At 37.0% G+C, this 72089-nt stretch overlaps 2 protein-coding genes and 2 pseudogenes across 2 annotated transcripts; 1 reads left to right on the forward strand and 3 right to left on the reverse strand.

The window, feature by feature from the left end:
- Positions 1 to 16599: 16599 nt before the first annotated feature.
- LOC138382904 (olfactory receptor 2T33-like) lies at positions 16600 to 17544 on the reverse strand. Its single transcript, XM_069467517.1, has one exon. It carries the CDS (start codon positions 17542 to 17544, stop codon positions 16600 to 16602), a length of 945 nt encoding a protein of 314 aa, XP_069323618.1.
- A 30092-nt stretch (positions 17545 to 47636) lies between these two features.
- On the forward strand, positions 47637 to 48575 carry LOC138382522 (olfactory receptor 2L13-like). The gene has a single exon (XM_069466991.1). The coding sequence runs from the start codon at positions 47637 to 47639 to the stop codon at positions 48573 to 48575; it is 939 nt and encodes a 312-aa protein (XP_069323092.1).
- A 2506-nt stretch (positions 48576 to 51081) lies between these two features.
- On the reverse strand, positions 51082 to 51932 carry LOC138382905 (olfactory receptor 2AJ1-like; annotated as a pseudogene).
- Positions 51933 to 69351: 17419 nt separating this feature from the next.
- On the reverse strand, positions 69352 to 70287 carry LOC138382523 (olfactory receptor 2T33-like; annotated as a pseudogene).
- Positions 70288 to 72089: the final 1802 nt, after the last annotated feature.

The following is a 72089-nucleotide window of genomic DNA, read 5'->3' on the forward strand; positions in this document are numbered from 1 at the left end:
CCATGACTTTGAGTAAGAGTGAGGGTTTCTGTTTGTGATCATTGTTACTTTTATTCCACTGTGATCTGAGAAGATGCATGGTATAATTTCTATTTTTTTGAATTTTTGAAGACATGATTTATGTCCTAGGACATGGTCAATCTTAGAGAATGTCCCGTGAGCTGATGAGAAGAATGTATATTCTGTGGACTTTGGGTAGAATGTCCTGTAGATGTCAGCCATGCCCATTTGTTCTAGCATTCTATTTAGGTCCATTATGTCTTTGTTTATTTTCTGTTTAGAGGATCTGTCCTGTACTGTCAGTGGGGTGTTAAAGTCTCCAGCTATTACAGTATTGTTCTCTATCATTTGGTTGAGATCTAGTAGGGTTTGCTTTATGAATCTAGGTGCACCTAGGTTGGGTGCATATATATTGAGTATAGTCATGGCTTCTTGATGAATTGTGCCTTTAATCAGTATGTAGTAGCCATCTTTGTCTTTTATTATTTTTGTTGGTTTGAAAGCTAAGTTATTGGAAATTAAGATTGCCACACCAGCTTTCTTTTGGTTACCATTTGCTTGAAATATCGATTTCCATCCTTTTATTTTCAGTCTAAATGCATCTTTGCAGGTTAGGTGAGTTTCTTGAAGACAGCAGATACTTGGATTGTATTTTTTTATCCATTGGGCCAGTCTATGTCTCTTGAGCGGGGAGTTCAAGCCATTCACATTTATTGAGAAAACTGATAAGTGAGACAGTTTTTTCTTCAGCTTGTTGGGTAGAACTTCATTGTGATGTTTTCTCTCCTGGGCCGTTGTGGTATCTGGAATTTGATCTTTAGCTCTTGAGTAGTTTTACATTCGTGGATCTTTCTTGTGCTGATCCGTGTGTAATTCTCTTTTGAGTACTTCTTGGAGGGCTGGTCTTGTCTTGGTGAATTCCCTCAACCTTTGTTTATCTGAGAATGTCTTGATTTCTCCTTCGTATAGAAAACTTAGCTTAGCTGGGTACAAGATTCTAGGCTCGGCATTATTCTGTTTCAGAAGCGTGAAAATGGGGCCCCAACCTCTTCTTGCTTGTAAGGTTTCAGCTGAGAAATCTGGCGTAATTCTGATGGGTTTTCCTTTGTAAGTTACTTGTTTCTTTCTCCTTACAGCTCAGAGAAGTGACTCTTTAGTGGATATTTTGGTCAGCCTGATGACTACGTGGCGTGGTGTTTTCCTATTTGCTATGTATCTCCCAGGGGTCCTTTGAGCTTCTTGGATCTGTATGTCTAGAGTATTGGCAAGACCTGGAAAATTTTCCTCGATTATGTCTTCAAATAGCTTGTCCAACCCTTGCTTATTATGTTCTTCACCCTCAGGAATGCCAATAACTCTCAAGTTAGGTTTCTTCACATAATCCCACATTTTTTGAACACTCAGATCATTTCTCTTACTTTTTCGATCTATCTCTGTGACTGACTTATTTAGTTGGAAGGAGTTATCTTCAATTTCTGAGATTCTTTCCTCTGTTTGATCTACCCTGCTCTTGAGACTTTCCACAGTGTTTTGTAGCTCTCTGAGTGAATTCTTCACTTCTAGGAGTTCAGTTTGGTTTTTCTTCAATATTTCAATTTCTTTAGTGAATTTTTCCTCCAAATCCTGTATTTTTTTTGTGTTTTCCTTGTGTTGTTTATCCATTGATTCTTGTATATTATTCAGCTTGTTTATAATCCATAATTGGAATTCTTCCTGTGACATGTTGGTGTTTTGAGTCTGGTTTGTGTCAAATGGTTGGGAGCTGGTATTTCTCTTTGGGGATGAGCTTTCCATTTGTTTCTTTGTGCTCTCCGTGTTTTTTCGCTGGGCCCTTCCCATCTAGATTTACCGTTGGATTTTTACTTATAGATTTAGTCTGGTTAACAGGACTCTTTGTGCTCTATTCTTAGGCTGTGAAACAGTCTAGGTATGTTGCTTCTTTTGGCAAGAGGGGGAGACTGTTGTGTATTGTTTAGAGATTTTTCTGTTTCCGTTGGGGGACTGCTTCCGATGGGTCCAATCCTAGAGGATTGGAGTGACCCAAGACCGCTTTGGCGAGTTAGGACACTGTGTTGTGGTCTTTCAGAAGGCAGGCAGGGTCCACACTAATAGTAGACTGAAATTCTCTTTGTTTGTTTGTTTGTTTGTTTCCCTTTGGTTCTTCCTCTATAGGGGAGGTTTCTGACTCTATCTGCAGGCAAGATACTAGCTATGGGGAGAGGACGGTGACCTCGCTTGCTCAGCGCCCCAGTTGCTGTAGCTCCCACGGGCAAAAGTCTGTCTTGGCCCAATGTCCCCAGGGATCAGGTTCCACACTCACGCTTCTGGAGAAGTATTCAGTGTTTACACTTGGGCGGGGACCCTATATAAGGTCCGTGGACCAGGGGAGAGGGCCGTCCAGGGATCCTCTTGGTACCCTATTGCTCCTCAGTGACTTGGCTGTGGGCCCTAGAATGGCGATTGCGTGCCCGCAGATCGCCGGCCCTGGGGGTGACTGCTCAGGATCTGGTATGTACCAGAGCCAGGGACCTGGCCCGTTCCGAAGCTCACCGTGGGTCCCCAGTTAGAAGGTGAAAAGAGAGGAGAAAGAAAAAAGAAAAAAAAAAGAAAAAAGAAAAGGAAAGAAAGAAAAGAAAGAGGAGAAAACGAAAGAGAAAAGACAAAAAGAAGAAAAAGAGAGAAAGAAAAGAAAAAAAAAAGAAGAAAAAAAGAAAAAAAAAAAAGAAAAGAAAAGAAACGCAAAAAGCCAAACCAAAGAACACCAAAAACGCCAACAAAAATGAACAAAAACAAACTACATAGCACCTCACCACACCGCAAGGCAGAAAGATACACAAATCTGAAGTATATAATTCAGCGACTCAATGTTTTTTTGTTTGTTTGTTTGTTTTACGCCTTAGCACAGCTCCGCCCCTTCACTTCCGCTCGGCTGGGTCCGGAGCACCCGTTAAATGTTTTTGTTTTTACGCCTTAGCGCAGCTCCGCCCCTTCACGCCCGCCCGGCTGGGTCCCGGGAGGTTTCGCAGTGGATTTCAAGATGGCGTCTGCGCCCCGCACAGCTCCGAGGGTGGTGGGGATCCAACCTCCGCGCTCAAAAAGGCGCAGCAGCCAGAGGCCCAGAGGGCAAAGGTGCCCGCCGAGGCTGTCCGGCTCGTGAGCCGCCAGAAAAAAAAAGAAAAAGAAAAGAAAAGGAAAAAAAAAACAAAAAACAAAAACAAAACCCAAAAAAACAACAACAAACACAAACAAACAAAACCCAGAAGAAATTTACCAAGAATAAAATATACAGTTCGGAGAGCCTATTCTTCTTGTTTTTTTTTTTTTTTTTTTTTTCAATGCCTTAGCGCAGCTCTGCCCCTTCACCCCGAGCGCGGCCCCGGCATATCCCGCACTCCTGGCGTTGGTTCAGAGACCAGCGGAGGGCGCCGGGCAGAGAGAGCCGCTCGGCACTTAATGGCTCCCGAGCGGTTTCGCCCTCGCTTTCAAGATGGCGCCTGCCGAGCTCCGGGGCTGGAGGAGACCTGCTCCCCGGCAGCCAGAGACCGCCACTGCCCGGGGGCTGGTGAGCAAGGACGCCCACGGGGGGGTCACCAGCTGGAGAACCGCCGAAAAAGGAAGCACGGGCAGAAAGAGCCGCTGGGCACTTTTTGGCTCCCGAGCCGTTTTGGCCTCGCTTTCAAGATGGCGCCTGCCGAGCTCCGGGGCTGGAAGGGACCAGCTCCCCGGCAGGCAGAGACTGCCACTGCCCAGGGGCTGGCCAGCAAGGACACGCACCGGGGGTGACCGGCTGGAGAACCACCGAAAAAGGCAGCACGGGGTACGACGCTATTTGCTGTCCGGGAGTCTTTTGTGTTTTTCCGCCCTGGGGCAGATCCGTCCCTCCTCGCCAAGCGCTGTCTCAGCTGGGATCCCCCAGGTTCTAAGGTAATTTCGCAAAAAAGCCTCCTGTCTGCAATGCGCCACGTATCCCTCAGTGATTCTGCGCTGGCCTGGGTCAGGGCTCTATTCAATTGGGAGCGGAGGGCAAGCCGATTTCCCGAGAGGCTGCACCCACCCCGGCTGGGGGCAGGTGTATCCGACCCGCGCTCCGCTGGCTAGTGTCTGTCCCGCGTTCCCAATTTTCGTTCACCTCAGACCTCACTCGCTCTGTTTGTCCCACGCTGATTCTCCGTGGATTCACACCGCTGTTCCTGTGTGGGAGAGGTCCTCTAGCGTTGTGCCAGGTCCGGATGGATGCCTTCCTTCCCGGGAGCGCAGATTCAGGCCGTCACCACCACTCCGCCATCTTTGATCTCCCGTTATGTATGTTTTAATACCCAATTACACTTTATCTTTCATCTAAATTTATTATTTAGTAACTTAATGCTTCCATTATAACATTTTTTAAATGGTGTGCATACTTTTCATATGACTATCCTAATTTACATGTAATTTTTAAATGTTAATTCACCTCAAATCTTATTTGGCAAAATAAAGGGTTAAGAAAAGCCTATCAACTCATGAGTGGATTATTAAAATTTGGTATATGTATACAATGGAATATTACTCAATTATAAGAAATGACAGTGATCTAGCACCACTTATATTTTCCTGGATTGAGCTTGAGCCCATTATCCACAGTGAGATATCACAAGATCAGAGGAATAGCCTCCACATGTGCTCACAGTCAAATTGGCACTAACTGATCAACACTATGGTGCTCATAAAGCAAATTTGCTCATAAAGCAAATGTGCAAAGCTGCTGTTGGTTATATCTGCTGACATTATGGTGATAAATAAAGCAAATTTCACTAGAGCTAAGCATAGAAATAAATAGTACCATCATAATTACTGGGGACCTCAACATCTCACTGTTATAGCTGAGCTGAGCAGTGGAGGTTGATTTAAAGGCAGAAATAGACTAAAAGAAGCAGAAACAGAGAAACACAGACTTGTCATTTGAAAGTTACTTTCCTAGACTCTTACAGACATTGGCCTAGGCAAAGAATTTATGAAGAAGACCCCTAAGGCAATCACAGCAGCAACAAAAATAAATGAATGGGACCTTATTAAATTAAAAAGCTTCTGCACAGCCAAAGAAACAGTCACGAGAATAAACAGACCACCTACAGAATGGGAAAAAATTTTTGCATACTACACATCAGATAAAGGACTGATAACTAGAATCTATTTAGAACTCAGGAAAATCAGCAAGAAAAAAATCAAACAACCCTATCAAAAAGTGGGCAAATGACATGAATAGAAATTTCTCAAAAGAAGATATAAGAATGGCTAAAAAACATATGAAAAAATACTCAACATCCCTAATCATCAGAGAAATGTGAATCAAAACCACAATGAGATATCACTTAACCCCAGTGAGAATGCCCTTTATCAAAAAATCCCAAAACAACATATGTTGGCGTGGATGTGGAGAGACAGGAACACTCATACACTGCTGGTGGGACTGCAAAATAGTGCAACCCCTGTGGAAAGCATTATGGAGGTATCTTAAACAGATTCAAGTAAACCTGCCATTCGATCCAGCAATCCCATTATTGGGCATATACCCAAAGGAAAAAAGGTCATTCTGTTACAAAGACACATATACCCGAATGTTTATAGCAGCTCAATTCACAATAGCAAAGATGTGGAAACAACCCAAATGCCCATCAATACATGATTGGATTAGTAAACTGTGGTATATGTATACCATGGAATATTACTCAGCTATAAGAAATAATGAAGATACAACATCTCTATGGTTGTCCTGGAGAGAGTTGGAACCCATTCTATTAAGTGAAGTATCCCAAGAATGGAAAAACAAGCATCACATGTACTCACCAGAAATTTGTTTTCCCTGATCATCACCTAAATACACATCTGGGAACGACACCAATCGGATATCAGACTGAGGTGGGGGGTGGTGGAGGGGATGGGTGTATGCCTACCCAATGAGTGCATTGTGCACCGTTTGGGGAATGGTAACGCTTGAAGGTGCTGACTCAGGAAGGGGGGGTGGGGAAGGGAGGGATATATACCTACATGATGGGTGCAATGCGTACTACCTGGGGAACAGACACGCCTGGAGCTCTGACTTGGGGGGAAAGGCGGTACATGGGCAACGTATGTAACCTGCAATTCTGTATCCCCCATAACAATAAGATGAAATAAAAAAAAAAAAAGAAAGTTACTTTCCTTATAAGATGAAAACAGAGGTTACTTCTTCTTCAAGCTCCCTGAGGTAAACTGGGCCCGTTCTGATTTTTTTTTTTTTTGTTGAGACAGAGTCTCACTTTGTTGCCCAGGCTAGAGTGAGTGCCGTGGCGTCAGCTTAGCTCACAGCAACCTCAGACTCCTCGGCTTAAGCGATCCTACTGCCTCAGCCTCCCGAGTAGCTGGGACTACAGGCATGCACCACTATGCCCGGCTAATTTTTTTCTATATAGATTTTTAGTTGTCCATATAATGTCGTTCTATTTTTAGTAGAGATGGGGTCTCGCTCAGGCTGGTCTCGAACTCCTGACCTTGAGCAATCCACCCGCCTCGGCCTCCCAGAGTGCTAGGATTACAGGCGTGAGCCACCGCGCCCGGCCCCGTTCTGATTGTTTGCTGTTAATTTTTGTTCTTGTTGCTGCTGTTTTTAACTGATATGTTTCAAAGTTAATTTATAAGTAACTTCATTCTGATTTAGTCTGGTCTGTTGGGGCCTAGTGTATGAGCCTAGTCAAAACAATGGCCTCCCATAAATTATGTTTAATAGTATATACACATATACATATACACACACACACAAAAAAAATTCAAGAACATGCAAACTAATTTATGATGATTGAAACTAAAAAGATATTTTAATTTTTTTTATACTGGTGAAAGATATTCTGGAATGAGTCAAAAGAGAATGTTCTGGGATGATGAATATATTTTATATTTATAAAAAGTGTTACTTAAATGAATACATAGGTCTTGGGACTTTTTTAAAAGGAAAAACTATGGAGATTATAAAAATATTGTATAATTATATGGAAATTGGTATTCAAATCGTAATTATTGTCTCAGTTAATTTTCTGCTTTGTAGTAAAATAAATGATTGATTTCTTTTTATTTTTTTAATTCTTATTTCAGCCTATTGTGGGGGTACAAAAGTTTAGGTTATGTATATTTCAATTGCCCCCCCACCCCGCGAGTCAGAGCTTCAAACGTGTCCATCCCCTACACAGTGCGCAACGTACTCATTATGTATGTATACACCCATCCCCTCCCCACCCGCATCTGCCTGAAACCCGATCAATGTTATTCCAAAATGTGCTCTTAGGTGATGATCAGTGAAACCACTTTGATGGTGAGTACATGTAGTGTTTATTTTTCCATTCTTAGGATACTTCATTTAGTAGAATGGGTTCCAACTCTATCCAGGAGAACATAAGAGATTCTATATCCCCATTATTTCTTATAGCTGAGTAGGACTCCATGGTATACATATACCACATTTTATTAATCCACTCATGGATTGATGGGCACTTGGTTTGTTTCCATATCTTCGCAATTGTGAATTGTGCTGCTATAAACATTCGGGTGCAGATATTTTTGTTATGGCATGTCTTGTTCTTTTGGGTAGATGCCCAATAATGGGATTGCTGGATCAAATGGTATGTCTACTTGTATCTATTTAAGGTATCTCCATATTTCTTTCCACAGAGGTTGCACTAGTTTGCAGTCCCACCAGCAGTGTATGAGTGTTCCTATCTCTCCGCATCCATGCTAACATTTACTGTTTTGGGACTTTTTGATAAAGGCCATTCTCACTCATTGTGAGAATCACTCAAGTGATATCTCATTGTAGTTTTTATTTCCATTTCCCTAATGATTACAGACGTTGAGTATTTTTTTCATATGTTTCCTGGGCATTCACCTGCCTTCTTCTGAAAAATTTCTATTCATGTCCTTTGCCCACTTTTTAATAGGGTTATTTGATTTGTTTTTATTTTCCTGAGTTCTAAATAGATTCTAGTTATCAGTCCTTTATCGGATGTGTAGTCTGAGAAAATTTTTGCCCATTCTGTAGGTTGTCTGTTTGCTCTCATCACAGTTTCTTTGGCTGTGAAGAAACTTTTTTTATTTAATCAGGTTCCATTTATTTATTTTTGTTGTTGCTTTGATGGCCTTTGGGGTCTTCTTCATAAATTCTTTGCCTAGGCCAATGTATATAACAGTTTTTCCCACATTTTCTTCGAATACTTTCGCATCTTACATTTAAGTCTGTTATCCACCGTGATTTAATTTTTGTGAGAGGTGAAAGGTGTGGGTCCTGTTTCAGTCTTCTACATGTGGCTATCCAGTTTTCCCAGCACTATTTACTGAGTAAGGATTCTTTTCCCTATTGTATGTTTTTGTCTGCTTTGTCAAAGATTAGATGGCTATATGAGGATGTTTTTATATATGGATTCTTGATTCTGTTCCACTGGTCTGTGCTCCTGTTCTTGTGCCAATACTATGCTGTTTTAATAACCACAGCCTTGTAGTATACTTTGAAGTCTGGTAAATTAATACCTACAATTTTGTTCTTATTGTTTAAAATTGCTTTTGCTAAACGGGGTCTTCTCTGGTTCCATACAAAGCGAAAAATTATTCTAATCATTTCACACCTAAGGTTTAAGTCTGTTATCCACCATGATTTGATTTTTGTGAGAGGTGAAAGCTGTGGGTCTTGTTTCAGTCGTCTACATGTGGCTAACCAATTTTCCTAGCACCGTTTATTGAATAGGGCTTCTTGTCCACAGAGTATGTTTTTGTCTGCTTTGTCAAAGATTAGGTGTCTATATAAGGATGGTATTATATTTGGATTTTCTGTTCTGTTCCACTGGTCTGTGTCCCTGCACTTGTGCCAATACCAGGAAGTTTTAAGAACCACAGCCTTGCAGTATAGTTTGAATTCTGGCGAATTGATACCTCCCATTTTGTTTTTATTGCTTAAAATTGCTTTTGCTATACGGGGTCTTCTCTGATTCCATACAAAGTATATAATTATTTTCTCTGTATCTATGAAAAATGATGTTGGTAATTTAATAGGGATTGCATTGAATCTGTAGATCACTTTGGGTAGTATAGACATTTTAACAATGTTGATTCTTCCGATCCACGAGCATGGTATGGTTTTCCCCCTATTTACAAGTTCTGCTATTTCCTTCCTCAGTGTTTCATAGTTTTCCCCATAGAGGTCCTTTACCTCTTTAGTTAAATATATTCCTAGATATTTTATTTTCTTTTTGCTATTTTGAAGGGTATGGAGTCTTTAATTTGGTTCTCTGATTGACTGTTATTGGCATATATGAATCCCTCTAATTTGTGTATATTGATTTTGTAACCTGAGACTTGGCTGTATTCATTAATCAATTCCAGGAGTCTGTTGGTTGAATCCTTGGGGTTTTCCAGATATAACATCATATCATCAGCAAAGAGTAAGAGTTTGATCTCTTCTTTTCCTATTTGGACTCCCTTGATTCTGCTCTCTTGCCTGATAGCTCTCGTAAGGACTTTCTATACTATGTTGAAAAGTAATGGGGACAGTGGGCAGCCTTGTCCAGTTCCAGTTCTAAGTGGGAATGCTTTCAATTTTTCCCCATTCAGTATGATGTTGGCTGTGAGTTTGTCATATATGGCTCGTATCATTTTGAGGTAGGTTCCATCTATGCCTATTTTGTTAAGCGGTCTTATCATAAAAGGGTGTTGAATTTTGTCAAATGCTTTTTCTTCATCTATTGAGAGGATCATATGGTTTTTATTTTTGCTTCTATTTATGTGGTGAATTACATTTATGGATTTATGTATGTTGAACAACCCCTGCATCTCTGGGATGAAGGCCACTTGGTCGTGATGGATTATTTTTTTGATAAGCACTTGGATTCGATTTGCTAGGATTTTATTGAGAATTTTTGCATCTATATTCATAAGACAAATTGGTCTGTAGTTCTCTTTTTTTGTTGCATCCTTTTCTGGTTTTGGTATCAATGTTATGTTGGCTTGGTAAAACGTGTTGGGGAGAATTCCATCCTTCTTGATATTGGAGAATAGTTTATGTAGGATGGGCACCAGTTCTTCTTTGTATGTGTGGTAAAATTCAGATCTGAACCCATCTGGACCAAGGCTTTTCTTTTTTGGAAGGTTTTTTTTTTATTGCTGTTTTGATTTCAGTTCTTGATATTGGTCTATTCAGGAATTCTATTTCTTCTTGGTTGAGCCTGGGAAGGCTATGTGTTTCTAAAAATTTGTCCATTTTCTCCACATTTTCCAGTTTGTATGCATAAAGATTCTTGTAGAATTCATAGATGATGTGTATCTCTGTGGCATCGGTTGTGATTTCTCCTTTCATGTTCCTAATGGAGGTTTTTAGAGATTTTTCTTTTTTGCTCTTGGTTAGTCTAGCCAGAGGTGTGCCTATTTTGTTTATCTTTTCAAAGAACCAACTTTTTGTTTTATTAATTTCCCTTATGGGTTTTTTGGTGTCCTTTTCATTTAATTCTGATTTGATCTTAGTAATTTCTCACCTTCTGCTGGGTTTGGGGTCAGTCTGTTCTTGTTTCTCCAGCTCTTTGACTCTATTCATTAGGTTGTCTATTTGTAAGTTTTCTGTTTTTTTGAAAATGTAGGAAAGACTCTTACAGACATTGGCCTAGGCAAAGAACTTATGAAGAAGACCCCTAAGGCAACCACAGCAACAACAAAAATAAATGAATGGGACCTTATTAAATTAAAAAGCTTCTGCACAGCCAAAGAAACAGTCACGAGAATAAACAGACCACCTACAGAATGGGAAAAATTTTCGTGTACTACACATCAGATAAAGGACTGATAATAAGAATCTATTTAGAACTCAGGAATCAAGAAAAAATTGAACAACCCTATCAAGAAATGGGCAAATGACATGAATAGAAATTTTTCAAAAGAAGATATAAGAATGGCTAACAAACATATGAAAAAATGCTCAACATCCCTAATCATCAGAGAAATGCAAAACAAAACCACAATGAGATATCACTTAACCCCAGTGAGAATGGCCTTTATCAAAAAGTCCCAAAACAGCACATGTTGGTGTGGATGCGGAGAGACAGGAATACTCATGCACTACTGGTGGGACTGCAAACTAATTCAACCCCTGTGGAAAGCAATACGGAGATACCTTAAACAGATTCAAATAGACCTACCATTTGATCTAGCAATCCCATTACTGGGCATCTACCCAAATGAACAAAAGTCATTCTATGACAAAGACACCTGTACCCAAATGTTTATAGCAGCACAATTCACAATCACAAAGATGTGGAAACAATCCAAATTCCCATCAATTCATGATTGGATTAGTAAATTATGGTATATGTATACCGTGGAGTATTACTCAGCTATAAGAAATAACAGTGATACGACATCTCTTTGGTTCTCCTAGAGAGATTTGGAACCCATTATATTAAGTGAAGTATCCCAAGAATGGAAAAACAAGCATCACATGTACTCACCAGCAAATTGGTTTCCCTGATCATCACCTAAATTCACATCTGGCAATGATACCAATCGGATATCAGACTGAGGTGGGGGTGGGGGGAGGGGATGGGTGTATGCCTACATGATGAGTGTGTTGCACACCATCTGGGGAATTGTCCGTCATGCTTGAAGGTGCTGACTCGGGGGGGGGGGTCCAAGGAGGGGATGGGTATATACCTACATGATGAATGCAATGTGCACTGTCTGGGGAATGGACACACCTGGAGCTCTGTCTTGGGGGGATAGGCGGTACATGGGTAACGTATGTAATCTGAACTTTTGTACCCCCCATAATAAGCTAAAATTAAAAAAAAAGCATAAAATTATTTTTTCTATATCTGTGAAAAATGATGTTGGTAATTTAATAGGGATTGCATTGAATCTGTAGATCACTTTGGGTAGTATAGACATTTTAACTATGTTCATTTTTCCGATTCACGAACATGATATGGTTTTCCACCTGTTTACGTGCTCTGTGATTTCCTTCCTTAGTGTTTCATAGCTCTCCCTGTAGAGGTCTTTTACCTCCTTAGTTAAATGTATTCCTAGGTACTTTATTTTCTTTGTTGCTATCGTGAAGGTTATTCAGACAGGAACAGTCATACACTGCTGGTGGGACTGCAAACTAGTGCAACCCCTGTGGAAAACATTATGGAGATACCTTAAACAGATTCCAGTAGACCTACCATTGGATCCAGCAATCCCATTATTGGGCATCAACTCAAAAGAACAAATGTCATTCTATTCAACATATTTTTAAGGAGAAATATAATTAGTATAAATGTAATCTGATGGAAATTAGTTATCATTGGCTTAATCTTAAATATGCTTGGAAGTACAAATGTGTATCGCAACCTACAGTTTTGAAATCAATCCTGTACAGTCAGCCAACTTTAGTGCCTGTGGAAATAACTGGCTGGCATGGAGCTTGGTGGTGCCATGATTCAGGAAATTTTGGCTGAATTGTCTGCCATGTTTATCCCGAAAAGCAAAATAATCCAGAACTCCCAGTCATGTGGCTTAACAACAAATGTTCTTCATCACCTGGGTTCTCTTTAACATTATAAAATAAATAATACTTGAGAAACCAAATTATTGAGTTATATCAGTTGTCAACTCTCAAAATAGGATCTATGGCCTTGACATTTCTAAAAAGTTGATGCTTAATTCTTATTTATTGAATACTAATTAATGAATGGAAAAGAAAAACTACAGTTTACCTAGCCAGGAGGAAGAAGGTACTTTTTCTTTCAGCATAATTCATATTGTAACACACAAAGTATTCATGATATTAAAAATTCATAATCCTGGCTTCCACTCAATTAATAGATATTTCTAGTTAGGAATACATTTCTCTCATAGCTTTGTGCTTTACTTAAAGCTATCAAATTATAGCTTCTGTGGATACTGTCAACAATCTTTTCAAGCATAACTCAGCAAATTTAACTTTTCAAGAAGCAGAAAGTAATGTTATGAATTCAGAAGACATTATGACTATATAACCTTGTGTGTAGGTGCTGTGAATTCTATGTGAAAATGTAAAAGGAGGTCATTCAGTAAAATTGTTTCAGTCTCACCACTTTTTACTTAGAATCATCTCAAAAAGTAGATCATAGAGAAACAGTTGTAATTTCTTTTGTAGACTGATTTATATTAAAAATAATCACTTAAAACACTGTCATAAATTATTACAGTTCTTCTCACAGACTCTTTGAACATTAGTGACTTTCGTCTAGAAAATTACCTGTTAATATATCTGAAAATTCTACCTAAATGGATTAGTTGAAACAACATAACCTTTGTTCTCACTCATATGTGGGGGCTAAATATTAAGAACAATTGATCTCATGGAGATGTAGGTAGAATGATGGTTACCAGGGGCTGAGAAGGGTAGCGAGGAGGGGGGATAAAGTGGGGATGGTTAATGGGTACAAAAATATAGTTACTTAGAATGAGTATTTCATAGCACAACAAAGTTACTATAATCTACAGTAAGTTGGTATACTCTAAAATAACTAAAATAGTGGAATTAGAATATTGCTAACCAAAAAATGATAAATGCCTGAATTGATGGATACCCCAGTTACCCTGATTTGATTAATTCACATTGTATGCCTGTATCACAACATCACACATATGTTACAAAGATATAAAACTATTATGTATCCATAATAAATAAAAATAAAATTTTTCAAAAAGAACATAGAGAATGAAAATGCAAGCCACACACTGAAAGATGTTTGTAGTAGACATATTGGGCAAAGTATTGGTGTCTAATGCATAAAGAATTCCTAAGAAATAAAAAAGAAAAGAGAGACAGCTCTCCCTCCCCACCAACATGTTAGAATAGTGATTTCCATTGTGGAGGTATTGATTAGGAGGAGGCACAAGGGAGACATGTGTGGTACCAGAAATATTCTAAGTCTTGATCTCAGTTGTAGTTACACAGGTATATACATTTGTACAAATCATCAAGCTGTAAGATTGAAATTTGTATTAACCATGTTAAATTAATCTGTATCACCATAAGTAGATTACACCTTGAAGATGAATGATCTCAAGTCTGAACTGAAACACTGTTTTCCTTAATGACTTAAAGTTACACGTAGAAGAGAGTATAGTATATGATGCATATGAAGAGCCAGAAGGGTTTGGAGACAGTGGGTGATATCCCCAGATTAGGTCAATGCCTAGTCTTGATTCCAGGTGCTAGAGCTCTGTATATGCAGGTAACTCCCCATTCCAAATATTGCTCCTTCTATTCATGCTTTTGTATATTCTGTTGCTATCAGGTACTCCTGCTGTAATATTAGAGATCCAGGGAAAACGTATGTGCTAATACAATGTGATATTCTATGCAAACTTTAATTAAGTAAATAAGATTAGAAACTCCTGTAAACAAACAAAACAATAAAGAAATGAACACATATAATTGGTAAAATGCTTTTGAAATTTTTATTTTTGATTTTATATTTAATTTTACTGAGAAAAGTTTAATTTAATTTAAATTAATTAATTTATAAATGAGAAAATGAAGGCATGAGATATTCATTCTTGTTCCAGATACCACAAAGTGGGTAAATATTAAAATAAAAATGTTCTCAGTGAAATTTTACTCAGTGAAATTAAATTTTCTCATTTACATTTAATTAATTAAATATAATTAAATTATATTTAATTTCAGATAGCTGCTCTATTATATAATTTCTCTAAAATGTATTCCTACTTTTATAAATATTTGATCAATTTTTATTATAGTTTTAATGATTGAAGATAATGTTCATTCTGTGTTTGATTTTTTTTTCCTATTTGCTTGAGTTTCCTCCTGTAGATTAGAATAATTAATTGGTTTGTTGAAATATTTTATGGGTTCAATGTGTCATTTTTAGCCCTATGTCTCCTTATTAATAAAATCTACTTTTCTGGTGGTGAATAAATCTGGATGAGTAATAAAAATTCCATGACTGAATTTATTTCTGTTAATTTCTTCCATTCTAAGGGAAAATTTCTGGATGGCATAAACAGAAGAATTTAAGCAATTCTTTTTTTTTTTTTTCAACTCTAACATTGGGTGAGGATGTACACTGACAAGAGTAGCAAACTCTTAGTCGTGGACAGGTGGCTGCTTTCTCCTGACATCCTTGATTCCTCTAAGAGACTAGAGTTTGCTAAATAACCTTCTCTCTGGACATCTCTCCAGGATCTACATGCATTGGTTAAGGTACTATCTGAAATATATTGCTACATAATGGCACTTGGAGCTCTAGATGAAGCAGGAAGTTCCATTCATTGTTCTAAAATCTACCTCTCCTGAAACTAAGTTGGACCTGAATGGTGTTTTTAACTCTCAGACACCTATACTGAAGATATATTGACCCTGGAAGCTCTTAGTTGTTTCCCACTGTATGTTTAAAATCAAATTATTTCTCTAGTGTGTTCTGCCTACAGTAAATCTAGACTCTATCATAAAATTCTCTAAGCCAATTATCCAGTCAGTGATTACAATTTGGCTTTGACAACCACAGCTTTCTACCATGTCTATATAGCTTATGCCTTCATCTAACAGTATAAATGGTCCTTTTTCTTCATTTTTCTCAAAGACTCATGAGCAGTTGAAAAGTATTACATATTTTTATAAATATATATTTAATTATTTACACAATTTTAGAAGTAAGGTGCCCACATATCTTAAAAGATTGTTGAGTCTCTCCCAGCTTTAACAACTCATTCTTACCAACTATTCTGTTAAGAATCAGCATAATTTTGCATCATAGAGTTAAAATCCATGGACCTAGGTCCACAATAAGTCCACGTAACCTTAAACCATCATGGACATAGTCTGTTACAAGAAATAAAGAGAATTAATTTTAATGTACTTTAAAACATTTCCATTGCAATTACAACTGGTGGCTGAGGAAAAAAAATATATATATTACTTAAATGAAAACTTACATAAATTAAAAACGGTCTTCTTTAAACATAAAATAAATACCTACTGGAAAAAATACCAAAAATGAGTTAGTGGAAAAAAGCACTTAGACTTGAGTTCTGTATTTCCACTTTTGTCATAGGTCTATATTTTAAAATACAGCTAAAGAGTAATGTTTTTGTTTGTCCTTGGTGGAGTTTCTCTATTTGGTTCTTAAAAATTCATAGAGCATACACATAGGAAATAGCATTCAATAGATGAGTGGTCAGAAATAAAATATTCCAGGTTACGGTACAGGCTCTGGAGTTATATTTTAATATTTACCTACTGTGTGATATTTGGAACAATAATTAATGTTGGATGCCTTCATTTTCTCATTTAGAAAATGGGAAATGACGTCAATAGGACTTACATGGTTGTTATAGGAGACATAGCAATCTACAGAAATCACTTAACACAGACCACAGCAAATGCTCAGCGAATGGTATCTCTCAACACAATTTGGTCACTAAATTCTTAAAAACTTTTTATGATACAGAAAAATTAACTTAATTTTCTCCTCATGCAATACTAAAGGAGAATTACAATATATTTTAAATGTTGATAAATTTAGGAACATATACTCGTTTACTACTAGGTCACCTTCACCAGTGGGGCTATGTTTGCTGGTGCTTTAGGTTAATGCATTTCCCCCACCACCTTTCCAAGGCACCTTTGACCTCACTGTTCCTCAAACTGTAGATGAGGGGGTTCAGCATAGGGGTGAAGACGGTATAGAAGGCTGACACCACCTTGTCATGAGCAGCTGACCTGTAGGATTTGGGTCTCATGTAGATAAAAATGGCAGCTCCATAAAAGAGTCCCACCACAGCCAAATGTGAAGAGCAGGTGGTGAAGGCCTTCCTGAGGGCTTCTGTGGAGCGCATGCGGAGAACAGCAGCGAGGATGAGACTGTAGGAGGTCAGGATGAGGGAGAAGGGGACCAGGAGCATCAGCACACAGCAGATGTACATGACATACTCAAAGACAGACGTATCAGCACAAGCCAAACGCACCAGCGCGGGAGCCTCACAGAAGAAATGATCGATCTCATGTGCGCTGCAGTATGGGAAGCTCAGGGTAGTGACAGCCTGCACGAGCCCATCAGCTGCCCCCAGGGACCAAGACCCCAAAGTCATTCTCAGGCATACCTGCTGGCTCATGAGGACGGGATATCGCAGTGGGTGGCAAATGGCCACATAGCGGTCGTAGGACATGGCTGCTAAGAGGAAACTCTCTCCACCACCAAGGGTGAGTGAGATAAATATCTGCAACCCACAGCCAGTGGGGGAGATGGACTTCTTGCCTGTCAGAAAGCCAGCAGCCATTCTGGGCACAATGGTGGAGACCAGCATCATGTCCATGAGGGAGAGTTGGCTCAGTAGGAAGTACATGGGCGTGTGGAGCCGGTGGTCCTGGTGAATCAGGAGAAGCATGAGGGTGTTGCCCAGTAGAGAAGCGATGGCCATTGTCAGCACCACTGCAAAGAGAGCAAGGTGGAGTCTTGTGTACTTAAAGAGTCCTAGGAGAATGAAGTCTGAGCTGGTGTTTCTCTTCTCCATAATTTCTACCACTGTGACACTGTAAATAGAAAAACCAAGAAGGTAGGGGCTTTTATCACTAAAAAATCTTAGTTTGACTTCATGACTTCTGGACATATACTAGATATAGAATGCAAGGTCCTGGTTTAAATCCCTGCGTTTCAGTTCACATGGCTTTTATTGGCCTGACATTCAAATTTTCTGTAGCTCAACTTTGTCATGTTTTAACTGAAGTCATGTTTGTACTTCACAGAGGGGTATATTTGTAGACCATAATGAATCAAAAATATGTAAAAAACTGTCAAGGATTAAATAATGTTAAATATTTACTTTTATTATTTTGATGTTACTTGTATTAATATTATTGTGATTTTGTTACACATACTGAAAACAAAATAAAACAGTTGAGGGGGAAAAATTGATTTAGAAACCTGCCAGTGAGGTTTGTTTGACTCACATATGATTTATAGTTAACTTTTTGAAACTGACACATACTCAGATTAGGCCTTTTTAACAATAAATAAGGAGTTACAATTTTTTTTACTGTGGGTAACAAGAACCACAGAATTTAATATATGAGTATAAATAAAACAAAATTCATCCTTTGAACAATAATAATATCTCATGTACTTGATGAAAATTTTCTTTTATTCTTCTCACTAGATAAATTTTTTGGCTGATATTTAAAGTGTAGGCATTCTAGTTCATCACCTCCTGTTTTTAAACCTTTAGAATCTTCCCACTACAATTCAAATAAAATGTAAAATTTTTTCCTAATTTTACTAGATCTTGTAGACATGTCCTACGCAACATTTTTCATGCAGTATTACAGCCATGGAGACCTAGAGGGGCCAGATGAATTTGAAAAAAAAAAAGCATTAGAGTATCTTTGATGTTGATAAATGCCAAGAGAGAATAGCAATAACTATAATAAGAAGTAAGGTTATAAACAGGACAAGGAAACAATTTTTAAATGGTTTCTTCTCTATGGAGTTTTATTATTAATCACAGGCAAAACATCAATTATATTTCAAAATTAAAAAAACATATTTTTTAAAATACCTAAATGGTATTTGATCTGTCTCTTTAAGTTTTTAAAATATTTTACAAAATGAATTTGTTTTCTTAAGCAATGTAATCAAAATGACTGAGCCCACATAAATGAGGACAACTTCATTTTGAAGGGTTTGTAGGCTGAGAGTTGTTATGAATTGAGCATAAGAATGACGTTTTAGTGTTTAATATTTTAAAACTTTATACTAAATACAAACCTTGTAAAATCATATAGGGCAGGAGAGCACAGAGCTGCAAGAAGCTAATTCCCTCTTTCATTAGCAGAAAAATACACAAATGCATCACTTTTGTACTTATCAGGACTGTAGACCTCTTTCTGGTACAGACAGTTGCAGACTGTTTTCATGTCAAAGCTATAAACACATTAAGATCTCTGAGCTTCTTGTGTAGAATTTGCCTGCTTATTGCAGAGACAGAGATAGTGAAGATCCTTCTCAATCAGGATCTGATTTGGTGGATGCCCTAATGGTGTAAATTTAGGTGGCAGACAGAACCCACTTGTTGCACAGCCATCTCACACACAGGTGGTCTCATTCAGGGACCTGCTGAAAGGAAATGCCTGTGGCTCACTAAATTGCTGTGTCTACCACACAAGCATCCAAATATGAAGGGACACAATGACACATAATAACAGCAGCATCTTTGAGATGACTTGTTTAAATATTGGATATCTGGGAAATAAACAAAGATTTTAGGCAAGAAAAAATGATTCTACACTTTGTATGGGACCAGAGAAGACCTTGTACAGCCAAAGCAATCTTAAGCAAAAAGAACAAACTGGGAGGCATCGGTCTACCAGACTTCAAGCTTTACTATAAGGCTATAGTAACCAAAACAGCATGGTACTTGCACAAGAACAGAGACATAGACCTTTGGAACAGGTCTGAGAACCCAAATATGAAACTATCCACATATTGTCATCTAATCTTCAACAAAGCAGACAAAAATATACATTTGGGAAAAGAATCTCTATTCAATAAATGGTGCTGGGAAAACTGGATAACCCCATGCTGAAGATTGAAACTGGATCCCCACCTCTCACCTCTCACAAAAATCAACTCAAAATGCATAACAGACTGAAACCTAAGGTGTGAAACCTTAGGAATTCTGGAAGAAAATGTTGGGAAAACTCTTATAGACATTGGCCTAGGCAAAGAATTTATGAAGAAAACCCCCAAAGACAATCACAGCAACAACAAAAATAAATAGATGGGACTTGATGAAATTAAAAAGCTTCTGCACAGTGAATGAAAATATCATTAGAGCAAATAGACAACCTACAGAATGGGAGAAAATATTTGCTTTCTACACATCCAATGAAGGGCTGATAACAAGAACCTATACAGAACTTAAGAAAATCAACAAGGAAAAAAATCAAACAATCTCATCAATAAATGTGCAAAGGTCATGAACAGAAACTTTTCAAAAGAAGACAGAATAATGGCCAGCAAACATATTAAAAAATGTTCAACACCTCTAATCATTAGGGAAATGCAAATCAAAACCACAATGAGATATCACCTACCTCCAGTGAGAATGGCCTTTATCAAAAAGACCCAAAACAACAAATTCTGGCATGGATGTGGAGAGATTGGAACACTCTTACATTGCTGGTGGGACTGCAAATTAGTACAATCCCTGTGGAAACCAATTTGGAGATACCTCAAAAAGCTAAAAATAAAAATACCATTTGATCCAGAAATCCCACTACCAGGCATCTACCCAAAGGAAAAAGAAAATGTTCTACAATAAAGACATTGCCACTCAAATATTTACGGCAGCACAATTCACAATTGCAAGGATGTGGAAACAACCCAGCTACCCATCAATACATTAGTGGATTAATAAAATATGGTATATGTATACCATGGAATACTACTCAACTACAAAAAACAATGGCTATCTAGCACATCTTATATTAACCTGGATAGAGCTTGAGCCCATCCTTTGAAGTGAGGTATCACAAGAATGGAAAAACTAGCACCATATGTACTTGCCATTGAATTGGTACTAACTAATCAACACTAAGGTGCTCACATGGAAGTAATATTCACTGGGTTTTGGCCAGGTGGGGGGTAGGGGTGGGTAAACTCACAACTAATGGAAGCAGAGCACACTGTATGGAGGAAGGGTATGCCTCTATCACTATCTTGTGCGAGGCAAAGCCATTACTTGTAACCAAAATATTTGTACCCCCATAATACTCTGAAATAAAAAAAATGAAAAAAGAAAAAGCCAGGTGATATATGCAAAGACTTTACTTAATCATGTCTTTGCCAACCCTCTTGATTTGCACCATCTTCTTTCTATCTAGTTAATATATGCAGTCTCTTGTTTTATATACTATTTAAATTATCTATCTTATATTATTGCCACAGCCCACTGGCTCCTTGACCACAGACTTCCCTGTCTCCATTACAACTTTAAACAACCCTGGACCATCTCATTGATGCAGAATGTATGGATAAAAGAGCACTGGACTTGGAATAAAGAAATCCTAATTTGAGAATCATTGCTGCCACTGTACCTGTAATCCCAGATACTCCAGAGGCTGAGACGCAAGGATTTCTTGAGTCCAGGAGTTTGAAACCAACCTGAGCAATGAGACCCCATCTCTAAAACATTTTAAAAAATTAGCACGGTGTTATGGCATACACCTATAGTCAAAGCTACTTGGGAGTTTGAAGCAGTAGGATCCCTTGAGCCCAGAAGTTCAAGGCTGCAGTGAGCCATGATCTCACCACTGCATTCCAGCCAGGGTGACAGAGTGAGACCCCATCCTCCCCCCAAAAATCATTGATATCTAGTCAGCTTTTCCAAAATTACAATAGTTGTATTACTGGTGGTATGTGACACAATTTTAGGTAGTATTTGGGATAACATTTTCTATCTGAGTGGTTTATATGGATTTTAATACATGCTAAGGAAAAAATACAGATTAAATCATGGGACAAAAAGAATCATTGCTGTCATTTTATATCTGTGGGATAAGGGACAAGTTACTTACCTTGTTTTTTTGTTGTTGTTTATTTATATGCTTTAAATTATAAACTTTCTAAGAATCGAAAAATAAGCACCACATGTACTCACCATCAAATTGGTTTCACTGATCAACACCTAAGTGCACATATGGGAATATCATTTATTGGGTGTCAGGCAGATGGGGGCGAAGTAGGGATGGGTATATACATACATAATGAGTGCAATGCGCGCTGTCTGGAGGATGAACATGCTTGAAGCTCTGACTTGGGGGGGAGGGGGTCAAGGGCAATATACATAACCTAAACATTTGTACCCCCATAATATGCTAAAATAAAAAAAAATAAACTCTCTAAACAGATTACTCAAGGTATTAAATGATGATTCCAGTGAAGAGTTTGGAAATGATTTCTGAAGTCATTTTGTATGTTGAAACTTTTCTATTTTTAATTTTAATTTAATTTTTCAGTCTATAGCATATGTTGCCATTTTTTTACATATTCAGAAGCTTGAAAGTCAAAACATAAAATATCAATGAGATCATTTGAACTGAATACTATGAAACCTGCAGGTGAAATTCTAAGATCGAAAAGAATAAAATTCATACTCTAAATGACTATAATTTTTCAGATTTAAATATTCTTACTCTAGAGGTAGAGGTAGAGTGTGTGTGAGAGAGAGATAGAGAAGGAGAGAGAGATAAATAGATAAGTGACATAGATACACACACAACTGTGTGTCTAAATAAAATACCACTTTAATTTGTAAACACGGCTCTTTAAAATAAGAATACAACAAATAATAAATTTGTATTTTCCTCCTACACTGTAAAAAATTATGATATATAAAATTATAATAAATTGAGCTTTCAGCATGCTATGGCAGTCAGATAACTTAACAGAAAAATGAGCTTAAATGCATTGCTCAATTCTTCTTCCATCTACACAGAGCAATGCAGCTTGGTCATCTTTATCATTCAAAGTGATTTTTTGAATAATTTTTTTGATGACTGATATACAGCTGTTTTTGCTTGCTAACTGGAACATTTATTCCTCAATTAAAAGATAATTAATTCAATTAGCTTAGAAAATTATGAGAATGTCAATAGATACATATTTATAAATATTGCTCCTTTAGGTCAATTTCTGGATTGAATTATTCTAAGCTATTAAATAGAATAGCTAAACAGAACATTTCTTAAAACTATACAGACTTTTCCTAGAAGTGGGAGAAATTTTTCCCTTCCAGAAAAGGATGATAGACAATTTCCTATTTGTACATGTATGCATCCTTCAGAGACAGAAAAGGAGACTCTTTTTCATTATTTTAAAAGTAACAGTATATTCTGCCCCTAATTTTTTATCTATTCTAAGCTATTTTTATTTAAAAAGATCTGAAGAATTTCATGTCTATTAATTGCAAACCTTGCCCTTTGTGATGCTGGCAGGTAATTTGACTATAGTCTCCTTCCCCACATTCACACTTACTTGGAAACACACACAGGTCATTGTTCTAGACTGTTAGAATTCCATGCAACCGTCTCCTTTTCCCTTCCTTCTGCTATCCTGCCCTCCATAAAGACAGTGTCTCTATGCCCACAAGCTGTTGCTATAACGTTGAGAATTCCCTGAAGCAGTCACAGTGTTCAGTGAAAAAATCCTCTAAGATGAACTCAATCATTTGACTGAATTGACTGCTTATTCAGGAAGAGTTTGATCCTGATGGTTCTGGGTGAACACAGACTGTGTCTTACACTGTCAGAACATCACTCGGACAACAGGGAGACTTTACTAATACTTTCTAGCATTTGTGGATGCAATTTTACAAAGGTTACTTTGCCATTCAAAATTCACATGAAAAACACTGAACACATAACAAATATGAATCATTTGAAATTACTTCCTAAATAATGGAAAGATAATTTGCAATGAAATTAGACTCACCTTTGTAGTAAAGAATCATAGTCAATGATGTATATGACTAGATCTTCCTGATGAGATGGCTAGAAATATCTGATTGCACCAGCACTGTGAATACACCACTTTGGGCTCCTGACCTCATGCTATATTTAGTAAAATGTCCCATATGACCACTGAAAGTTTCCTACACTTACAAAATACCTTCCTTGGAGCAATGATACTTTAAAAGGCAAGTCACCTACAATAGGGGAACACAGATTTAAATGTTTCCTAAGGGTAAATGAAAGCAATGAACTAAGCTAGCACCCAGGTTTTGCTAAAAGGAAAAGCACTGTGAATGGGAACATGAAAAGATGAGTTGTTGGTAAAGACAGAAAATGCAATGAATGAATTAATTGAGGCAAAAACTGGAATTCTGCTCATTGACAATACTTGAACTGAACAAACGTGACTAAATTTCCTCAAATAAAGAAACTGTTAAATTTTTTTAATCGTAGGATGACAATAATAGTAGATATTGTTTATGGAGGATTTCTGCACACTAGTGAACATGCTCAGCATTTCACAAGCATGTACAGGCATTTTATTTAATCTTTGAAACAACCTTTGCTCTATGAACTTCTGCATTTTACAGGTGTGAGAACAATGTTACTGGTTTTAAATACCATACCTATATGTAACTATCATGAGTTAGCAGAGTGAAAGAACTTTGATATTTAAATCACCTTAAATTTGTGGTTCTTAAAATTTAAGGAACATCAGAATCATGCAGAAGCTGTGTCAACTATAATTTGACAAACACTGTCTTAAGCTATCTAAAGGTGAATTCTACCCTGAATTACGTTTCAGTGCTTTGATACCCAATGAACTATAATAAACTGATTCCCAGTTTTGCTCCATTAAAGTTTTTTGTTTTGATTTTAATCCTTTTTCTATTCCTTACCCATTTCATGATCTTGAATAACCATAAAAAATGAGCTTCACATTACTCTCACATAAAATATTCATACAAACTTTGCTTATTTTGAAGTATAAGTAGATGGATTAAATGAAATATTTATAAACGACCTGGAAGAGTATCTGGCCCAGAGTAGATGCTCTTTCAGTGTTCATTATTATCATCATCGTGATCATTTTAAGTGGAAAAAAGATATATCTGAAGCAGAATTATTGTTGATTCTGGCCTAAGCATTGTTTGACAGTTGTGTTCAAAGATTATTTATTAAATAGTTCTCTGGGTGAATTTGCCTGTGTTTGATTTGCTACTTACTGACAATTAGGGCCCAGAATCTGTGCAGTTGTATGTTAACATGTATATTTGTGTCAAGTAGAGATGCAAATAGTTTCTGTCCAAGCCAAACAAGACATCAACCAGTTTTATCCTAACTGGAAACAAAACCAAAAGCAATGGGGTATTTTTTTCCTGATACCAAATACATGGTGTCTTATTCAACACCATTTCTCCAACTCTGGGACACCAACTGAGTGTCCTACAATTCCATTCAATCCTAACACTAACTACCTAGAGTTGGCATCAGACTCATCAAGCTGATATACTCAGTCCCACAAGACTACCTTCAATTCACACACCAGTCACAATATTAGGTCCCCAGGTTACCTACACTGTTGCTGACTAGTCTAGAAAGTCAAATGTTCCCTTAGCCACCTTCCTTCAGGTTTGATCATTTGCTAGAATGACTCACAGAAGTCAGGAAAATTCTATACTTAACAATTGCAGTTTATTACAAAGGATAAAAATGTGGAGTCAGATGAACACATACATCTGGAAGGGTTCAGAAGCGTCCCAAGCACAAGAGCCCCTGTCTCTGTAGAGTTGTGCTACCCTCCGGGCACACAGATGTGTACATTAACTCAGAAGCTCCCTGAAGCATATCATGTAGGGTATTTTATGAAGTTTTTATCAGGCATGCATGACTGTGGTTCTTTTTAATCAACTCAATCTCCAGCTTCTCTTCCCACCTCAAAATTTGGGGGATGGAGCTGAATGTTCCAAGCATCTGATCAAGGCTTGATCTTTCTGACAAGTCTATATCTGAAAGAGATCTAGGACTCTGTCAAAAATTTAAAACCTTTTCATTTTTGAGTGATAATAGTGATGAGAGAATTGTCTGTCTAATGAGGCAACTCTTGGCTCTTATCACTGTTAGCACTAGGAAAATGAAAAGGGATTAGGAGCTTTGTGCCAAGAACTGATGACAAATACCAAATATTTTTCATATTGTACAACAAAAGCCTGAAATAAAAATAAAAACTAATAGCATTTATTTCAGTATGACTTTCCCAGAGGACTATAAAAGTCCTTGTTGAACTCAAAACCTGTTTGAACCAGCACTAACAGCATGTTGGTTCCTTCATGGGTGAGTTAAATACACCATTGGCAAATGTTCATTCTATATTTGTGTGAGAGGTATGTATTTAACTGTAGTAAAATTATACTTTTCCAAAGATACAAATGATTTTGTCTCAAGTTGGCTCAGATTAAAACTGATTTGGTTAGAGAGTACCTGGTACATAGGCTTCATAAGCAAACAACTCCTTTGCCATTTTCTTATGCAGAACCCTGGTAACAAATGTCCTAGTCCATTTGTGCAGTTATAACAAAGTACCTGAGATTAGATAATTTATAAACAATAGAAATTTATTCCTCACAGTTCTGGAAGTGGGGAAGTCCAGGATCAAGGAACCAGCATATGGTGTCTGGTGTGGGACTTCTTGCTGCATCTTTAAATGGTGGAAGTGGCAAAAAAGACCAAAGGAAATGAACGCTATGTCCTCACATGGCAGAAGAGGAGAGTGAGCCCCTCCCCTCTTTTATAAAGCCTTTTATAAGAATCCTAATCCCATTTCTGAGGGCTCTGGCTTCTAAAGACCCAAACTCTTAATACATTTATGTTAGTGATTAATTTCAACTTATGAATGGGGAGGACACATTCAGACCGTAGCACCAACTGACCTTCCTTTTGCCTTAGCTACCAGACAGAATACTTACAACATGGTGCCACATCACAGAACAAAGACACCATCTTAAAAGCACTTGGAATTGGGTTAGATGCCTCTAAGAAGGTGGTTTTATGATGAGCATTGCCAGCCTCAAGTGGGAGCAATACATGAAGACTGTTTGGCTTCATCTTCTTCTTAACCCACCTGGAAGATCATGGTGAGGACTTGGTCTTTCATGGCCAAGATCATTCTGAATGGGAGGAAGGAAATAATGAGGTCCTTGAAAATTGTCCTTCGCAGACAGTGGACATCTTACATGAGCTCTCCAAAACAAGATGATCCAAGACCCAATAAACAAATGTCAAAGTAGGGAGAGAAATTAAAGTGAAGTAATGAAGGACCACTGCTCCATGAGATAATTCTTATGCAAGTGTGAGTGTACCCCTGCTAGGGGCCTCAGCAATGTGCAAGGAAAACTTGTTTGTTCCAAAGACTGAGTTTGGCAGGGAGAATTTAGTGGTCAATGGTTATTGTTGCTAAACATCTTACATACATATGACCTTCCCTGGCCAAAATGCTGACAGAAACTATTTTGAGTGTCACTGCTCATATCTATAATGTATAGGATTGGGAATCATCAATGTTAGTATTTATGCATCTAGAAATTAATTAACTAGATATTTTAAGTGCATGAAAGTTCCTATTATCCTTTATCCTAACCAATACTTGGTATCAATAAACTTTCAGTTTTTCTAATTTTTTGACTGGGAAATGGAATCATATTTTATATATAATTTACATTTCCCTGATTTCTGATGAAGTTAAACATCCTTTCATTCATTCAGTGGCAATTCTTGTTTCTTTTTCTGTAAAAATACTTATTCATACAATGTACCTATTTTTTTCTTTGGGGATTTCAGACTATTTATTTTCAAATATGCTTTATACTTTTCATCACTTATCAGTTATAAATATTGCACATTTCTTCTCCAAGCTTATGGATTTTACTTTACCCTCTGTTCCATGCCTTTGACAATGAAAAGTTCTTAAAGAACTAATTTGAAATTCTCAATTCTTTTTTTTAATAATTTGACCTTCTATGTTATAATAATTCATTCTCTTCTCTGTGTCATTAGCATATTCTTTCCTAATTTCTCCAAAAATTACTTATGATTGCCTTTCTATTGAATACCTCAATTCTATGAAATCAAATTCATGTATGGTGCTTTGCTCTTATGACACTTATATATTTTTCAAATACATTTTCTAAAACTTTGGTTCAATTAAATATTTTTAACATTCATCTAAGAGATTTTTTACATTTTCTAAATTCTTATAAAGTACCTTTAATTTTTTTACCTTTTTTTGTTGTTGTTTAATTTGGGATATTATGGGTGTACAAACATTTTGGTTCCATGAAATGCATTTGCCTCACTCAAGCCAGGGCCACAAGCATGTCCTTCCCCCCATACAGTGCACCCCATCTCCATTAGCTGTGGGTTTACCCTCATAACCACCCCCCCCGACTGGTACCCAGATATCTCAAAAAGCCAAAAATGGAAATACCATTTGATCCATAAATCCCACTACTAGGTATCTATCCAAAGGAAAAAAGACATTCTATAATAAAGACATCTGCACTCAAATGTTTATAGCAGCACACTTCGCAATTGCAAAGATTTGGAAACAACCCAAGTGCCCATCAATACATAGTGGATTAATAAAATGTGGTATATGTACATCATGGAGTACTACTCCACTACATTTCATTTATTTTAGGTTTTTTTATCTAGAAGATTTTATAAACTTTGATGAAAATATTGTATATTAATGACCAATTCTCATACTTATCTCCACTTTTTTATGTTTCAAGCTAGTTTGAAACCAAAATTTGAGTATGGTGGAAGTGCTCAGAACAGATATTTAGATGAAGTTAGATTTAGATGAATGAGAACAAAGGAAAATGTATGGGCCTATGTTAGTCAGCGTTATCCACCAATAGGATGAGACAGAGAGAGGAAGACAGAAGAGGAGAGAAGAGGAGGGTGGGGAGCTGGAGATTGAGATTTGTCACCAGGAATTGGCTCACATGATCACAGAGGCTGACAATTACTGAAATTTGCAGTCAGCAAACTGGAGGCCCAGGAGACCTGGCAGTGTAGCTCCAGTATGAAAGCTGATGGCCTCAAGACCCAGGAGGAGCCCGTGTTTCAGGTGAAGTCTGATGCCAGGAAAAAGTGCTGCTGCAGCTTGAAGGCAGTGAGGCAGAGAAATTCTCTCTTAGCCTGTTTGTTCCACTCAGGCCTTCAGCTGGTCGGATGGTGCCCAGCCACACTAGGGAGGGCAATGTGCTTTACTCAGTGCACTGATCCAAATGATAGCCTTGTCCAGAAATGCCTTCACAGACACATCCAGAATAAAGTTTGACCAAATATCTTGGCACCGCATAGCCCAGACAAGTTGATACATATAATTAACCATCTCAGGGCTTATGAACAAATCTTATCTGCACCTTTGTACAAGTCTCACCCTTCAGCTTTTCATAACCTCTTGGGAAATTCTGGTCTCTGCTCCACGGTAAGGCATTTAAAATCAAGGAATGGTCATCTTTGGCAAAGTGTTTTTTCCATTGTTCACTGCAGGTTTTAGATTAAAAATGAATAAATTTAGTCTCAAATCTTTAGAAATATCAATGGATTTGAATAATATTATAGAAGCATTTGTTAAGTCCATTAAAGAATTATCCATTTTGGTTAAGCAAAAATTAATTCAGAGTACTAAGCCTTTAAATAAAGTACTTTATTTATGTCAATTCACTTTAAAGTACTTTAAATATGTCAATTCACTTTTAGTGTCTGAGTGAAATTTGGACTTGAGCTAGTCTGTGTCTTCTCATTATATTGTTGTTTACAACAATCCAGTCTCTATTGTCAGGTGCCTGGCCAGGAAGAGTCCCTAATAGAAGACTCAGTTCAAGTTGTGACATACCAGGTAAGAGTGCTGTTGTCATTGTCCACAGATTGAATATGATTAAATATTGATTTAAATAAAATGTAGAGAATCTTTAACTAGTGCTTCCATGAAAGGTGACACTATTGCATATATCCACAAACACTAGCAAAGAGAGTTCCAAAGGAACAGACAGTGATGGTGATGACAGAGTGGAATACCTATTTGTTTACTTAGTCATTCAGTCAATGTGGGTTTTTCTTCTGTTTCTGTGTTTGTTTGTTTTCCAGAGCCCACAAGGCTCTAGGCTCTACTCAAAATGTGGTGTCAGAGTAGGAAACCAGCCATAACAATATGTGGGAGGGAGCATTCCAGGCAAGGGGACACAGCCACCATCCCTGGACCGTAAGGGCTTGGTGAATGTGAGAAAGAGAGAGGAAGCATATAATACAAACTAGAATAAACCACGCCATGGAGGCAAGGTACGGCCAGGTTGACATGTTTTTTTTTTTTTATTTCAGCTTATTATGGGGGTACAAAAGTTCAGGTTATATATATTGCCCATCCCCCCCCCACCATTTCCCAAAGTCTGAGCTCCAAGCGTGTCCATTCCCCAGACAGTGTGCATTGCACTCATCATGTAGGTATACATGCATCCCCTCCCCCCACCTCCCACCTCTGTCTGATACCCAATTGGTGTTATTCCCAAGTATGCACTTAGGTGATGATCAGGGAAACCAATTTGCTGGTGAGTACATGTGGTGCTTATTTTTCCCAAAACAATATATGTTGGCATGGATGCGGAGACACAGGAACACTCATACACTGCTGGTGGGACTGCAAACTAGTGCAACCCCTGTGGAAAGCAATATGGAGATACCTTAAACAGATTCAAGTAGACCTACCATTTGATCCAGCAATCCCATTATTGGGCATCTACCCAAAAGAACGAAAGTCATTCTATAAAAAAGACACCTGCACCCGAATGTTTATAGCAGAACAATTCACAATTGCAAAGATGTGGAAACAACCCAAATGCCCATCAATTCACAAATGGATTAGTAAAATGTGGTATATGTATACCATGGAGTATTACTCAGCTGTAAGAAATAACGGGGATATAGAATTTCTTTTGTTCTCCTGGAGAGAGTTGGAACCCATTCTATTAAGTGAAGTATCCCAAGAATGGAAAAATAAGCACCACAGGTTGACATTTTAAAGAAGCAAATGGGACTCTTTTAAGGAGAAAATTGAGTATAGCAATGACAACATATGATTCCCAAGGAGAAAACAGCTGTTGCTGGGTCATAATTTTCTCTACATTCTGTCTAAATTCATCCATTAGTGAAAATCATACCTGTCCCCCCCAAAAAGTAATGTGGACTTTCTGTTTTCAAAAGTTACCTTTTAAGCTGGCCATGCCCTTAGATACGGGACATAGCCAGATATACCCAAACTGATATATCACTGATGTCAGGCAAAATTATAACAATAGACCCAAACATAAAAGCTTCAATTCTATATTCTTAATCTGTATTCTCAGATATTGGAACTAATTTTCCTGTACTTACTGATAAATGGTATGTATTAAATATTAGTTTATTTTATATATATATTTTTCAATATGCAAATGGAAATATGTACAAAATTATCCATTACATAATTGTTTATAATACAAAGTGATATAAGTTTCCATCAGTAAGTCACCTGTCTGAATATTCATGTAACAGAGTGTTACATAGCATTCAAAATTTTGAGCACTCTATGTAAAAATATAGATTTTGCCAATATATTATGTAGTGGAAAAGAGGAAGTTATAGAAAAGTTTTATATACCAGGCTACCTAGCTTTTCCTTTCTCTTCCTAATTTTATATTTTTAACTTTTAAAGATGACAGTTTTGTAGGATCCCTGAATTTTCTTCAATGTTAGTTTCATTGACTATTTAACTCATTATTGTCAATTATGTAGCCACAGCTTCAAGAGAAGAGTAGACAGGAAATCCTTAAAGGCATTTACAACAATTTTCCTAGAATCTGGTGACTGGTTTCTTTTTTTTTTTAATTTCAGCTTATTATGGGGGTACAAAAGTTCAGGTTATGTATATTGCCCATGCCCGCACCCCCGTCCTCCCGAGTCAGAGCTTCAAGCATGTCCATTCCCCAGACAGTGCGCATCACATTCATTATATAGGTATACACCCATCCCCTCCCCCCACTCCCTCATCTGTCCAACACCCAATTGGTGTTATTCCCAAATGTGCACTTAGGTGATGATCAGGGAAACCAATATGCTGGTGAGTACATGTGATGCTTGCTTTTCCTTTCTTGGGATTCTTCACTTAATAGAATGTGTTCCACTCTCTCCAGAAGAACAAAAGAGATTTTATATCACTGTTATTTCTTATAGCTGAGTAATACTCCATGGTATACATATACCACATTTTATTAATCCACTCATGTATCAAAGGGCATTTGGGTTGTTTCCACATCTTTGCAATTGTGAATTGTTCTGCTATAAACATTTGGGTGCAGGTGTCTTTTTTATAGAATGACTTTTGTTCTTTTGGGTAGATGCACAATAATGGGATTGCTGGGTCGAATGGTAGGTCTACTTGAATCTGTTTAAGGTATCCCCGTATTGCTTTGCACAGGGGTTGCACTAGTTTGCAGTCCCACCAGCAGTGTATGAGTGTTCCTGTGTCTCCGCATCCATGCCAACATGTATTGTTTTGGGACTTTTTGATAAAGGCCATTCTCACTGGAGATAAGTGATATCTCATTGTGGTTTTGATTTGCATTTCCCTGATGATTAGAGATGTTGAGCATTTTCTCATATGTTTGTTAGCCATTCTTACATCTTGTTTTGAAAACTTTATATTCATGTTTTTTGCCTAGTTTTTGATAGGGCTGTTTGATTTTTTCTTACTCATTTTCCTGAGTTCTAAATAGATTCTAGTTATCAGTCATTTAACGGATGTGTAGCATGCGAAAATTTTTTTTCCATTCTGTAGGTTGTCTGTTTACTCTCGTGACTGTTTCTTTGTCTGTGTAGAAGCTTTTTAACTTAATCAGGTCCCATTTATTTATTGTTGTTGTTGCTGTGATTGCCTTAGCGGTCTTCTTCATAAATTCTTTGCCTAGGCCAATGTCTGTAAGAGTCTTTCCTACATTTTCTTCTAGAATTCTAATCATTTCACACCTAAGGTTTAAGTCTGTTATCCACCGTGATTTGATTTTTGTGAGAAGTGAAAGCTGTGGGTCCTGTTTCAGTCTTCTACGTGTGGCTATCCAGTTTTCCCAGCACTATTTATGGAATAAGGATTCTTTTTCCCAGAGTATGTTTTTGTCTGCTTTGTCAAAGATTAGATGGCTATATGAGGATGGTTTTATATCTGGATTTTCTGTTCTGTTCCACTGGTCTGTGTCCCTGCACTTGTGCCAATACCAAGGAGTTTTAATAATCACAGCCTTGTAGTATAGTTTGAAGTCTGGCAAATTAATACCTCCCATTTTGTTTTTATTGCTTAAAATTGCTTTTGCTAAATGGGGTCTTACCTGGTTCCATACAAAGCGTAAAATTATTTTCTCTATATCTGTGAAAAATGATGCTGGTAATTTAATAGAGATTGCATTGAATATGTAGATCACTTTGGGTAGTATAGATATTTTAACAATATTAATTCTTTTGAAACATGAATATGGTATTGTTTTCCACCTATTTACATGCTCTGCGATTTCCTTCCTCAGAGTTTCATACTTCTCCCTATAGAGGTCCTTTACCTCTTTAGTTAAATATAGTCTTAGGTATTTTATTTTCTTTGTTGCTATTTTGAAGGGTATTGAGACCTTAATTTGGTTGTCCATTTGACTGTTATTTTCATATATGAATGCCTCTGATTTGTATGTATTGATTTTGTATCCTGAGACTTTACTGAATTCATTGATCAATTCCAGGATTCTCTTGGTTGAGTCTTTGGGGTTTTCTAGATATAATATTATATCATCAGCAAAGAGTGAGAGTTTGATCTCTTCTGTCCCTATTTGGACCCCCTTGATCCTGTTCTCTTGCCTGATAGCTCTCGCAAGGACTTCCAGTATTATGTTGAAAAGTAATGGGGACAGTGGGCAGCCTTGTCTGGTTCCAGTTTTAAGTGAGAATGCTTTCAATTTTCCCCATTCAGTATTATGTTGGCTGTGGGTTTGTCATATAGGGATTGTATCATTTTTAGATAGGTACTGTCTATACCTATTTTGTTAAGCGTTCTTATCATAAAAGGGTGTTGAATTTTGTCAAATGCTTTTCCTGCATCTATTGAGAGGAACACTTTCCATTTAAATAAGTCAGTAACAGAGACAGAGCAAAGAAATAAGAGAAAAGACCAGAGTCTACAAGAAATGTGTGATTATGTGAAGAAGTTTAACATGAGAGTTATCGGCATTCCTGAGGGTGAAGAAGATAATAAGCAAGGGTTGGATAAGCTATTTGAAGACATAATTGAGGAAAATTTCCCAGGCCTGGCTAAAACTCTGGATACACAGGTTCAAGAAGCTCAAAGGACCCCTGGGAGATTCATAGCAAATAGGAAGACACCACATTATGCAGTCATCAGACTGACCAAAATATCCACTAAAGAGGCCCTTCTTCAAGGTGTAAGGAGAAAGAAGCAAGTAACATACAAAGAAAAGCCCATCAAAATAATGCCAGATTTCTCAACTGAAACTTTACTAGCAAGAAGAGACTGGGGCCCCATTCTCACTCTTCTGAAACAGAATAATGCCCAGCCTAGAATCTTATACCCAGCTAAGCTAAGTTTTCTATACAAAGGAGAAATTAAGACATTCTCAGATAAACAAAGACTGAGAGAATTCACCAAGACAAGACCAGCCCTCCAAGAAGTACTCAAAACAGAGTTACACATGAATCAGCATAAGAAAGACCCACGAATGTAAAACTACTCAAGAGCTAAAAATCAAAGCCCAGTTACCACAATGGCTCAAGAGAAAACACAGGAATGAAGTTCTTCCCAACAGGATGAACAGAAATCTGTCCCACTTGTCAGTTCTCTCATTAAATGTGAATGGTTTGAATTTCCCACTCAAGAGACATAGACTGGCTGGAGGGATAAAAAAATATAAGCCAAGTATCTGCTGTCTCCAGGAAACTCATCTAACTGGCAAAGATGCATTTAGACTGAAAATAAAAGGGTGGAAATCAGTATTTCAAGGAAACAGAAGCCAAAAGAAAGCTGGCATAGTGGTTTTAATCTTCGATAACTTAGTTTTTAAATCAACAAAAGTAATGAAAGACAAAGACGGTTATTATATACTGGTGAAGGGTACAATTCAACAAGAAGAGATAACTATACTTAATATATATGCACCCAACTTAGGTGCACCCAGATTCATAAAGCAAACCCTACTTGATCTGAACCAAATGACGCATAACAATACTATAAGAGCCAGACACTTTAACACCCCACTGACAGTACAGGACAGATACTCCAACAGAAAATAAACAAAGAGATAATGGACTTAAATAGAATGCTAGAACAAATGGGCCTGACTGACATATACAGGACTTCTACCCAAAATCCACTGAATATACGTTCTTCTCATGAGCTCATGGGACATTCTCTAAGATTGACCATATCCTAGGACATAAAGCATGTCTTAAAAAATTAAAAAAAAATAGAAATTATACCATGCATCTTCTCAGATCACAGCAGAATAAAAGTAGAAATTAACCCTAACAGAAATTCTCATTCCTACTCAAAGTCATGGAAGCTAAATAACCTTCTCCTGAACGATTATTTTATAAATGAAGAAATCAAGATGGAAATCAAAAGATTCTTTGAATTAAACGACAAAGGAGACACAACTTATCAAAATCTATGGGACACAGCTAAAGGACTCCTGAGAGGAAAATTTATTTCCATAAATGCCTACATCAAAAAGACAAAAAACTTACAAATAGACAACCTAATGACTAGACTCAAAGAACTGCAGAAAGAAGAACAGATTGAACCCCAAACCCAGCAGAAGGAGAGAAATTAATAAGATCAAATCAGAACTAAATGAGAAGGACAACAAAAAAACCATAGGGGATATTAATGAAAAAAATTTTGCTCTTTGAAAAGGTAAACAAAATAGACACACCTCTGGCTAGACTAACCAAGAGCAGAAAAGAAAAATCTCTAATAACCTCCATCAGGAACATGAAAGGAGAAATCACAACCGATGCCCCAGAGATACATGATATCATCTATGAATTCTACAAAAATCTTTATGCACACAAACTGGAAAATGCGGAGGAAATGGACAAATTTTTAGAAACACACAGTCTTCCCAGGCTCAACCAGGAAGAAATAGAATTCCTGAATGGACCAATATCAAGAACTGAAATCAAAACAGCAATAAAAAACCTTCCCAAATGAAAAGCCCTGGAACGGATGAGTTCACACATGAATTTTACCACACCCACAAAGAAGAACTGATGCCCACCCTACATAAACTATTCTCCTATATTGAGAAGGATGGAATTCTCCCCAACACATGTTACCAAGCTAACATAACATTGATACCAAATCCAGGAAAGGATGCAACAAAAAAAGAAAACTACAGACCAATATCCCTTATGAACATATATGCAAAAATTCTCAGTAAAATCCTAGCCAATCGAATCCAAGTGCTTATCAAAAAAATAATCCAATACAACCAATTGGGCTTCATCCCAGAGATGCAGGGATGGTTTAACATATGCAATTCTATAAATGTAATACACCACATAAATGGTGACTGGTTTCTAAGAAAGATCAAATCACTGGAAATACTTGGTGCCAGATACTATATCGGGCAGCAAGTAGTGGCAACTCAAGCAGCAGCTGAAACACTTGGAGAATCTGTTCCTTAAGTAGCTAGAAATCCTGAAGCTGACGTTGCTTCCTTTATTCTAAAGCTCAAGACTGTGCAGTTTTGCATCTCTGGAAAGCTTATAATCTTTCCTCCACGGTCCTGATGAAGAAAATACATCACTAGGCATCAGATCTACTTTCCCTCAGGGTCAATGTAACAGAATCAGGGCCATTTAAAGAGGAATCATCTCAATGAGAACTTCTATTTTCAGAGGAAAATAGAGAAGGAAATATTTTTACCTAGTCATGTTGTCATCCATAAAATGTAGGGATGATGTTAACTCAAAGGGGAAGCACAAAAAATGAGTAGAAAATTAAAAGTCCCTGCCATATTCATCTTGTACAACACACTGAAAACTATATGTCAAGACAGTTGTTCATGATGAATTCTGTGCTTAAAGATCATCCTTTAAAAACTGGTGAGGTATTCTTCTCTTAGGATGAAACAAGTCTCTTTGTCCAATATACACAACTCCTCTTTTGTTATTCCTAAAATACACTTACTCTCTCTCCATAGAAAAATAAAAACACCAAGGTCCAATTGAGTTCCTGTATAAGTCTCAAAATCCAGATATGTGGATAATGTACAGTCCTCTTCAAAAAATCTAGTTGCAGCTCCTCAGGTTCTGGGAAACTCTAAGCCAAGAGAAAAGTTGTACAATTATAATATTCAAATATATTTTTAAATTCAGATGCAACAAAATTTCAGTATAAATTCACATTAAAAAATGGGTAAAATAGAAATACAGAGCATCTACTTGTTCATAGTAATTGTCAAATAACACTGGCTAGAGGAATAGGACATTTTATTCTTTATTTTCTACCATGGCGTTGTGTTGACTTCCTAGTTTAATCCATGAAATATCTGCTCAGTCTCTTCTCTATGAGGGTCTTCTTGCCCATTGTCCACTGTGACACTGAGCTCTAACCTCTGTGACTTTAGTCCATGCCCATTATTCTCCAATCCCCACCTGAGATGGAGCTTGCTAAAAGTGTATTTCCTGGGATTTCTACCAGATTTTCATCACTAATCATACTATTTTGAGTATGTAATTACTCAAAATGTATGTAATTATTACAGCAGATGTTGATCAGGATTTTAATGCATATTTATTTCAGTCCTTCTGCTGATCACTTTGTTTGTGTTACTTGGGTGAAACTTCACAATAGCTCTCAAAGTTGCAGGTACTCTGATTCTTATCTTACAGAGTAGAGATCCCAACCTCAGAAAAATTTTAGTTACTCAGCAAGGGAACATATCATAAAAAAGCAAAACCAAAAACAAAACATATTAAAACACATACACACACACACACAAAAAAAAAGAGTGGTAAAAAAGAAACCAAAGAGGTATAGAATTTAACAATAGTATAGTATAGAAATAGTATAGAAATTAACAAATTTGGTAAATATTAATTCTACTATATCAATAATCACTTTAAATACCTATAATATAAATATGCCAATTAAGAGACAGAGACTGCCAGAGACTTGTTATCAAAAAATAAGACCCAACTATATGTTTTCTACAAGACACCCAGTTTAAACATAAAGATACATACAGAGTAAAAGTAAAGGGAGGGAGAAAAATATACCATGCAAACACTAATCAAAATAAATCTTTACAAGTAGACTTATTACTTTCAGACCAAGCCAACTTCAGAGGAAGGAAAATTATCAGGGATAATAAGGGCATAATGATAAATGGTCCATTCTCAAAGGCCACACAACAGTCCTTAATGTGTCTTCACCTGACAACAGTGTCAAAATACATGAGGTAAAAACTTATAGAACTGCAAAAGATAAATAGATACATCTACAAATAAAGTTGGAGTATTCAGCACCCCAATATCAGTAATTGATAGATCCAGCAGATACAAAATTGGTAAGGAAATAACTGAATTGAACAGCATTTATCTACCACATGGGTCTAATTCACATCTCTAAACTACTTCATCCAACAGGAGCAGAATCCACATTCTTTTTAAATTCACACAGAACATTCACCAAGATAGACCCTATTTTGGGCCATAAAACAAACTTCAGCAAATTCAAAATATCAGAAATTATACAAAGTAGGCTCTCAAACCACAATGTAATTAAATAATAAATCAATAACAGAAAGAGACCTGGAAATCACCCAAATAGTAGGATTGAACAGCACAGTATTAAATAATACCTGGGCCAGAGAGGTCTCATAAGACAAAAAGCCATGCCCAGTATCCTTCATGTGGTGGTAGGGGAGAGAACAATAATGAACATAAAATATAAATGAGATACACCCTGCTTCTGTGGCTAAATACAAACACTAAATGAACAATATGACTGCCTTCCTTCACCACATATTTTAAGTTCCCCTTGCCACCTGCCAGAATTTTGAATAGATAAATTTATTTACCTGGTAGGGCATAATGATATAAAATTTGTAAGCCCAAACTTTATTTCTGTTGTAGCTGAATCATTTTTTCTTTGTTGAACTGATGTGGTGTTTTCTTTATTTTCATTTACCAGGGCCACTGGACCAGGAAAAACTGAATCATCTGGATTGCAACCATAGTGCTGACTTTACCCATGGTGATTTAGAATAATTACAAAAACAAATACCCTGTGTTCAACCTTCTGCTTCAGCAGCATGGGAAACTTCAAATGACAGGGGAGACTTTCAGTCACCAATCAATTAGATCCAGGTTGTGATTTGTGTGATTTGAATATATATTTTGCTTTTGAATGTTAGGATTGATCAACTCATTACAACATCTCAGACACAGAAAGCAAAACATATTTTTTAAATGGAGTATTTTGTATTATAATAAGAGCAGCCACTTCTACTTCTCCTCTTTGCTAATGGAACCAAGCATGGAGAAGACATTACCACATGTAGATTAATTTCATACACTTCACCCTGTAGAAAAACACTTTTTACAGTATTTTCCCAGTTGGAAAAATTAACCTACACCATACATTTTGACTATTGTATCAATACAGGTATTTTTGGGTAATGGTGAATATGATAGTTCCAGTGGCTTCCAAAGAAATTTTCATTGCCCATTTCTTTACCATATACTATACAATCCTATGGGTAAGGTATTATGGATGCCCAAGAATAGCACTATAGTGGAGGTCTCAGAGGATGCTATTGTACAGAAAAAGGAAATATACCAAATATCAACTGATTCTGTCAGTGAACGATATGACATCTGAGGCTGACCTTTGGTACCCTATTGGGAGTTTGGGCATTAACCAAATGGGCCTTGGTGAGGCCAAGTTCATGTTGCTGAGCACATGCATTGACTCTATCTAAGCCAATATAGTTACATTGTAAAGAGGCCCATGAAGTATGATCCAAGGTGGCTGGAGAGAGAGGTTTATATATTCTGGGAAGAGTAAATATCTCCACCAGACTACTGGGCCCTTTCATGAAGCAATGACACCCTGATAAAAGCTTTTGGAGCACAGTGATATATTCACTTTCCAAAATGTGCCCACTCCAAAAAGTCATCATTCCTAATCTTACTTTTGTCAAATACCTGACTAGAAATTTAGTCATTATCCATAATAATGATCCTATACTTATCTGTCCCCCTTTTCATTTAGTCTCTTCTCTATTACCTCTTAGACTTCCAAAATCATCCACAGTATTCTCTTAAGGAGTGTCTGTCACACCACGGTTCCTTGGACTCACAAAGTATTTTCAGAAAGGCCTCTTTTCCCTGGTTAAACCAAAAATGTGCTATCCATTAAGAAATTGTAAAGAATCTTTCAACTCCTACAAAGCCCCAAGGTTTCTTGGAGACCCCATCACAGAGTAATTCATTTCATCCTAGATTTTCTCACTAACCACAGGTCTTTAAAACCCTTATCCATAATACTCACCACCACTGCATCTTAATAATGAGCAACTTTGATCTCTGCAGACAGAAAGAGATGCTCAGTTGCTGGTCAGAGTCTCCAATTTTTTTACTAGTTTAAAGAACATGATTAAATCCCTTTCAGCCATAAATTTCCTCTAAAGAATTTATGTTTATGTGCTGATGAGGATGATCTAGCAGAGAGAAAATAGGAAAGAGAAGGTGGTGAGAGAGGGTGAGCCCCGTGCAAAAGTAGAGACGGAGTTTAAGCAGGAGCAGGGTCATTTCATGCACCATCAGAGAAAGAAAGACTGAGTATACGGGTCCAAAGTGAGGGAGTCTAATGTATTTAGTGGCAAGAGAATTTGAATTCTGATTGACCGTGTTTTCTGAACAAATTCATTTTCTTTTCCTCGCTGAGTCTAAGAAATGTGGAATTGGGTTAGAGTTTGGAGAAGAGAAGAGGAAGCTTCTATTACTAGTTTTTAGGGAGACAATCTGCAAACACCAGGGACATATTGTGACATGGCAAAGGGGCCAATCTGAGATTTGTGTTCATAAATTGGAAGTGATATGTAACCATGACTTGCACTTTCCTCCAGCCTTGTTTCATGGCTCCCTATAAATCTCACAGGATGGTAACAGGCTGAGAATGGGTTTTACTGCATTGGAGTTTTGCCAGGTAAATGCAAGCTGTACCACACTACAGGAGGGGGAAACATAGAAGTTATCAAAAAAAAGACTAACAACAACAAAAAATCTCTGTGATTATAACTTATCCAATCCCCAAATTTAAAGCACCTGGACTCATTTGTCTGTATTGAATTTCATCATACTTGCATCTAATATTTATTGAGCACATTCTATTACCTTTTCCTAGGTTAAAACACCACAGGAAAAAAGCAAGCCTCCAAAGTTAATTTAAATGTACAGTTTTCTGGTTTACCCATCTGTGGATTGCATGGAATAATAATAGTTCATAAAGTCTATTGCACTTCCTCTGCAACAGATGGTATGTAAATATTTGGCACATATAATCCCCTTTAATTCAGAGAAGGTCCCTTGGATTTGTTGAGTTTTAAAGATTTGGCAACAAACTGAAATCTTCAGTAATTTTCCCAACTCAGCTTACTCATCAGTTGTGGATCTGGCAGGCTAAACTCTTCTTCTCTCAGTCTCAATGCTCATTTTGTTACACTATCTCTAAGCATCAACTTTCACTGCAGAAGTGCTGATTGAATTAATATTTTCATGTTTCAGTTACCTAACCCCCAACAAGTAGAAGAAAGTGTTTTCTCACAACATAATTTACTTTAGTCACAATCACCAATAATTCCCTTGGAAATGCACTAGACATGAAACTGTCCATGTTACTAATTCTATTATTTAGCTGAGCACCCATAAATGGTTCTTGCACTTATATTTAGTTCTCCAATTCACAAAATAAGGGAATTTCTATAAGTATCACATAACATATTTTATAGCCCTCAAATCATGCTCTGGACAAATAAATTATGTCCCTCATTAGTCTAATTCTAGGTAGAAGTTGAATGCAGTGCAGTTGATTGAGATGGTCGATTTGCTCTAAGTTTGGAACTGAGTTGATCTTCAAATCTGCAAAGTCAAGTGAAATGACTGAGGTTTTGCCACACACACCCGCCCCCCCGCCGTGGACTTGGCCATTAGAGATCAATTAGAGGAGGAAGGGGAGTATCTAAGGCTTGATGATGTAAATGTCTGCATATAACAACTCATCCTCTGTCTTCCAAAAGTAGAGCCTGAGGAAATTAAGTGTGAAATATCTTATTCTTTTTTATCACTGGAACAAGGTAATAGGAATGGCAAATGTTTTTACTAAGCGATACATTGGAGAAAAATATTTCTCAAGAGAGGGTGAAGCTGTTTTCTGATTTCAACATAAAGAGAATGATCAGCTGCAGGAGCAGTGAGGATGAATGTTACTAGGTGTTCTCAGGAATTTCCTTCTCATGGATTTTGGCAGATAAGACATTCTCATGTTAAAGAATTTTGGTTTGCTGCAGAGCCTATTGCTAAATGACAGGACCTTACTGCATAGTCTGACAGACTATGAGAGCACAGTTTGATGCTTAAACATTTTACATAATTCAGTGGACTGTTAGTAGGGAATGGTGTCATTATAAAGCTACTTCCTCTTCCCAAATAGAAAGTCAAGAAATTTGGACAAGGTGAGTCATAGTAATGTTATTGATTGGAGTTGATTTGTGTAAACTTTAAGCCAGGGAGCTATTTAAGACCTTATTTTTATTTATTTATTTATTTATTTATTTTTTGCTATTGTAAGGAAACTCTTTCTGCTTCACAGAGAATAGGCAGTTCCATAACAAAATGGAAAGGCCAAGAGTGAACTTAAAATTTAAAAGAAAATAATATGAACCTGTTAGACTGTAATTAAGGCATTTAATTTCTATGGGTCTGAGGCCTCTCAGTGGTTAAGAGATGTAATAAACAAAAGTTACTGACACTCACTGAGGACCTACTATGTGATGAATCCACAAATCCTTCATACTTCCATTTTCACAGCTGTCCTACAAAGGTGCTGGGATTTATTTAGCTGAGGCTCTGACAAAAAAAAAAAAAATTGCTTATTGGTCTCGGGCTAATTGTCTATAAGGTTTTTGAAAGGGTACATTACTTGTAACTTTTGGAAAATAAATTCAGGACACCACACTTGATATATTTACATATATTAGGTCCTATAATCTGAGTTTTTTTTTTTTCTTTTAAACTCTATAAATTTAAGCTATGTGATTTTTGGATGATAAAGAAAAGAAAGTTTTTATCTAAAGAATGCAAGCTCCTTTCAAATTATCAGGTCCAGAGAGGCACTAAAATGTGACAGCAGCCATGTCTCACTCCCCCTTGAGCTTAGGAATCACCTCTTAGCTACATGCTCTGTGGGCTCTAGACTGACTGACGCCAAGTGGGCACAGATTAACCTAACAATGCCACATGCTAGGCACTATACCTAATGCCCTATAGTTCAACAATGTATAGCCAATCAGCAAGCAGAGCTATTCCTGTCAACCAGTGAGAATTTCTAACAAAGAATGTTTGTAATGATCCCCACGTCTGGTTTGTCCTTTTTTAAAAAAAAAAAAAAAAAAAGTCCCAAGCCTGTCCTTTGTTTTCTGAAGCACTTCCCAAGGTAATTTGGGAGTATTTTCAAGTTGCTGTCCTCACCCTTTACCAAAATAAACTCTCTATGTTAGTTTGCCTCAGTTTTATTCTGTGGGTCAACAAGTATGATCAAGGGACACACTGATCTTTGCCCCACCTGTAGCTACAGGAACATTATTTTCTAAGTAATAATGTAACAAAGAGAGTGGTCTTTCATGTAATTCTGGTGTATTGAATGAGGTCCATTATCCAGTAAGTAAAGCTGGTGGGCACCAATGGAAATACACCTGAAGCATCAATTTCAATGTCCTATGCCTTGAAATCTTCAAGTCCCAGATTTACTGGAAGTAACTATTCTCTTCCGTTGACTGACAATAGACCAGTTTTCAATTTAGGAAACAAAATAGTTGTCATAGTAATAACCATCAAACAATCTTGATGATACTCTGAGCTCTAATCTATGTAGCAAAGAATCAAAATGCAAACCAGTGTCTCCCTTCAAAATGAGTAGCCCATGGAGTACAAAAACTTAGAGCCACCTCTGCTTTTTCAGTGCCTGCTATTGGAAACATTTCCTGGGAGGCCTCCTGGCACCTTTCTTCTCCTGATTGAAACCTGGATTAAATAAAGTAATGAAGAAAGTATCCTAAGAAGCTCTTCTGATTTCCAGAGCATATATGCTGAAAATTGATGTTGGAGCAGATCTTGCTGTATTTTATCAGTAAGAACAATCATACTAATTGAACTGTAAGGTAAATATTTGGTTCATTTCACCAGGTAGAAACGTTGAGAGCCTGCCATACAATAGTCATTGTACAAGGTAGTAGAGAGAGAATGTTTTGTCAGGTGCTACCTTATCCCTGAATGGGTGACCAACCGTACTGATGTACCCAGGCCTCAGGGCATCCCCAGGATGCATGCTTTTGTTTTTTAAAACAAGAACAATCTCCAGATGCCTTGATTCCCTCCTAACTCATCTATACCATTTACTCCTTCTCCTTTGAACTCCCTACTCACCTGTTTGAGTTCTAGAAACATACCTACGATCATGCCACAATTCCTGGTTATTCTCATCCAGAACAAAATCCAAGTCCTTATTTTCTACACAAATGTCCTATGTCTTTGCTTCAGAAATGCTCTCTTCTCATTGCTAATGTCCTGATAAGCTAAATACATTTTCACACCAAGGCTTTACACTTGCTGTTCACTCTGAATAGAACATTTTTTTAACCAAACCTGCTCAAGTATTGCCTCCACATACTGACTTTTCCCAAGGCTCTTATAACAGAGGGAGTGGCCTGAAATAAATGGCAAAAAATATTTTCTGTCTCTTTAAAACTTCCCCCACTCTTTTTGAGAACTATAGCTTAGCTTTCATCCCTGCCACAGGCAGAGATAGTGTCTTTTCTTCTTTGTGTAACAGGAGATAGCTCAGCTATCCCAGGCCAGCAACAGCCTCTCCCTTGGGCTCAGGTGGGCAGAGATCACAGGCTTTGTCTCTGACAGAGATTGGCTGATTAGAATCATTAACACAGTAGCCTAGAACTTAGGGCCCTCTCTTTAAAAGTTCTGTATTTATGCTTGTGTTCAGGAAAAATTTGGAATTTTTGAGATGAGAGTCTACCATTTTCCACCTTTACCAGCAAAGTAATAAACTTTTCTTTCCTTCTCCTCAAACCACTTGTCCTTGTTCTTCTGAAGTGGCCTTGAAGATGAGTGCCGAGCTTTTGGGTAACACTGTTATACAGATGTCTCTTTGTCCCTTTATTTTTATTTATAGCACTAATCACTACATAGTATCAGATTATATGTTTGAGTTTGTCCGTCTGTTGTCTGCATCACCCACTAAATTTTAAATACGGGTTGTAGAATCTGTATGTTTTAATCTGTGTGCCCCACTGTGTGTACAATACCTCCTTCAACTCAAATTGGGTAATCATTACTCTTCCACAAAAGATCAGGCTGAATTACATATTTTGGAGTAGGTGGAAACATATGGAGATTATAAAGAATGTTTGCTCCTCCTGTAGTTTAGTGTTCGCACTAAACTGAGCATAACGGTAATGAGCAGCATGGCCATTAAACAGAAACTTAGTGAACACTTTTGGAGAGAATGAATGCATCATAATGATAGTTATCATATGCTTTATTTTCATCTGTTAGGTTATGAGTTTTATTTCTAAAATATTATAACAAGCAGAGGATTTCTATGATCCCATCTAGCATCTTGGTCCAACCATACTGTGCACCCATCAAGTTCTAGACTATGCACTTTTCATTGTTGAGGTTTATCAATTAGACATCTATAAAAGTACATTCTCATTGTTTTGTTGTAAGTTTTCTTTCACAATTTTATTCATGGTTACCAACTTATATGAAGTAACAATTAATTTTAAATACTAAAAGTGAATAATTGCAACAAACTATTAATTGCTGGTTTTTGCTGGTGAAAAATCAATAACCTATTAGGACTACCCAAATCAATATCCTGAACAGAATGTGACATCAGTACTTCCCTCAGAAGAATGCACATAAAACAGAAAATCTCAAATCCAAAATTAGGTAAAAGAAGAAGTCAAATATATGTTAGAAATAAAAGAAATGCCACAATCACAATTGCTGTGTGTTTGGAATACTGAAAGGAGGAAAAAACAAGCTGCTAGAATTGAGGTGACATAAAGAGAAAAAATAGAGGATATAGTGAGTTGAATTACAAATAAAAATTCCCAAGGAATGGCCTGAGTATAGAAAGCTACAAAATTTTCCAAAAAAAGAGGATTTATTTATTTTCTTCTCCTTTTTGATTTCTTTATTCTAAGTAATTAACATTTAATTTAAATTTTATTGTTTTATTTAATTAAATTTTAAGACTGTAAAATTGTAAGCTATAAATCAAGACTGTCCTATACTTCAGATTGCTTTTCTAGTTGAACAGCTTTACAACTGTTTACCTCAGATGCAACTTGCAATACAAGCACTAAACTACAGAAGGAGCAAACATCCTCTCTAATCTCCACATGCTTCCACCTAGTCCAAAATATAGAATTTGGCCTGATCTTTTGTGGAAGAGTATGAATTACATAATTTGAGTTAAAGGAGGCATTGTACACACAGTGGGACATTTACCAAACAAGTTTTAAATTTAGGATGCTGAAATAACTAGAAATTTGAATTATCCACACAGGTTCAAAATCTGGTCCAATCACTAATTGCATTTTATAATGTTATTTTTCACATCTATGTGTACTGCTTTCAATATTTGAAAAATAAAAGTACCAGTGATGAAATGTATAGAATTTGTCTTATGGAAGGATTATAATAAATGAAGTAATGTGAATAACAGTTTGCATAATTTATGGCATCTCAAAGATGGCTATATAGAGAATAGATACATATGCATACCTATCTATGTCAAGAGAAAGGAGATACATACACACACACACACAAGCAGAATGTAATCTCCATTCCACTGTCACATTTCTATTATCACACTATTTATAGCATACAGCTGTGAAAAACAACAAAAAAAGCATATCATATAATCTGTGACCTTCATTATGTGTATTTTACTTACATGAAGAAAACTGTACATGAAAATTCATGCATTTGTTTTTGAGTTCTATAGAGCTTCAGAAAATGGAAACATCACTATGGTAGAGAGACTATCAAATAATATCTTGTCCATAGGGTGGATCCTATAGGTCCTACAATATTTTACAGTTTAAGGACAATGAGATAAGATGGTGGGCACATTTTTAGGAAAGGCACAGAAGTACCTTTAAAGAACATGAGAGGCTGAATCTCAAGCAGAGGACGAAGGTTAAGGTTGATCTGGCTGGAGCCAGCTGGGGAGGGAAGACCATAAAGTAAAGCTGTAGAAGAGAGGTAGGTGGTTTAGGACTTAGAATTTCAGCATACAGTAAGTTTCTGAGTCACATATGTCTGCGTTTACTGTAAATATGCCCTATTAAATTGTGACACTGAAATTCCTGCCTTCCTCTGTTCCTGTGACTTTGATAACTCATGAGTGATGTGTCTGACCACAGGATATCTAGGAAGGAATGCTTTAGTTATCTTTGCTTCCTACATATTGAGAGACCACACTTATATCTATGGCTTGCTGATATGATTACCAGACACAATCAGAATGGGAACATTCAATTTAGATACTGAAATCGACTCAATAAAAGCAGCAATGTTGGAGAAAAAAACATTCTAAAATATATCAATTTCTTTTTATTCTCCTGTTATGTTTCATTTCAATATTTTTGTGTTTACTTTTCTTTCAAGGGAGTTCAAGCAGTAAGTTTTCATGGAGAAATGGAATCACACATCAAATGATTTCATTTTGTTGGGGTTGTTTCCCCAAAATCAAACTGGCCTTCTTCTCTTGTTCCTTATCATACTCATATTCTTCCTTGCCTCCGTGGGTAACATGGCCATGATTCACCTCATACGTGTGGATCCCCATCTCCACACACCAATGTACTTTCTGCTCAGCCAGCTCTCCCTCATAGACCTCATGTGCATCTCCACCACCGTACCCAAGATGGCTTTCAACTTCCTCTCTGGCCAGAAAGGCATTTCCTTCCTGGGATGTGGTGTGCAAAGCTTCTTCTTCCTGACCATGGCTGGTTCTGAAGACTTACTGCTGGCCTTCATGGCCTATGACCGTTACGTGGCCATCTGCCACCCCCTCCATTATCCCATCCGCATGAGTAACAGGATGTGTGTGAAGATGATCATAGGATGTTGGACAGTGGCGTCCATCAACTCCTTGGCACACACAGTTTACGCTCTCCATATTCCTTACTGTAGGTCTAGAGCCATTGATCATTTCTTCTGTGATGTCCCAGCCATGTTGTCTCTTGCCTGTATGGACACTTGGGTCTATGAGTACATGGTTTTTGTGAGCACAACCCTCTTTCTCCTTCTTCCCTTCCTGGGTATCAGTGCTTCCTATGGCCGGGTCCTATTTGCTGTCTACTGTATGCACTCAAAAGAGGGAAGAAAAAAGGCCTTCACCACCTGTTCAGCACATTTGACTGTAGTGACCTGTTATTGTGTACCTTTTGCTTACACGTATCTTCGACCTAGGAATCTCCGCTCACCAGCAGAAGATAAGATCCTGGCAGTCTTCTACACCATCCTCACCCCCATGCTCAATCCCATTATCTACAGCCTGAGGAATAAGGAAGTCCTGGAGGCCATGACAAGAGTTTTGGGGATATTATCTTCCTTAAAAGAATGATCATGGCCGTCCATACTTCCCTTCTATGCTTCCCTTTTACATGTTGATTAGAACATCCTAGAACAATGTTGTTTGATAGAAATATAAATTTTTCCTGTAGACACAATTAATCAGTTAAATTAACTTAAATAATATATTTATTTAATTCAAAACTACATTATCAATATTAATTATGTAGTATATTATTTTAAGATATATGCAATATGTTATGTTATATTATGTTTGCAGATATATTACTATAATAATTGTAATCATAGAAAAATATAATTTCCTCATGTAGTTAGGATAGAATTACCAATGTCATCTTTTACTTTCTTTTCATTCAAAGTCTTGTATTTATTTTATACTTAGAGCGCATTGCAATTTGGACTATACACATTTCAAGTATCCAATATCCTCGTGGAGCCTGTGTCTATAGTTTTGGAAAGCACAACCTTGCAGCATCCAATAAAATGTTTTCAGAAGTTACATATTTGTTTGTGTGTATGTGTGTGCCTGTGTGTATGGTGTATAAAAATATATATGTGATGTATAAAATATCGATGGTGGCTTGAGAAGTAGCATGAAAATGAGCCTTCTAAGGTGGTGTTCGGGAGTTTGCTTATCTGTTCTGCTCATTTTTAGCATGTGCATCTTGACTGTAATTGTCATCTGGAGTCCATTTTGTACTTTTGGAAAAGTTTTCAGTGACAGCTTATTTCACCTAGGATTTTTCTTATTTCAATAAAAATATTGGGGTTAAATAATTTGAATAAGGATATGAGTATGATTCACATTCATGTATATATTCATGTTATAAACTATATGTTTAAATGACTTCAACAAAGTTATTTGTACTTGAATAAGTTATTTACTTAAAGGCAGGGAAATAAGTGATTTGGTAGGTACTATTTACAACATATAAAATAGATACAGGGAATTCAGGTTCAAGCTATGATATGGAAAATACGACCTTGCACAGGTTGAAGTACTATGCTAATACATCTAATGCTGTGTTTAATGAAAGCTTTACTACACTTACTTTACTAATACACTCAAGTTATTTCAAGTCTATCCATGAATGGGTCTATGCGGGGGTTCTGATAATTATAGAAAAGAATTAAGTCTCAAAAGAGTTCATCACTTCCATTTATTCCCCAAGTTTAGGCTCTCAATATCTTTCTCTGGCCTCTTAGTAACATTTTTATTATTATTTTAATTTTTTAATTTTTTATTTCAGCATTTTACAGGGGTCCAAATATTTAGGTTACACATATTGCCCTTGCCCCACTCAAGTCAGAGCTTCAAGTCTGTCCATCCTCCAGATGGTGTGCACTGCACCCATTAGGGGTGTATACACCTATCCCAATATCCCCCTACCACCTGCCCCACACCTGATGATTGTTATTACTATAGATGCACTTAAGTGTGGATCAGTTAATACCAATTTGATGGTGAGTACATGTGGTGTTTATTTTTCCATTCTTGGGATACTTCACTTAGAAGAATGGGTTCCAGCTCTATCCAGGAGAATACAAGAGGTGCTAGATCACCACCATTTTTTGTGGCTGAGTAGAACTCCGTGGTATACATATACCACATTTTTTTAATCCACTCATGTATTGAGGATAACTTGGGTTGTTGCCAATCTCTGCAATTGTGAATTGTGCTGTTATAAATATTCTAGTGCAGATGCCTTTTGTACAGAAAGTCTTTGATTCTTTTGGGTAGATGCCCAGTAATGGGATTGCCAGATCCAATGGAAGTTCTACTTGTATCTCTTTGAGGTATATCCATATTGCTTTCTACAGAGGTTGTACTAGTTTGCAGTCCTACCACCAGTGTATGAGTGTTCCTATCTCTGCGCATCCATGCCAACATTTATTATTTTGGGACTTTTTGATAAAGGCCATTCTCACAGGAGATAAGTGATATCTCATGGTGGTATTAATTTGCATTTCCCTGGTAATTAGAGATGTTGAGCATCTTTTCATGTTTGTTGGCCATTATTCTGTCTTCTTTTGAAAAGTTTCTGTTTATGACCTTTTCCCACTATTTGATAGGGTTGTTTGATTTTTTTCTTGCTGATTTTCCTGAGTTCTACATAGATTCTAGTTAACATCCCTTTATTAGATGTGTAGCATGCAAATATTTTCTCTGATTCTGTAGGTTGTCTGTTTGCTCTTGTAATAGTTTCTTTGGCTGTGCAGAAGCTTTTTAATTTAATCAGGTCCCATTATTTATTTTTGTTGTTGCTGTGATTGCCTTTGGGGTCTCCTTCATAAATTTTTTGCCTAGGCCAAGTTCTATAAGAGTATTTCCAACGTTTTCCTCTAGAAGTCTTACAGTTTCACACCTTAGGTTTAAGTCTATTATCCACCGTGATTTGATTTTTGTGAGAGGTGAAAGGTGTGGGTCCTGTTTCAGTCTTCTACATGTGGCTATCCAGTTTTCCCAGCACCATTTATTGAATAAGGATTCTTTTCCCCAGAGTATGTTTTTGTCTGCTTTGTCAAAGATTAGATGGCTATACAAGGATGGTATAGAATATTGCCAGGAACTTGTCCTGGCCTGGAGTGTAGTATGGTTTAGGTCTCATATACGTGAAAATAAATGGCCCATAGTACATTATCACCACAGTCATGTGGAAGGAACAAGTGGAAAATGACTTTTTCCATGCCTGTGATGATTTCGTTTGAAGGACAGTAAGGAGGATCTAGACATAAGAGGCAGAGATCACAGAGAAAGGGATCAGCAGGAAAATGATGCCACTTAATGTAAACTCCTCATTTGTAGCCCAGTGTGTCTACATGGGACAACTTCAGCATGGCAGGGACTTCATAGAAAAAGTAATCAATTGCCCTAGAGCCACAGAAGGGAAAGTGGAGCATGTAAGTCATGTAAACTATGGAGTTGAGTGTCCCAACAAGCCAGGACCCTCCGGCCATGATAATGCTGACAGTCATCCATGAGGATCACATAGCACAGTGGGTGGCAGATGGCTACATAGTGATCACAGGACATTGCAGCCAGGAGAAGGCACTCATCACCCAGGAGGGTGAGCGACAGAAATACCTGGAATCCACAACCTGCAAATGAAATAGTTCTGCTCTCTGACAGAAAGTTAGCAAGAATTTTGGGAACAATGTTGGAAATATGTAAGATATCCATAGAGGAGCGATGGCTGAGCAGGAAGTACATTGGCGTATGGAGTCGAGAGTCATTGAGGATAAGGAGGATCATGAGTGTGTTTTCTGCTACAGTCACAACAAATATGACAAATATAAACAAGAAGGAGACCAGACTTGTTTGGAAAGAAGAGAACAATCCCAAAAGTGTGAAATCACTGCTGGAAGTTTGATTCTTACGTCCTATCATGGATTCTCCTTTTTACCTAAAAAGAATTAATAAATAAATGTTAATAAACAGAAAAAGAAGAAAAATACCAATTTCATTTACATGTATCTGCATAATAAAATGAGAGTTAGTGATGCATATTTTCGAAAGACTCTTAGTCTCTTTTCGGAGTGGGTGTGTCCTTACAAGATGGGCATTTATTTGTTCTAATCAACACATGATATTCAGTATATCGAGGGGCCCTTGGCTCCATGTGGAGTCCCCAAATCTTAATGACTTCCATGTACTCTACTCAAGTCTACTCTGTTCTCAAATGTCACCTTCAAGGGTGTGCCTGTTCCTGCACATACTTCTAAAAATCTTAATGCTCCCACTTGAACCCCAACTTTCCTGATCCTCCTTACTCTATTTCACTTTTCTTTATTTACATATGAATTTTCACCTCTAGGATGTGAAATAATAAACATATGAGTTATATTTATTGTTCATTGTCACTCTCCACCAGAATTTTAACTTCACAATGAGAGATCTTTGTTCTGTTCACTGGTATAAGTCAATGGCCTAGGAGAGTGACTAGTACATAGCACATGCTCAGTAATGTTTGTTGAATACATGCATGAAATCAACAGAGCATGGAACTTAATTTTCTCTCTAATGCACTGTTCAATTAGATTAAACTTATAGAAAATGAAATGTATGATAACAAGGATTCCCAAAATAATAATAAAAATATTACTAGAAGAAGGAATATATGTTTATAATTTGAAACCTCATATATATCTTAAATATAAAAAATAAAATATCTATTTTCTCAGCATCTACAATGCATCTTTCAGAATATATTATACATCTCTTTTTTTCCCAACTTATAGAAATTGAATCATAGTTTATTAGTTCTATATGTGGGGAATTGTAGGTGTTAATATTATTATTTATATTTGGATAGTGATTACTTAAATGTTTACATTATAGATATTTGTAGATCTTCTGTATGTATATTTCCCTCGAGGTAAATAACTAAATGAATACAACATGCCTGCACATATTAAAATATAAATGGTAAAATTTATGAATACTTCAATCAAGTTTCTGTCTTTCAATAAATAGTACGATTATCAAAAAAACCAACAAACATAAAAAATTATTTTCCATCTTATGAACAACTATTCATAAGTTTGAATAAAATGAGCTCAGAAATCATGTCTTTTGCAGGAACACATGTGGAACTGGAGGCCATTATCTTAAGTGAAGGAACTCGCAAACAAAAAGTCAAACACCAAATGTTCTCACTTATCAGTGGGAGCTAAATAATAAATACACATGGACGTAAGGAGTGGAATACTAGACACTGGAGAGTCTGAAGGGAGGGAGGGTGTGAGGGGTGAGGGATGAGGAACTACTTAATGCAGACAATGTACATTATTCAGGTGATGGGCACACTAAAAGCCCAGACTTCACCACTATGAAATATATCCATGGAACAAAACAGCACTTATACCCTTTGAATTTATAACAAAAAAATAAAAAATAAAAAATAAAACAGAGCTTAGATTTTCACTTTTATAGAATAAATGTAGTAGTCATGTCACTGACGGCATGTAAATGATTATTATTATTACTTTGAGACAGTCTCGCTTTGTTGCCTGGGCTAAGCTAAGGTGAGTGCCGTGATATCAGCCTAGCTCACAGCAACCTCAAACTCCTAGGCTCAAGCAATCCTCCTGCCTCAGCCTCCCAAGTAGCTGGGACTACAGGCACTCCCCTTGAATATTACAGTGGCTTGCTATACTTTCAATAATTTTAAAATTTCAGCTCCTAAATGAGCTTTCCAGATTTTTATGTAATTATTCTTCACTGTTTTGACCCCATATCTCCATAACATTTGATGAGAGGCAAAGATTCAGGTTAAAGTAGGGCTTCCCATAAGCTATTCATAAACAAATTTCCAAAATCAATGAATATTACTTACAACTTAAATTCAGTATATCTGTATCCAAAGGTGTTAACATTTCTCCACTCTCTAGAATCCTATCATCCTTCTGTTTTTTGCTTTTTTAATTAATAATTTACCTATTACAGTCATCCCATGTCCATTTACTACTAACCCTAAATTCTTAGCAGACTCCCTGGCCCACTATAGATCTCACTTGCTTGTTACAAGAATGATTCACTTATTTTCTTGACCTCTGATGTCCATATATTTTCAACTATGCATCAATTCTTCCTTCTCTGCATGTCTTACTTCCCTTTACATGGTTATAGAGTTCATATTGCCTACTAATATCTATATTTTCTCTTCAGGTATTGGAAGGAATCCCTAATTTATTTCTTATCTCCTTCATCATGTTACTTCTAACACCTTCTGTCCACTTCCCTGAGGCACCTGAAATTTCTACAACGTTTTCAGTGACTTTTTGCCTAACTCATCAATCAGGGATCTGAAATATACTCCATGATGCAGGAATAATTAATGAAAGGGCATTTTCTATGCCATCCAGAAACATTTGGATTCTCAATGAAATCTACACTTGAATGCAAAGACATATGTTCAAGTAATGAGCATCTTAATTCCATGTTTTAAGATGGAGAAAACATGTCACATATCATATATAGCTTCTTCCATTTATATGCAACTTTTTCTCAAGGTAAAGCCCGTTTTCACCCACCTATCTCCAAATATAGCTTGTTAATAATGCTAAATATTGGAGGAAAATGTAACATACACTTTATACTCATCTCTGTTCTAAAAGCTTGGAGGCTAATCAGAGAATATGCCATCCACATGGTTGTAAGCCTTACATTTTTCAATAGGTGATGGATCTGTGGTTTTGAGGAAATTCTTATTATATTTTAAAAACATCTGTCTATGTGTTTGTATATGTAAAGTTTTCTCATTCGGAAGAAGCAATCAATAAATCCAGTCTGAAATTTAACCAGTATGCATTATTCTCCACATAAACTATATGAATTTAAAATACCCACTTTAATGTGAGAAAACACAGATTGTGTTTATGGAGAAGGAAATACAGAATGTCACCAGTATCAATCATGTAGATCCCTTCATACAAGAAAGTTGAATACAAAGAAAGAAATAGACCATAGTTATTTTTTTCAGACACATCACATTTCTTTCAAGTGGTAACTGTATGCGATAAGATGTTTGTGGGGGAGGTAGGGGGTGCTGAGAGATTTCTTACCATATCTAAAAATGTCTTCATTTAGGAACAATAATTTAGGCTTCCCTAAATTATTTAGCCAATTAATCCTACTAATTTGTATAAATAGACAAATTGCATAATTTTTTCAGAGGAACTACTTCAGACTTAATATATGTAATCCCATTAGTGAATCCAGCTGATCCTAACTGGTTACTGTGCACATGTTCCACTGAATTCACACCTGCTGTGAAATCATTTACCAGCTACAGAGACAGCCACATCCCAGTCTCCTGTTGTGCCCTTCATTCATTGACTGCACTACACTCAAATCCTGTTGGTCATTTCATATTTAGGAAGGTTCTTAAAATATATTACATGACCATTAACAGATTTAGTTCACCTAAAAATTACTTTTTCATTTATTTACAAGGTCTTTCATTACACAGATAAAGCATACAGCATGTTTCTTTGAATTTTGATTTATCTACAGGTCAATTGTTCATTAATATTGATGTGACTACACACTCCTAAGTTAAGCAGTTATTTATTTGTTTCTATACTATTTTTTCTACAATTATTTTTTATTTCAACATATTATGGGGGCACAAAAGTTTAGGTTACATATATTGCCCTTGCCCCACCCCCCGAATCAGAGCTTCAAGCATGCCCATCCCCCAGACAGTGCACATTGCACTAATTATGTATGTATACACCCATCCCCTCCCCCCCACATCTGCCCAACACCCGTTCAATGTTATTCCTAAATGTGCTCTTAGGTGATGATCAGTGAAACCAATTTGATGGTGAGTACATGTGGTGCTTATTTTTCCATTCTTGGCATACTTCACTTAGTAGAATGGGTTCCAGCTCTATCCAGGAAAATACAAGAGGTGCTATATCACCATTGTTTCTTATAGCTGAGTAGTACTCTATGGTATACATATATCACATTTTATTAATCCACTTACATTAAAATTTTGACTGCAAGATGAGCACAAGACAAAAAAAAAATCACCAAATCCTTTCTGTCTGAAAATTATTTATATTGAAAAGCATTTGGAATGGAACCACTAGAGAATATTAAGTCTGATTGCATACTTATATTTTATACTATATGAGAATAGCATTTTTCTTTTTTTAACTTTACATAAACCTGTGATATGAATGACCTGCCTGATATAATAATTATAGCTCTATTATAAAAACTTCAAATATAAGACTTACTGGGTTGGTGACAAAGTGATTTAAAAAAAATTGTTACTGGTATTCACTCAACTGCAATGGAATGTCATGTGAGAGATAAAAGTCAAACAGTAAATTGACTTAAATATAAATGGAATAAAATCATTACTTTATTTAAAGTAATCAATATGGAACATAGGTACCATATATTTATATATAATATACATGATATATAATATATTATTATATAATAAATAGTATTAATATATTACATATATTATCTATATACAAAACACCAATCAGATACAACATTATATCTGAAATGAATTTCTATTAAATCAAGATGATAGTAGTACCTGCCTCATGTGAGTGTTCTGAAGATTATATGAGACACATTAAACACCCTCTAGAGAGAGAGACAGAAAAAGAGAAAGAGTTTAGGAGGGAACAGAGCCTGGCATATAGTCAGTACTCAGAAACAATGATTATTATTGTTGCTACTATTAATACTGTATTAGTATTTCTATAATTACTGATAACCATCTTATTCTCATCATTTCCATATTTCTTAAATATACATTTAAGCTATTTTATAACAGGGGAGAATGAGAAAGAGAAAGAAAGAAAGAGAATGGGCAGTGTGAAAAAGAAGAGTTTCAGGATATAATAGGATATAAACTAAGACAAAGCAAAGTGCAATTTAATGAGGTGGATCAGAAGAACATTTTGTACTCACTGTCCAGTAAAACTGGTTATTAAGCTCTCTGGGGAGGAAAGAAACTCACCACACTGAATGAAAATGTTTAGGTTGGCTTCCTCACCCACATGCACCCATGAAGTTGTGTGTTAAGAGCAAAGAGATGCTCTGAAATCTATAACCTGAGCTGCTTAAAATTCCATTCCATACTAACTGTCTGATGTTTTAACTTACACTTTTTGCCCTTCTAAATTTGCAACCCCACAGAATCATTGTAGAGTGACCGTATGTCTGCCCCTTGTTGCTGTCACCTCACATAGTGACACCAAATAATCATATCCCACACTAAATTGCTCCTGTCCCCTAAACAGCAAATGATACCACCATGTGCAATTGTCCAAGTCAGAAATCAAAAAATCATTCTTGACTTCTCTTTATCTCTGTCCCCTTTTATACACATAGCAACATTTCCTACACATTCTGCCTAGCAAGTACACATTGAGTTATTCCTTCTCATCTACTATGTTTCATGTGTGGCCACAGTAGCTCTAAAGCATCCATTCTACATTTCTCTTTTAATTTAACAAAACCTATGTGGACTCAGCACCACCCACATATAATCACACACTATTTATCGCTTTTTGAAGCCCACAGAGTGTGGCCGACTGGTTAAATTCTGGACAGTTACAACACATGAGTGGTGGGGACTGAGGACACATACCCTTCTTGCTTCCTTCATCATAGTATTTTGCATATGGATATGGGATGTATGTGTCTGATATCTTCCTGGAACAGTTTTACAGGGACCAAACCAAGGGATTCTGGAACAGAAAGCTATGAGCCACCAGGAAATTTCCTATTGATTGTGAGTCACAAAAGCTGCCCCACTCTGCCAAAATCAGCACTTGCTTCCTATGGACAAGTTAAAAATGATCCTTATGTGCTTCAGGATGTTGGCCTAGGAAAATAATTTTAGCAATAAGACCTCAAAATCACAGACAACAAAACAAAAATAGATAAATGGGATTATATTAAACCAAAAATACTCTGCACACCAAAGGAAATAATCAACAGAGTGAAAAGACAACCTGCAGAATGGGAGGAAATATTTGCAAACTATCTGACAAGGGATTTATATATAGGATATGCAAGAAACTCAACTAAACAGCAAAAATAAAAACAATAATCTGATTAAAAAGTGGGCAGGTGATCTATATAGACATTTCTCAAAAAAAAAAAATACAAATGGCCAAGTATATGAGAAAAATGTTCAACATCACTAATCATCAGAGAAATGGAAATCAAAACCACAATGATATATCATCTCACCCTGGTTAGAATGGTAATTATCAAAAATGACCAAAAATAACAAATGCAGTTCAGGACACAGGGACAAGGGAACTCTTACACACTGTTGGTGGGAATGTAAATTAAGACAGATATTATGAAAAACAGCATGGAGTTTCCTCAAAAAACTACAAATAGATCTACCACTTGATCTAGTAATCCCACTACCGGGTATATAGCCAAAGAAATGAAAATTAGTATATAAGAGATATGTGCACCCCAATGTCTATTGCAACAGTACTCACAATGGCCCAAATGTGGAATCAACATAAATGTCCATCAAGAGATGAATGGATAAAGAAAATGTACTATGTATACTCAGCGGAACACTAGTCTGCCACAAAGAAGAATGAAATTCTGTCATTTGTGACAACATGGATAAGACTGGAGAACATTACCTTAAATGACAAAAGCTGGGCACAGATAGATAAATACCACATGGTCTCACTCATACGTAGAAGCTAAAAAAGTTGATCTCATAAAACTAGAGAGTAGAATATGGTCACTATGGCTGGGAAATGGAGGTAGGTGAGGGAGGTATAGAGAGGATGCTCCATGAGTGCAAAGTTGCAGCTAGACTGGAGGAATATATCCTAGTGTTCTCTACACTCTAGGGCGACAACAGTTAACCACGACTTATTGTATATTTTCAAGTAGCTGCAAGAGAGGATTCTGAATGTTCTCAACACACCCACAAAAAGGATAAATGTTTAAGGTTATAGGCATGCTATTTAAACTGATTTGATTATTACACATTATTTACATTGAAGTATCACTCAATAACCCATAAATAATTGACATTATTCCATGTCAATTAAATCTTTTCTTAAATGTTATTCTATCTTTACAACCCTACTTACCAGGTCTCTCTTACTGATAACAGAATTGAATTCTCTTTTATTATGCACTTAATAACTCCAAGTGATGGTGTTTTTAAAAAAAAACATTTCCTTATAATAGTGGATGCAATTTAAAGGAACTACTCAGGTGACTTTGAGAAGCTAGGGAAATGTATTGTGTGGGAGTTTGCAAGTTATTTGTTAACTCTGTTACCTGTTCTACCATAGAAAGTAGAGCAAAGTCCAGCAAATGTGAGATGAAGCCAAGTCAGAGTCAGCAGAGCTGAGGAAATGGGCTTTTCTGATACAAGATTTCTCTGCCTGAAACATAAAATGGATGTCACCAAAGTCTCATACATAGCAGCCTTGCAGGACTGCAAACATCAACTGTGTTTGTGCTAAAATGGAAGCATCTGTAAGTAGTAGATGTGGAGTGCCAGCCTTACAAGGAAAGGACTACATGGCTCAAAAACTTCTCAAGCACTTTCCCTTGAGAATTGTCTTATAGCAAATGGCCACCTTGCTTGTCATAAGGAATCAAGCTAAATTTGTTCCCATTCAAGCCTATTGTTGAAACTATCTTCAATGTAGTGACATTTGATTAATTTGGGAACAATCAAGAGATTAGAAAATCTACCTTGGCCCCAGATGTTGGCTGATAGTGCTTTCTCATGGAAATGGCTAGATGCCAACTCTATATTTGAAGCACCTGTATTGCCAAAGGAAATCTAAATCTGGTTGATACTGTTCTGAATTCTAGAACTGTAAGTAACTCTCTAGACCACTGAGATTGCATTAGCAGAATTTAGGCTACAGATTCTATGTATCACTGTACAAATTCAATTTCCTCTACAGATCAAACAGGCAATGAGGGTTATGGACAAGGAAAGAAACTTCAATATCAAGGGCAATGCCAAGGTTAAAAGAGTACAGTGAAGAAACAAAATGCTTTCAGAGGCCACAATCCGGGCCATGTAAGAAGTGGACCAACACAACTTCTTCACTGGCAACAGAGAAACCCTTTATTATCCCCATCAATCAAAGACTTTTGGATTATTGCTTTCTAATACAGTAAATTTAAACTTGCTGTACAATAATTTAGTCAACAATTATCATGCTTGCTACATTTAGATTACTTCTCAGTTTTTGTTATTAAAAGTAATGAAGTAAATACCATTGAGTTTCTAATTTGCTATATTTAAATCAAAACTAAAATTATGTGTTAAAGATAATAAGTTTATATTTCTTTTATGCTATTTCAAATAACTTCAAATGGTACTTCATTTATCTAAATACAATTTTACTATTAAATTTGGCTTATTCAACTGACTTCTGAGAATCTGTCTTACTACTGACACATCTTACAGTTACTGTTTTTTAAATTCACTTCAGTACCTTATAGATATATATATGAATATACTAGAATGCTATCCATTTTTGTAATCAGAATTTATAGTAGTAAAGTATTAATGAGACAGAACTCACTAAATTAGGCAAATAATTTGATCTGGGAAGAGAAAAGCTAGTGAGGTAGTTTGTAATAATTGTTTCCTAGGTGTAACACATCCAACAGATTTTAAATTTGGGGAGTCTTACATCTACTATAGTTCTAGTGTGTTTTACTCAAAATGCTTAGCATTTGCTTTTTTTATTTTTTATTTTGAGATAGGGTCTCACTCTCTTGCTTGGGCTAGAGTGCGGTTGTATCATCATAGTTCACAGCAACCTCAAACTTCTTGTTTCAAGTGATCCTCCTGCCTCAACCACCCGAGTAGCTGGGACTACAAGCACAAGCCACGCTGCCTGAATATTTTTTCTATTTTTTGTAGTGACAGTGTCTCACTATGTTGCCCAGACTGGTCTTGAACACCTGCCTCCAGGGATCCCCCCGCCTCGGCCTGCCAAAATGCTGGGTTTACAGGTGTGAGCCACCACACCTGGAAGTACTCACTTTTATAGAGAGAAATAGCAACTATTATAATATTAATAACAACATTTCAATTAATTGTCTCTAATTTCTCTCCATATAAATATGCTTTATTCCTAATTCTAGATTATTCTTTCTGAAACACAGTTTGGAATTTGCAAACACACTGCTGGGTCTTATTTTCTTAATATAAAACTCCATAAAATTTACTTACTTTTACTACTCATTTCTAGTAAAACTGAATTATTTACATTGACATAAATGCACTTACTTACCTTGCGTTTTTTTCATAACTTGTGTTCTTTCTTCACATACACAGTCTTCCCCAACACTTCTAAGGGCTTCAAGTTCTCCATTTGCCAAGATTTTACATGTAAATCTCTCCTCCATGGAGACTTGTTGTTCCCTGTAGAGAGGCCACTCAGAACCCGACAGCTCTGCCAGGACATCGTGTTTAATCTATAGTTGAGCTGCTTATGGTCACATGACTCTCTGCCATGTCCCGATAAGGGGTTTGACTGCAGGTGTTGCCTAGTGCACCCTGATCAAGACCTGCACCTCCCTATGTGACCTGACCCCTGAAGTCCTTCCTAAGCCCTCATCTTCCTCCACGTTTCACCTTACCAGTTCCACGCCACACAGGACATTCTAGCCAGGGCCTTTCACATTTAACACACTATGCTCCAATACCCCTTCCTCTCTCGTGGTGTCTGGCTATTGCTCATGCCATTCAGATGTGTGCTGAATGTCACATCCTTGAGAGTGACTGAGAAGCATTGGACCATGCTCCATTCAGCCATTTCCTTCAGCTGAGCTGAGAGGAGGTAAGTGGTTTGGAAGCAGCAAGGGAAAGCATGGAAGACACCTACACAACTTGAAGTCTTGTGCAAATGGCTTTGGAGAGAGAAAACAGCCACCTTTTAATAGGGAAACATGGGGGGCCATGTCTCCAGGGGATGGCCTGAGCAGGAAGGGAAGAAAACATGCAGGAATAGCTGTTAAAGGAGGTGAGGCGAGTGGAGACTGAGGACAGACCAGCCATTCCCTAGAGTGCAACAGAAGAAATTGATCTCATGGAGATGGAGAGTGGAAGGATGGTCACCAGAGGCTGGGGTCAGTTGGTTCACAGAGATTAGTCAACACTCTCAGGTTAACCAGTTTAACCAAGGTTTCAAGTCCAGAAGTCCTGATGTTAGAACTCACATTCATAAGTAATACACCATTTTCCTCACAAATTTCTGTCTGTTACACCCAACACAAGAAAACCATTTGACAATCCCTTGAACTTTAGGAGGGGAAAGGATGGCTATTTCCCATGAGTGTGTATATTTGTGAAGGGGGAAGCTGTCAACTTTTACTATTACAGTTAGCCCTTTCCTAAGTGTGTATAAAAAAATAATGTTTCAGGACCCTGGAGGTCTGAACTCTGAGTTTTTCTATTCTCTTGCCCAAATTATTTTCTAAGAAGCCTGGTGAGCCATACCTTACAAAGAATAAAATCTCATTAAACAGATTTTTCTTACCCTGGTATAATATGGCTTACTTTCCAACCCGATTCTGGTATAGTTCCACATGACCGATAGAAGGCCCCCTTATCTTAACTCGAGCATTCCTTCCACTGACTCCAGACCTTTAGACAAAGCTGAACTCTTTCAACCAACTGCCAGCTGAAGAATCCCTAACACTCACCTATAACTTGTAATCCCCTGCTTCAAGCTGTCCCACCTTTCAGGGAAGAACCAATGTATACCTTCCTTGATTCATGGTTTTACCTGTAATTCCTTTCTGCTTGAATATGTATAAAACCAGTCTCGAACCTGCTGCCTCAGGAACATTCCTCAGGACCTCTCAAGACTATGCTCCCCAGGCTGTAGTTTGCACATATTCAGCTCAGAATAAATCTTTTAAAATTATTTTATAGAGTTGGGGTTTTCCCATCGACACCCTCTGAATTTATTATGCTAAGAGAAAAGTTCAGCCCTAGAGACTGAGTAATGTAGCATGTTTGCAACTTCTGTTTTTTGGATGATAGATTAACTCTCTTCCTTATTGTTATTCTTCTGTAAATGCCTGGGAGAGAGCAGAGACCAGACACCCCCTTCCAATCACTAATCTTTGTTATAGATTAATTGCCTTCTTTATTGTCTTCTCTGTAACTCAGACCACATGGAACACAAGACACATGGTACCATGACTTTTATAACCTCCTTGTAGAATGTTAAATATACTTTTACCAAAAGAAAGAGACCACTTCCACTAATCAGATCATTATAGCTATGCATTAAGCCTTACATACAAATATCCTAAAATTCTGTTAAACATCCCTGAACTTTTTTGATATAAATGATCCCAAATTTCTACACTTTGGAACATTGACTTCCATTCTTAGGAATCTATGCTTCCTGGGCAGCCATCCTCAAACACTGTGATTGAATAAATTCTCTTTAAACTAAATTCTGACCCTTTTTCTTATTTCATCTTGACAAATTCAGCTTTTCAAAGTCAGGTAGCTGTGTTCAGGTCTATGTGAAGGTAGACAACGAAATTTGCACCAATGAGCTTGTCTCTATTTTTTTTTTAATGAGAATTAACAATGCACAAATGGGGACAGAAGAGATCAAACTCTCACTCTTTGATGATGATATGATGTTATATCTAGAAAACTCCAAGGATTCAACCAAGAGACTCCTGGAATTGATGAATGAATTCAGTAGAGTCTCAGGATACAAAACAAATACACACAAATCAGAGGCATTCATATATGAAAATAACAGTCAAATTGAGAACCAAATCAAAGACTCACTACTCTTCACAATAGCAACAAAAAAAATAAAGTATCCAGAAATACATTTAACTAAGGAAGTAAAAGACCTCTACAGGGAGAACAATGAAACACTGAGGAAAGAAATCGCAGAGCACATAAACAGGTGGAAAACCATACCATGTTCATGGATCGGAAGAATCAACATTGTTAAAATGTCTATACTACCCAAAGTGATGTACAGATTCAATGAAATCCCAATTAAATTACCAGCATCATTTTTCACAGATGTAGAAAAATTAATTTTATGGTTTGTATGGAACCAGAGAAGACTCTGTTTAGCAAAAGCAATTTTAAGCAATAAGAACAAAATGGTAGGTATTAATTTACCAGACTTCAAACTATACTACAAGGCTGTGTTTATTAAAACAGCTTGGTATTGGCACAAGAACAGGGACACAGACCAGTGGAATAGAATCTAGAATCCAGATATAAAACCATCCTCATATAGCCATCTAATCTTTGACAAAGCAGACAAAAACATACACTGGGGAAAAGAATCCTTATTCCATAAATGGTGCTAGGAAAACTGGATAGCCATGTGTAGAAGATGGAAATAGGACCCACACCTTTCACCTTTCACAAAAATCAAATCACAGTGGATAACAGACTTAAACCTTAGGAGTGAAACTATTACAATTCTAGAAGAAAGTGTGGGAAAGACTCCTACAGACATTGGCCTAGGCAAGGAATTTATGAAGAAGACCCCAAAGGCAATCACAGCAACAACAAAGATAAACGGGACCTGATTAAATTAAAAAGCTTCTGCACAGCCAAAGAAACTGTCATGAGAGTAAATAGACAACTTACACAATGGTAAAAAATTTTCGCATACTACACATCCGTTAAAGGATTGATAACTAGAATCTATTTAGAACTCAGGAAAATCAGCAAGGAAAAATAAAACAACTTATCAAAAAGTGGGCAAATGATATGAAAAGAAATTTTTGAAAAGAAGACAGAAGAATGGCCAACAAACATATGAAAAAATGCTCAACATCTCTAATCATCAGGGAAATGCAAATCAAAACCACAATGAGATATCACTTAACTCCAGTGAGAATGGCCTTTATCAAAAAGTCCCATAACAACAAATGTTGGCGTGGATGCAGAGAGACAGGAATACTCACACACTGCTGGTGGGACTGCAAACTAGTGCAACGTCTGTGGAAAGCAATATGGAGATACCTTAAAAAGATACAATTAGACCTACCATTTGATCCAGCAATCCCAATATTGGACATCTACCCAAAAGAACAAAAGACATTCTATAACAAAGATATCTGTACCTGAATGTTTATAGCAGCACAATTCACAATTGTGAAGATGTGGAAACAACTCAAGTGCCCATCAGTACATGAGTGGATTAATAAATGTGGTATATGTATACCATAGAGTACTACTCAGCTATAAGAAACAATGGTGATATAGCACCTCTTGTATTTTCCTGGAAAGAGTTGGAACCCATTCTACTAAATGAAGTATCCCAAGAATGGAAAAATAAGCACCTCATGTACTCACCATCAAATTGGTTTCACTGATCATCACCTAAAAGCACATTTAGGAATAACATTAATCAGGTGTCAGGCAGATGTGGGTGGTGGAGGGGATGGGTGTATACATACATAATGAGTGCAATGTGCACTGTCTAGGGGATGGACACGTTTGAAGCTGACTCGGGGGGGTGGGGGAGCAAGGGCAATATACGTAACCTAAACTTTTGTGCCCCCACAATATGCTGAAATAAGAATTAAAAAAAAATAAAAATAAAAATAAGGTAGAGAGAAAAAACAAAAGAAAGAAAATGAAGGTGCAATGTTAAACCAAATGCAGTCACAAAGTACTGAAAGGTATTTAATCATTATTATTGTTATTATAGTTATTTCATGATAAGTTAAACCTTTTTCTTCTTACTCCATTTGTATGAGGGTTAAACCAAATCCACTTAATTTGTCTTAAAGAGAATATGGAAACTATATTTAGTACAATCATACTGTGATCAAATTTTGCCCATTTATGACAATAAATCAGGCTTAGAATATGATAAATTGGCTGAGTTCTGGTTTGCACTCTGAAGCAAATATTCAGGTTTGCAACAAATTCCTTCACCAGACTTTCTCCTATAATCTCTAGGTGCCACTATCTAAATATTCCAGGGACCTGCCCACCTGGACCTGGCTCATGCACCCTGGCCTCTGAAAGAAATTGACATATTTCACTCCACAATAGATTTCTTTGACATATTTTGAGGTGGCTGCTCAGAGGAGCTGCAAACAGAAGTAACCCTGAAAAGCTGTTTTTATGGGGAGATTTGCATCTGTAGAGAAAGTCTGCACTGATGCAGCCAGGCTTTCTCTAGAGCCCTCCCTTGTCCAGAACTAGGAAACATTAATGAGAGTCTGAAACTTTTGAAAGTCTGAAAGGAACATTCACCATCTATTCTCTCTGAGGGTTGCTACCTGTGAGGTTTCATCTACGTAGCAAGACCACCTTTGCTAGCCACGTATCCTCTCCTCTCCCTCCCATAACCTGTCTTAACACTACAGCCTGATTTACCACCATAACCTGTTTTGGGCCATGGTCTCAGCCCATGTTCTTCCTATAACCTCAAGGTGGTATATGAGCCTCTGAACCCCACTGAGGTATTAGAGTAATAACCCTCATTTCCTCCTCTCAACCATGCGGGTTAATAAATCTGTATGTCATTATTCCTAGTAATCTGCCTTTTGTCACTTGACTTTTCAGAGTCCATCTGGAGGGCAAAGGGAAGTTCTCCCTTGGTCCTCACAGTTCTCTAGACTGTTCTGCCCCTTATTTAATATGATACAATAAAAACATTTTTGAATAAAGTACTCTTCAAGGAAAGAAAAAGTTCTGAATGAAGGGTTCAGATTAAAGCAAAAATAAGAAAGTACATTTAAAAATGAATCTCAAAATACATTATTTTAAACCATTATATTACAGTTTATTTTTATACTTAGTTTCTTAATTTGGGGCCATCACAAAATATAGACATTTATAAATAGATACATAAATATTCATATTTCCATTTTTGTAATATCAAAAGTCTTTTCTAAAAGTACCATATTTCTCACCTGAAAATTATTATAGGTATATAATCACTTATCAGCAAAAGTCAAGCAATATTATTTCAACACCCTACTTTTTGGCAGCCCTATTTTTATCCCTCTTCATGTGGCATTTATAGCTCAGCAAAAAGTACCTCCTAGGAAAAAGAAGTTTCAGATTTTTTTTTCTTTTTCTAAAAATGACTTTATTTTAACCAAAGTTTCAGAATTTTTTTTCTTTTTCTAAAAATGACTTTATTTTAACCAAAGTTTCAGATTTTTTTTTAATATGGGAAATATTCATGATAAATGATAAATTATTAAGTGAACAGTGCAAGTTAAAAACAATAGTTTCATATTTTTTTCCCCACCCCCCCTTTCCCGAGTCAGCACCTTCAAGTGTTACCACTCCCCAAACGGTGTGCAATGCACTCATTGTGTAGGCATACACCCATCCCCTCCCCCACCCCCACCTCAGTCTGATGTCCAATTGGTGTCATTCCCAGATTTGTATTTAGGTGATGATCAGGGAAACCAATTTTCTGGTGAGTACATGTGATGCTTGTTTTTCCATTCTTGGGATACTTCACTTAATATAATAGGCTCCAACTCTCTCCAGGAGAACCATAGAGATGTCGTATCTTCATCATTCCTTATAGCTGAGTAATATTCCATGGTATACATATACCACAGTTTACTAATCCAATCATGTATTGATGGGCATTTGGGTTGTTTCCACATCTTTGCTATCGTGAATTGTGCTGCTATAAACATTTGGGTACATGTGCCTTTGTTACAGAATGACCTTTTTTCCTTTGGGTATATGCCCAGTAATGGGATTGCTGGGTCAAATGGCAGGTCTACTTGAATCTGTTTAAGATACCTCCATAATGCTTTCCACAGGGATTGCACTAGTTTGCAGTCCCACCAGCAGTGTATTAGTGTTCCTGTCTCTCCACACCCACGCCAACATGTGTTGTTTTGGGTTTTTTTGATAAAGGCCATTCTCACTGGGGTTAAGTGATATCTCATTGTGGTGGCATCATTCCTCCACTGGAATGGAATTTTTTTTACAATGCATAATTAAAATAAACAGACTTATAGATTCAAGCAGAATGGAGGAGATAGAATAGAAATATTACATAAATACCTGGTTTAAATAAAACAGTTATGATCACTGAATGGCAACTAATATATCAGAAAACAAATAACGATAACAAATAATCCAATGTATAATTTTGTTTCTAATGTTTCAAATCATTTCATAAATGTCATATATTGTCTATTTGTTAATCACAACTTGCATTTTCTTTAGAACACTGATAGGTGCTTATTTTCAAAGACTGAAATATATAGTTCAAAAATAGGCAATAAGCTAATGCAAAAGTCCTCAGCATCATCAATCGTTAGAAAAATACAAATTTAGCAAAATAGGTTACTGCTATCCTCAATAAAATTTATAATGTTAAAAACAAGTTTAACAAGATTTGGGGCAACTTTTGTTTATTGCTAGTGGGAATGTAAAATTGACCAATCATTTTGAAGACTGTTAGCTAAAATTTTCATTATATAGCTATCAAGAGAATAAAAACACACAATCACAAAAAGGAGGTTAATAACAGTTTCATTCATAACAGCTTCAAACTGAAAATAGCCCAGACGTCCACCAGCAAAATAATGAGTAAACCAACAGTGATATATTCAGAAAATGGAATGCTACATAGCAATAAAAAGCAAACTACCAATCAATTACAAACTGTGACAAATCTTCAGAAACACAGTAAGCTGAGGGAACACAATAAAATATGAAAAAGAAAACCTACTCTTGATTCTATTGATATGAAATTTTAGGAAAACCCAAAGTAAATAACGGGGTTAAAGATGAGAGCAGTGGCTACATCTTAGGTGCGGGTTCCCCTGGAAAAGGGCGTGCAGATTCTCTCTTAGGTGGTGGAAGTCGTGTCTCTTGATAACGGACGTGAGTTGCCAGTGCAGGGACTTGGTGACATTGGTTGGAGGGAACACATTAGGTGTGAGCATTGTACTGTGTGTAAACTATACCTCGATTTGAAACAAAGGGCAATGGCTAATCATCAAAATTGCTTGAATAGTTAATTCATTCTTTGAACAAAAATTTATTGTTGGATGTGGTATAGAAACATTTTACTAAGGATTAAAGATTCAGATTTTTTTTTACACCACTGACATTTGATTTGATAATGACAGCTCACTAAATGAATCCAGAGTGTGAAGATTCATCTGAAATTCAGAGTAAAGCACACACACACACACACACACACACACACGATACAGATGTAAAAATGTATGTATACCTTCTCTCTATGGAATCCCACACAGTCACTTTGTACAGCCTTGAATGTTGGGGCAAATAAGTATACTCCTATTCATGATTTAAGGCCACACACTGACCCGCACACTTTCTCAGTGCGCCCTTGACCTGGCTGTTCCACAGACTGTAGATGAGGGGGTTCAGCATAGGAGTGAATACGGTATAGAAGGCTGATACCACCTTATCATGAGCAGCTTACCTGGGATTTGGGTCTCATGTAGATAAAAATGGCAGCTCCATAAAAGAGTCCCACCACAGCCAAATGTGAAGAGCAGGTGGTGAAGGCCTTCCTGAGGGCTTCTGTGGAGCACATGCGGAGAACAGCAGCGAGGATGAGACTGTAGGAGGTCAGGATGAGGGAGAAGGGGACCAGGAGCATCAGCACACAGCAGATGTACATGACATACTCAAAGACAGATACATCAGCACAAGCCAAATGCACCAGCGCGGGAGCCTCGCAGAAGAAATGATTGATCTCATGTGCACTGCAGTATGGGAAGCTCAGGGCAGTGACAGCCTGCACGAGCCCATCAGCTGCCCCCAGGGACCAAGACCCCAAAGTCATTCTCAGGCATACCTGCCGGCTCATGAGGACGGGATATCGCAGTGGGTGGCAAACGGCCACATAGTGGTCGTAGGACATGGCTGCTAAGAGGAAACTCTCTCCACCACCCAGGGTGAGGAAGAAGAAGATCCGCAACCCACAGCCAGTGGGGGAGATGGATTTCTTGCCTGTCAGAAAGCCAGCAGCCATTCTGGGCACAATGGTGGAGACCAGCATCATGTCCATGAGGGAGAGTTGGCTCAGTAGAAGTACATGGGCTTGTGGAGCCGGTGGTCCTGGTGAATCAGGAGAAGCATGAGGGTGTTGCCCAGGAGAGAAGCGATGGCCATTGTCAGCACCACTGCAAAGAGAGCAAGGTGGGGTCTTGTGTGCTTAAAGAGTCCTAGGAGAATGAAGTCTGAGCTGGTGTTTCTCTTCTCCATAATTTCTACCAGTGTGACACTGCGCATTGAGAAATAGATGAGAGAGTTGTTATCATTCATAGTGCTCCATTTGAGTTACATATTTCTTGAAACATACTTGTGTGAAAATAATGAAATCTATGTCAAATCCTTCATCTGCCATTTGTAAAATGTTTAAATTTGCACATAAAATTAGGTCAACTTTTTCTCACCTCCAAGAATTTCATGATAAATACTTCTCAGGTGAAATACTGATTATTCTGCATAATAAATACCAGTTCTTGATCAATCACAAGTAACATGAGAGTGTGATTTTGCTTTATCTGATACCAACATAAGTGAGGAGGGAATAATGCACATAATGTCATTTTATTTGTGCTTGTCTTACATCATGCATAGTTTGTATCTTTAGAAAGTGAATTAAATAAAGATATTTAAGTATATAAAACCTATATATTTCATTATGAAGATTACTGATCTATAACATATCGAATTTCATTAAAATCTACCAAAATCAGATAGTTTTCCCTGACATGGGTTAATCCAGGAAGACATTTTTAGTTTGCAAACAAGAGGACCTATATTCTCAGGTTGAGAAACTGGAAGAACCGAGTCTACAGATAGAAGCAAAACAATTTGGAATTGTTAGCACATTTAGTTCAACTTCGCAGAGTTATACAATGAAAACAGTACCTATTTTCTTGGATGTATTTATTCATTTATTTATTTTGCAATGTGATGTATAATGTTAAATGTACATTTTCATTAACTGTGCAAAGTTACTTTGTTTAAATGAGACTGTTTCTTATCAGTCCACAAATACAACCTTTATTGGGTAAAGGAGAGAAAATAAAACTAAGTTCTTTACTCAGCTATAAACATAAATAAATTTCTTCTTTAGTACCAAGAAAAAGAAATCTTTATAGGTTCTCATCTCAGATATGCCACAACTGTTCTATCCCTAACTGTTCTATATTCCGCAGCTGTAGCTGCAGAGTTGTGGATGCTAATTCAATCTCAATTATATGGTCTAATCAACACAGTTACATGGCAGAAGGAGTCCCTCTCTTAAATGGGCATTCCATTGTCCCCACATCACATACCCATCCTCCACTCAAATGCCAGTCATGCCTGGGCAAGGCCATGCGAGAGGTTCACTTGACCCCTGACTGCATCGCTTGGGCATCATCACTGCACTGGCAGCACAGTGCTTGGGGGTTTTGTTTGTTAACCAAAGAAAGTAGCTTTAAACATTATGGAAATAGACCTTATTACCAACTATATTCTGCATTTTCCAAAACTTTGTGATCTGCACATCCTCCTCTCTCACATGCACGTTCTATACATGGTAAATATATGAAATCTCTAATTATACCCTCAATATCACTTTTATGAAGGACATCAAAATGCTCCTAACTCATTTTCTTGACTTGAGGAGTTCTGTATCTCCATTTTCCCAACCTTCTTCATTGTTGAGAATTGATCAAGTTTTAAACACTTAAAAAATCAATCAAATTAATTGCAATATTTTAAAAAATCAGGTGTGAAACTATTAGAATTCAAGAAGAAAATGTAGGAAAGACTCTTACAGAGATTGGCCTAGGCAAAGAATTTATGAAGAAGACCCCTAAGGCAATCACAGCAACAATAACAATAAATAAATAAATGAGACCTGATTAAATTAAAGAGGTTCTGTACAGCCAAACAAACAGTCACGAGAATAAACAACCTATAGAATGGGAAAAAATTTTCACATGCTACACATCAGATAAAGGACTGATAACAAGAATCTATTTAGAACTCAGGAAAATCAGTAAGAAAAA

The sequence above is a fragment of the Eulemur rufifrons genome, chromosome 4 (genome assembly GCF_041146395.1).
Source record: "Eulemur rufifrons isolate Redbay chromosome 4, OSU_ERuf_1, whole genome shotgun sequence".
In the NCBI taxonomy this organism is placed as follows: domain Eukaryota; kingdom Metazoa; phylum Chordata; class Mammalia; order Primates; family Lemuridae; genus Eulemur; species Eulemur rufifrons.

What these genes read in the sequence shown, in the direction of transcription:
- LOC138382904 (XM_069467517.1), bottom strand. Translation starts at nt 17,544, where the DNA reads ATGGAGAAGAGAAACACCAGCTCAGACTTCATTCTCCTAGGACTCTTT.
- LOC138382522 (XM_069466991.1), top strand. Translation starts at nt 47,637, where the DNA reads ATGGAGAAATGGAATCACACATCAAATGATTTCATTTTGTTGGGGTTG.